Source organism: Tachypleus tridentatus, chromosome 13, assembly GCF_004210375.1.
Source record: "Tachypleus tridentatus isolate NWPU-2018 chromosome 13, ASM421037v1, whole genome shotgun sequence".
Taxonomy (NCBI): domain Eukaryota; kingdom Metazoa; phylum Arthropoda; class Merostomata; order Xiphosura; family Limulidae; genus Tachypleus; species Tachypleus tridentatus.
In genome coordinates, this window is record NC_134837.1 from 256509491 (window position 1) to 256570438 (window position 60948).

At 33.7% G+C, this 60948-nt stretch overlaps 1 protein-coding gene across 1 annotated transcript; it reads left to right on the plus strand.

Moving 5' to 3' along the window:
• Positions 1-15251: 15251 nt before the first annotated feature.
• LOC143239181 (uncharacterized) lies at positions 15252-49892 on the plus strand. The gene is made up of 13 exons (XM_076480045.1): positions 15252-15345; positions 21454-21540; positions 33569-33625; positions 33987-34159; positions 39005-39140; positions 41182-41308; positions 42456-42654; positions 43893-44037; positions 46044-46157; positions 46673-46817; positions 47770-47849; positions 48869-48965; positions 49113-49892. The coding sequence occupies exons 2-13, from the start codon at positions 21493-21495 to the stop codon at positions 49292-49294; spliced, it is 1503 nt and encodes a 500-aa protein (XP_076336160.1). The 5' UTR covers positions 15252-15345; positions 21454-21492; the 3' UTR covers positions 49295-49892.
• The last annotated feature ends 11056 nt before the right edge of the window (positions 49893-60948 follow it).

Genomic DNA, 60948 nt, shown 5'->3' on the forward strand with positions numbered 1-60948 from the left:
GTATGAAAGATCATGTCGATATTGGTGTCTGTAAGGGTAACTTGTATGAAAGATCATGTCGATATTGGTAAGTGTCTGTAAGGGTAACTTGTATGAAAGATCATGTCGATATTGGTAAGTGTCTGTAAGGGTAACTTGTATGAAAGATCATGTCGATATTGGTAAGTGTCTGTAAGGGTAACTTGTATGAAAGATCATGTCGATATTGGTAAGTGTCTGTAAGGGTAACTTGTATGAAAGATCATGTCGATATTGGTAAGTGTCTGTAAGGGTAACTTGTATGAAAGATCATGTCGATATTGGTAAGTGTCTGTAAGGGTAACTTGTATGAAAGATCATGTCGATATTGGTAAGTGTCTGTAAGGGTAACTTGTATGAAAGATCATGTCGATATTGGTAAGTGTCTGTAAGGGTAACTTGTATGAAAGATCATGTCGATATTGGTAAGTGTCTGTAAGGGTAACTTGTATGAAAGATCATGTCGATATTGGTAAGTGTCTGTAAGGGTAACTTGTATGAAAGATCATGTCGATATTGGTAAGTGTCTGTAAGGGTAACTTGTATGAAAGATCATGTCGATATTGGTAAGTGTCTGTAAGGGTAACTTGTATGAAAGATCATGTCGATATTGGTAAGTGTCTGTAAGGGTAACTTGTATGAAAGATCATGTCGATATTGGTAAGTGTCTGTAAGGGTAACTTGTATGAAAGATCATGTCGATATTGGTAAGTGTCTGTAAGGGTAACTTGTATGAAAGATCATGTCGATATTGGTAAGTGTCTGTAAGGGTAACTTGTATGAAAGATCATGTCGATATTGGTAAGTAACTTGTGTAAGGGTAACTTGTATGAAAGATCATGTCGATATTGGTAAGTGTCTGTAAGGGTAACTTGTATGAAAGATCATGTCGATATTGGTAAGTGTCTGTAAGGGTAACTTGTATGAAAGATCATGTCGATATTGGTAAGTGTCTGTAAGGGTAACTTGTATGAAAGATCATGTCGATATTGGTAAGTGTCTGTAAGGGTAACTTGTATGAAAGATCATGTCGATATTGGTAAGTGTCTGTAAGGGTAACTTGTATGAAAGATCATGTCGATATTGGTAAGTGTCTGTAAGGGTAACTTGTATGAAAGATCATGTCGATATTGGTAAGTGTCTGTAAGGGTAACTTGTATGAAAGATCATGTCGATATTGGTAAGTGTCTGTAAGGGTAACTTGTATGAAAGATCATGTCGATATTGGTAAGTGTCTGTAAGGGTGTGTCTGTAAGGGTAACTTGTATGAAAGATCAATTCGATATTGGTAAGTGTCTGTAAGGGTAACTTGTATGAAAGATCATGTCGATATTGGTAAGTGTCTGTAAGGGTAACTTGTATGAAAGATCATGTCGATATTGGTAAGTGTCTGTAAGGGTAACTTGTATGAAAGATCATGTCGATATTGGTAAGTTGTCTGTAAGGGTAACTTGTATGAAAGATCATGTCGATATTGGTAAGTGTCTGTAAGGGTAACTTGTATGAAAGATCATGTCGATATTGGTAAGTGTCTGTAAGGGTAACTTGTATGAAAGATCATGTCGATATTGGTAAGTGTCTGTAAGGGTAACTTGTATGAAAGATCATGTCGATATTGGTAAGTGTCTGTAAGGGTAACTTGTATGAAAGATCATGTCGATATTGGTAAGTGTCTGTAAGGGTAACTTGTATGAAAGATCATGTCGATATTGGTAAGTGTCTGTAAGGGTAACTTGTATGAAAGATCATGTCGATATTGGTGTCTGTAAGGGTAACTTGTATGAAAGATCATGTCGATATTGGTAAGTGTCTGTAAGGGTAACTTGTATGAAAGATCATGTCGATATTGGTAAGTGTCTGTAAGGGTAACTTGTATGAAAGATCATGTCGATATTGGTGTCTGTAAGGGTAACTTGTATGAAAGATCATGTCGATATTGGTGTCTGTAAGGGTAACTTGTATGAAAGATCATGTCGATATTGGTGTCTGTAAGGGTAACTTAAGTATGAAAGATCATGTCGATATTGGTAAGTGTCTGTAAGGGTAACTTGTATGAAAGATCATGTCGATATTGGTAAGTGTCTGTAAGGGTAACTTGTATGAAAGATCATGTCGATATTGGTAAGTGTCTGTAAGGGTAACTTGTATGAAAGATCATGTCGATATTGGTGTCTGTAAGGGTAACTTGTATGAAAGATCATGTCGATATTGGTAAGTGTGTCTGTAAGGGTAACTTGTATGAAAGATCATGTCGATATTGGTAAGTGTCTGTAAGGGTAACTTGTATGAAAGATCATGTCGATATTGGTAAGTGTCTGTAAGGGTAACTTGTATGAAAGATCATGTCGATATTGGTAAGTGTCTGTAAGGGTAACTTGTATGAAAGATCATGTCGATATTGGTAAGTGTCTGTAAGGGTAACTTGTATGAAAGATCATGTCGATATTGGTAAGTCTGTAAGGGTAACTTGTATGAAAGATCATGTCGATATTGGTAAGTCTGTAAGGGTAACTGTAAAAGATCATGTCGGTAACTTGTAACTGTAAAGATCATGTCGATATTGGTAAGTCTGTAAGGGTAACTTCGATATGAAAGATCATGTCGATATTGGTGAAAGATCTGTCGATATTGGGTAACTTGTATGAAAGATCATGTCGATATTGGTAAGTGTCTGTAAGGGTAACTTGTATGAAAGATCATGTCGATATTGGTAAGTGTCTGTAAGGGTAACTTGTATGAAAGATCATGTCGATATTGGTGTCTGTAAGGGTAACTTGTATGAAAGATCATGTCGATATTGGTAAGTGTCTGTAAGGGTAACTTGTATGAAAGATCATGTCGATATTGGTAAGTAACTTGTCTGTAAGGGTAACTTGTATGAAAGATCATGTCGATATTGGTAAGTGTCTGTAAGGGTAACTTGTATGAAAGATCATGTCGATATTGGTAAGTGTCTGTAAGGGTAACTTGTATGAAAGATCATGTCGATATTGGTAAGTGTCTGTAAGGGTAACTTGTATGAAAGATCATGTCGATATTGGTAAGTGTCTGTAAGGGTAACTTGTATGAAAGATCATGTCGATATTGGTAAGTGTCTGTAAGGGTAACTTGTATGAAAGATCATGTCGATATTGGTGTGTCTGTAAGGGTAACTTGTATGAAAGATCATGTCGATATTGGTAAGTGTCTGTAAGGGTAACTTGTATGAAAGATCATGTCGATATTGGTAACTTGTCTGTAAGGGTAACTTGTATGAAAGATCATGTCGATATTGGTAAGTGTCTGTAAGGGTAACTTGTATGAAAGATCATGTCGATATTGGTAAGTGTCTGTAAGGGTAACTTGTATGAAAGATCATGTCGATATTGGTAAGTGTCTGTAAGGGTAACTTGTATGAAAGATCATGTCGATATTGGTAAGGGTAACTTGTAAGGGGTAACTTGTATGAAAGATCATGTCGATATTGGTGTCTGTAAGGGTAACTTGTATGAAAGATCATGTCGATATTGGTAAGTGTCTGTAAGGGTAACTTGTATGAAAGATCATGTCGATATTGGTAAGTGTCTGTAAGGGTAACTTGTATGAAAGATCATGTCGATATTGGTAAGTTCTGTAAGGGTAACTTGTATGAAAGATCATGTCGATATTGGTAAGTGTCTGTAAGGGTAACTTGTATGAAAGATCATGTCGATATTGGTAAGTGTCTGTAAGGGTAACTTGTATGAAAGATCATGTCGATATTGGTAAGGGTAACTTGTATGAAAGATCATGTCGATATTGGTAAGTGTCTGTAAGGGTAACTTGTATGAAAGATCATGTCGATATTGGTAAGGGTAACTTGTCATGTCGATATTGGGTAACTTGTATGAAAGATCATGTCGATATTGGTGTGTCTGTAAGTAACTTGTATGAAAGATCTGTAAGGGTAACTTGTATGAAAGATCATGTCGATATTGGTAAGTGTCTGTAAGGGTAACTTGTATGAAAGATCATGTCGATATTGGTAAGTGTCTGTAAGGGTAACTTGTATGAAAGATCATGTCGATATTGGTAAGTGTCTGTAAGGGTAACTTGTATGAAAGATCATGTCGATATTGGTAAGTGTCTGTAAGGGTAACTTGTATGAAAGATCATGTCGATATTGGTAAGTGTCTGTAAGGGTAACTTGTATGAAAGATCATGTCGATATTGGTAAGTGTCTGTAAGGGTAACTTGTATGAAAGATCATGTCGATATTGGTAAGTGTCATGTAAGGGTAACTTGTATGAAAGATCAAGGGTAACTTGTATGAAAGATCATGTCGATATTGGTAAGTGTCTGTAAGGGTAACTTGTATGAAAGATCATGTCGATATTGGTAAGTGTCTGTAAGGGTAACTTGTATGAAAGATCATGTCGATATTGGTAAGTGTCTGTAAGGGTAACTTGTATGAAAGATCATGTCGATATTGGTAAGTGTCTGTAAGGGTAACTTGTATGAAAGATCATGTCGATATTGGTAAGTGTCTGTAAGGGTAACTTGTATGAAAGATCATGTCGATATTGGTAAGTGTCTGTAAGGGTAACTTGTATGAAAGATCATGTCGATATTGGTGTCTGTAAGGGTAACTTGTATGAAAGATCATGTCGATATTGGTAAGTGTCTGTAAGAGTAACTTGTATGAAAGATCATGTCGATATTGGTGTGTCTGTAACTTGTATGGTAACTATTGTATGTCTGTAAGATCAAAGATCATGTCGATATTGGTAAGTGTCTGTAAGGGTAACTTGTATGAAAGATCATGTCGATATTGGTAAGTGTCTGTAAGAGTAACTTGTATGAAAGATCATGTCGATATTGGTGTCTGTAAGGGTAACTTGTATGAAAGATCATGTCGATATTGGTAAGTGTCTGTAAGGGTAACTTGTATGAAAGATCATGTCGATATTGGTAAGTGTCTGTAAGGGTAACTTGTATGAAAGATCATGTCGATATTGGTGTCTGTAAGGGTAACTTGTATGAAAGATCATGTCGATATTGGTAAGTGTCTGTAAGGGTAACTTGTATGAAAGATCATGTCGATATTGGTGTCTGTAAGGGTAACTTGTATGAAAGATCATGTCGATATTGGTAAGTGTCTGTAAGGGTAACTTGTATGAAAGATCATGTCGATATTGGTAAGTGTCTGTAAGGGTAACTTGTATGAAAGATCATGTCGATATTGGTGTCTGTAAGGGTAACTTGTATGAAAGATCATGTCGATATTGGTAAGTGTCTGTAAGGGTAACTTGTATGAAAGATCATGTCGATATTGGTAAGTGTCTGTAAGGGTAACTTGTATGAAAGATCATGTCGATATTGGTGTCTGTAAGGGTAACTTGTATGAAAGATCATGTCGATATTGGTAAGTGTCTGTAAGGGTAACTTGAAAGATCATGAATTGGTGATCTTGTATGAAAGATCATGTCGATATTGGTAAGTGTCTGTAAGGGTAACTTGTATGAAAGATCATGTCGATATTGGTGTCTGTAAGGGTAACTTGTATGAAAGATCATGTCGATATTGGTGTCTGTAAGGGTAACTTGTATGAAAGATCATGTCGATATTGGTGTCTGTAAGGGTAACTTGTATGAAAGATCATGTCGATATTGGTGTCTGTAAGGGTAACTTGTATGAAAGATCATGTCGATATTGGTAAATGTCTGTAAGGGTAACTTGTATGAAAGATCATGTCGATATTGGTAAGTGTCTGTAAGGGTAACTTGTATGAAAGATCATGTCGATATTGGTGTCTGTAAGGGTAACTTGTATGAAAGATCATGTCGATATTGGTGTCTGTAAGGGTAACTTGTATGAAAGATCATGTCGATATTGGTGTCTGTAAGGGTAACTTGTATGAAAGATCATGTCGATATTGGTAAGTGTCAGTAAGGGTAACTTGTATGAAAGATCATGTCGATATTGGTAAGTGTCTGTAAGGGTAACTTGTATGAAAGATCATGTCGATATTGGTAAGTGTCTGTAAGGGTAACTTGTATGAAAGACCATGTCGATATTGGTAAGTGTCAGTAAGGGTAACTTGTATGAAAGATCATGTCGATATTGGTGTCTGTAAGGGTAACTTGTATGAAAGATCATGTCGATATTGGTAAGTTTCTGTAAGGGTAACTTGTATGAAAGATCATGTCGATATTGGTAAGTGTCTGTAAGGGTAACTTGTATGAAAGATCATGTCGATATTGGTGTCTGTAAGGGTAACTTGTATGAAAGATCATGTCGATATTGGTAAGTGTCTGTAAGGGTAACTTGTATGAAAGATCATGTCGATATTGGTAAGTGTCTGTAAGGGTAACTTGTATGAAAGATCATGTCGATATTGGTAAGTGTCTGTAAGGGTAACTTGTATGAAAGATCATGTCGATATTGGTGTCTGTAAGGGTAACTTGTATGAAAGATCATGAAGAGTAAATTGACAGCAGAAATATTTTTTTTTGCTATTTTGTGTAAAGATAAGAAAATACAAAGGTTTTAATTACACAGTTAATATGGAGCACAGTGACAAAAATACTGATAACTACATTAACTTGCTATGTAAACATTATTAAGATGTTAGTTTCTAGAAATGTTCGAATCATTTCAGTTCATAGTCTCTTGTATGATTCTTTGATTAGTGCTTTATAAAAAGAAATATATAATTAACCACATAGGTGACAAATATATTGAAATTAAAGGGCAGGTTAAATAATCTCCAAGTTTTTTTTATATTTTTATTTTAAGAGGGTGGCATTTCAAGTTAGTATCTTTATCAAATCATACAGCTCACAACCAAGCCTACAATCTAACGAGTGCTACTTCAAAACGCCATCAGTGCTACCTAGCATGTTAACCGTAGATTGGTGCTGCCCACCTTACTAACCCTAAATCCTTCCTAGTGTGCAAGATTCAAGTTTTTTAATGACTTGCACAATGTGCAACAGTTAAAATTAAAAATTCACTGTACATTAAGACAAGTATGTTTTGTGAATGTTGGTTACACAATGTGTTAACTTTTACTTCACCTTTCAAATAATTCTCAAGCAGTTAGTATTTTGTTTTTATATTTTTATCCAAAACAAATGTTTATAAAGTATACAACAGAACAAAAAACAGACTGTACATTTGAGATAATTTTATTTTACATATGATTTGACATATGTGTACATATACACACATATATATATATATATTTGTGTACATATATACATATGTCTGCACTAATGTTGTGAAAAATAATAAACCAATTGTTTTCAAATTTTTACAGAAGTTAGGGTGTTCCCACAGGATAGTTCTCCTCAAATCCAGGTCTAGATTTTGGATTACTTTGAAACAATTTTATAACGGTAATATAGGGCATTTCCCGAGTTATTAATAAACTTTACAAAAAGTGATTGGATTAGGACCAAAGTTCAGTTGCCATTGGTGATTTGGTGATATACTCCAAACCTTTGAAGTTTAAATTCTATTTATTAGCCCTAAATAATAAAAATAAGTTATAATTTAAAACATAAATCATCAGTTATCCAAATGTAGCACCTAAGTTTATGTGTAAAATTCCATGAAGGTAAACTGTCTGGGGAGAACTAGTTATACTAAAGGATTTAATGACTGAGTTTTGCTTTCTGGTAATATTAATATAATTACAGCATGTCTGCACACTGAGACCTGAAGGATAAATATATTGAGCCATTGGTAAGCTTAATGATATGGAAATAAGTAGTAGTATTAGCTACAGCATACCTCAACAATTTTGTGTTTATCTCCGATTAAAAATTCAAATGTGTTTGGATATATTTGACAGTTCAGAAGATGAACAGAAAATCACCTTCTGTTGCAAGAATGGTTAAGAGCCAGGTTTAGAAACAAGTGATATTATTGTCATTTTGGATGAAAATTGAAGATGAGATATTCAGGAGAAGCAGTAAAGATCTCATCATGATAATGGAGTCAACAATTACAGAATCCTTTCGTGGATTCCAGAACATTAGTTGTTATATGTATTCCAGGTATGGAACATAGAACCATAAATATCACTTGTGTAAGCAGTTTGAAGACAGCTTGCCATGAATGTGACTGAACCATAATTCAGTCAAAGAGCATTTGTTAAAATGAGTTGTGTAAACTTTTCATTAAAAATCATTTTGAACTTCAACATAAAACATTATTGATTTCTTTAAAAAAGGTTTGTGAGGTGAATATGTTTTGTATCCTCAGTATCAGTGTGTGTGTGTGTTTTCTTATAGCAAAGCCACATTGGGCTATCTGCTGAGCCCACCGAGGGGAATCAAACCCCTGATTTTAGGGTTGTAAATCCGTAGACATACCGCTGTACTAACGGGGGCTCCTCAGTATCAGAAGAAAGCTGTTGTGAGATTACATCTATTGTGTGAATTGGCAGATTATATAACAATAAGGTTGGTAATATTAGCCAAAAAAATATTTGTAGTTTTAATGCTTTTAACAGAATGTATACATTCTAAAAAGTTAAATTAAATATTTGTATAGGAAAAAATAATTCTTAATTGTAATATAACTATTGTGTGTATCTCGTTTGATTTCTTTCTCAATATATTATTCTTCAAAAAACAAATCGTAAATCATTAGTCAAGAAGGAACATGTGAATCGATGAACCTGTTGTATTGAATATCAAAATAAAATACAAGTTCAGTGACCTCGGTGGTTAACAAAGGATCATTTATCTTTAGGTTTTGTTTGTTTAACTTTTCCTGAAAACCTTTCACTTATTTATTGTATTTTTATCCTGCATAAGATGTCTAACAATATTTTCTGTGCATTTTTTTTTACCCGTGTGCTTCCCCACTGAAGTAACCACACATTAGGGTACTAAAGTAAAGTATTTCTTTTGTGTAATGTTAACCCTAACTACATCAGAAACTTTCATTCTTAATCATGTTTGAATAATCAGTTATTAAAACAGTGTCATAATTACTGTCAGCATAACGTAGATATTTTAATATTTAAGTTGAATGGGACTTCTTATTACATCATCAGAGTCACAGTTTTGATTTTTGGTTTTTTTAAAATATCATTGCATTTTAGACAAGAAATTTAAAATAAATGCATTTGCAATTTTAATACTTCAAACAAAATATAGCAACATCATGAAAATCACAAGGTGGTTAAAAAATAAACTTGTGTTAAAATTGGGTTTTGATATCTGTAGTGGACAGAGTATGGAGAGTCCATTGTGTAGGTTTGTGTTAAATAACAAAGATAATAGTAATATTTTAATTACTTGTATAGTTGTAATAATTAATCATAGTAACAGTTGGATTGTTCTTTAGTTGTTACATTTGTGGATTAAGCTGTGTAAATCATAATGACAATATTTTGAATACTGAATAGTTGGAAACAGTAATGATAAGAAACACTAGCTGACGTTTTTCGACTTAATTGTAACTTTTAATTAATTTACTGTAATACATGATACTAATCAGTGTAATTGATATTTGTAGGTAATTGAGTTGATTGCCAGACATTAATAAAGATGGCAAAATGCATTATGAAAGAGAATGAACTTTTTAATAACTGTAGTTTTTGGCATTGAAATCCATCTGTTTTATTTTCATATGTCTTTACATGAATATTACACTGACGCTGACTGCACCTAAATATCAGTAACGTAAGGCTTAAACTTTTTATTTACATTAAATGATATTAATAAAAAAATTAGATACGAGAAACAACAATTTCAATGCTGTTATTTGGTTTTGTAATTTTTTATTTCTTTTAATGAAAAATTGGAAAACATTAATATGTTTAATAAATATTACTTTTTTTTTTTGAAAACCCTAATGTAGACTCTTCCCCCATTTCTAAATCCAGGAGAAGTCATCAAACATAGGGTAATTAAGTGTGTTGTGAGAGAGGGTGGTAATCAAATTTTTTGTTAAGTTTCTGACTCAAATTAATCCTTCTGTTATTGGACAACTAAAGGAACTTCTACTGCCACAGACAGAGTGTATCATATGAGATGACTGTGCATTCTTGTGGATCAGGTTTTATAGGTTCAAAATTAACATGTATAGTCAACATGTCACTTGCATTATCAGTCTGTAAATATTTAGTTTAAAAACTGTAACAATATACACAAAGTAAAAAAAGTATTGATATTTTAATATTAATGAAGTTTTACATAGGGTAAATATTAATATAATTGTTTATACACTTGTTTATAGGCATTCAGTGAAGGCTATTTTAGCACTGAAATTAATTTTACAAGCCTTTTAAAAGTGAGTCTGGAAGAGCCTGTTGTTAGGGGTGCTTGCCTCCCAAACTGTTGGTCAACCATCACCAAATGTGCTTGCCCTTTCAGCCATGGAGTCCTTATAACATGAGAGTCAGTCCCACTTTTCATTGGTAAAGAGTAGCCAAAAAGTTATCAATAGGTTGTGTTGATTTGCTGCCTTTTTGTCCGATGTATCATCTCCAAGTCATATAATAGTCAAACAGATGAATGATGAAAACATCCTAAACACCTTAACTAGCTTCTGTTTAGTGTGCCAGTATCAAAAGTAATGAAATAATTCTTCAAATAGTTGATTTAAAATCTTTGGACCATACAGAAAATCAACATAAGTCATAATTCATTGAAAAGTTTTGGTATTGAATCTCATCTCCCACTGGAAAGCAAAAATATAGAGAAAACCTATCAGATATCTGTTAATATTTCCACCGGTTCTCCAGTTCTGAAATGGCACATGATCGTAACTTATAAGGAAGTATTGGTTATGACAGTAAGTGAAGGACATTCTCAATGTCTGTAATGATACAAACATTGAAATGTTCAGTGAAAAAATGGCCTAAACGACATGCCAATTCTCTTGTGTATTTGTTGTTATATGGTCTTCCATATATACTTTTTGTACAGAAATTATATTCTAAACCACATTAACCTGTAATCGTTATGTTTGGAAAACGTTAAGAAGTTTATACTGTGTGCCCAGTATTTTGTGTGTCCACAAAGTTTAAAACAACCTGTTTATCTAAGTAGTAATGAATTTTAGACCTAAAATCTAGAATAATTGGTTGGTTTTTTCCTGAAAAATCTGCAAGATAAAATCAAATGTATATATCTGTATTAATCTTTAAGAAAAATTAATAAATGGTTCTTAAAGTCAAATTTTAAATTTGTCTAACCCTAACACTATCTTCCAAATTTTAACCGATTACTTACAAAATATTAACTGAATTTAAACTGTACTGTGAGGTAAATTTGATTTTAAAAATTTAGTATTTTTAAAAAGTTAGTTACCTGCCTGATTTCTTTTATAAAACATTGTATATATTTTAACTTTAAAATTCAATAGCAGCTAGCTTCATCGCACTTTCTTTACGCAATAGAGTATTATTATACCAACTTAAGGTTTAAACATTTTTTGCACACAATTACAGATATACTTGACAGTCATTTTAGTTTAATATCTCACAAACTTCTTCAGCACTCAGAAACGTTTTTTGTCTTCAGCCTCACACGTGAAATTAAGGTTAGATCCGTAGTGGAGACAAATGTGGCACTTACTTGGGGTGGAGGTAGATAGATACATGATTACTTGAGGAAAGTTTAGAAGCACTGACAATTGATACCACATTTGTCAGGGTGTGAACAATGGTTGTTAAGTCACCAGGATGTGGAAGAAACCACACATAAACGTAGAGGTGCATACATAAACAACAATTGTTTTTAAATAGCTGGCGCTTGTGGACCTAGGCCCCGAAACACAATCAAGACGGTATCATTATAGACAAGTTTACGAAGAAGACTGTAACCATAACCACCATAGAGCAGGTGGTGTACAGTGTCAAACCGAATAATTAATGTGGGCACTTCAGTCAATCATATGGATCTTTGTAATGTCTTGCAGAACAAGCATGGCCAAGCGTGTTAAATTGTTCGACTCGTAATCCGAGGGTCACGGGTTCGAATCCCGGTTGCACCAAACATGCTCGTCCTCCCAGCCTAGGGGGCGTTACAATGTTATGGTCAATCCCATTATTCGTTGGTAAAAGAGTAGCCCAAGAGTTAGCGGTAGGTGGTGATGACTAGCTACCTTTCCTCTAATCTTACACTGCTAAATTAAGGACGGCTAGCGCAGATAGCCCTCGAATAGCTTTGCGCGAAATTCAAAAACAAAACAAACTTGCAGAACAGTTTGTTTGTTCATCAACTGTCGTAGTAAACAAAGTGTTCTGAAGATAAATGTAGGATTTGGAGATCCTCTATACACAGTAAAGAAAACATTCTTTGTGCTGTTAATAAATATATCTAATACTTGTAGGTGTTACAGTGTGATAAGTCCACCACTCTATTCTCATTTATTTAGTCTGAGCGAGTGTCAGTTGCTTTAGTTTTTGCTGTTTTAATAGTTAAATATTAAAAATGTAATAAAGTCGTGATAATGAATCATAAGAATAAATGAAACTTGTGTGTTTTCTAAGAGTAACGTGGTTTTATTTTTTCAATCATATTTTTTTTCCATTCAATTCAAGTCAAATAATTAAAGAAATGGAATTTTCCAACTAATAATAATTTTCTCAGTAAATAATAATGTTGTACTTCATTTTTCAAGAGATTTGCACATCGTAGAACACTTATTATACATTGAAGAGTTCTGGTTGGTTGTGAAAGTGGAACATACGACAATATAAAACTGTCTCTCGGCGCGTCAGTTTATAAATGTTAAACATTTGCCCAATACGCTAGTGCTTTCGTAAAACATATATTTTTTTAATTCGCACTCGAGTATCTCCTACAAATTTAGGGAATATATGAACTTTGGCAATATACATTAAACTCTAAGTTACACGCATTTATAAATGTATATTTAACTAAAACAATCACTCGGTTGTCTTACCACCTTTCAGTCAGTTCTATCAAAACATTTGCCCCTCCGCTTGTACAGCGGTATGTCTACGGATTTACTACGCTAAAATAAGGAGTTCGAATCCCCTCAGTGGGCTCAGCAGATAGCTCTATGTGGCTTTGCTATAAAACACACAAATCAAAACATTTGTTTTTGTATACTGCTGCTATCTAGTAACAAAAATTGTAATTACTTTTATAAATGATTTTCATTGTACTCACTAGATGGTACCAGTATAGCATGGCAAATTGGTTTGCTCGTGTTCGTTAATTTTATTTTCGACAGGGTATTTTGAGATTGATCTCAAAGAATTTGGTCAAACTGGTACAATAAGTATTACACACAAAGTGTTTAACCTGATTAACTTTTGAAAGTCATTGGTAAAAGTCATTTACGTGATAACGAAGCATAATAATTTGATAATAAAGAATAAATACTGTGTTAGAAAGTGTTTCAGATTAATAAACTATCTAAAAAACGTTTTGTGGTCATGTAAGTATTGCAGGAAATGTTTGTTTATTCACCAACTTAGTGTTTACAAGAAATGTTTTAATTGTTTATATTGATGTCTCTAGCAAGTTACCTTTTCAGCCATGGGGACATTATAATGTGACGGTCAATTTCACTATTCGTTGGTAAAAGAGTAGTCCAAGAGTTGGCGGTAGATGGTTATGACTAACTGCCTTCCCTCTAATCTTACACTGCTAAATTAGGGATGGCTTGCGCAGATAGCTCTCGACTAGCTTTGCGCGAAATTCAAAACAAACCAAACCAATTCCAAACAAACAAATATTTACAAACACCCTAGTCCTCCAAGAAAATTTCACTGTTGAAACGCAAAAATATGGGAACCTTCTGGTAGGTAGCATGCTAAAACTTAAAATACGTAATAATCCAGACACAATGGTAAAAATAACAGAAATCATCTTGTTGTTTCGTATTCTCAGTTTGCTGTTGAGTGAGACTCAGAAGAAGAAATGGTCATTTGATCATACAGATATTTTTAGATCAGTTCTCCACGTTTTATGATTTGATTTGATTTATGTTTATTGGTTATAAAACTAAACAGTTTAAGATGTGGTTCCTTTTGGGTGATCAAACGACCTGGTTTGAGTAGCTTTGTGGCCTTAACCCTCAAATTTTCCCCTTGTTTATACACTGTCCACTACCAATAAAGGACACATAAGGCATCTTGAATCAATTTGGAAAACTAACCATAAATAACAGAGGCGTAACTAGGGTTTTCAGCGCCCGGGGACAAAGTCAGTTTTCGCGCCCCCTTGTGACAAAATGTAAGCTATAATTCCTAATTATGTAACATTAATTTGGTGCCCCCACCCCAATGCTGCGCCAAGGGACATATGTACCTCTTGCCCCCCTAGCTACGTCACTGATAAACAAATTGAATGAAATCAATACTTTTGATTTGTAAATTTTTGATTTTGTAAAATATAGTTTGTTTGTTTTTGAATTTCGCACAAAGCTACTCGAGGGCTATCTGTGCTAGCCGTCCCTAATTTAGCAGTGTAAGACTGGAGGGAAAGCAGCTAGTCATCACCACCCACCGCCAACTCTTGGGCTACTCTTTTACCAACGAAAAGTGGGATTGACCGTCAAATTATAACGACCCCACGGCTGAAAGGGCGAGTATGTTTGGCGCGACGGGGATGCGAACCTGCGGCCCTCAATTACGAGTCGCACGCCTTAACGCGCTTGGCCATGCCGAGCCTGTAAAATATAGAGGATACCCTAGCGGTAATTAGTGAAAGTAATTACAGTAATATTTGATTCGTCCCTCAATATGGCCCTTACCACTAACAAAAAATTAGTGTGGGGGCTAAATTTTAGACTCTTTACACAGGTGTATTTAAGATCGTATATGACAGTTCGTAAAAATTACTAGCTGAGTTACTTGAAACAAAAACAATCATTGTGCTCCTCTCCACTGGCGTAGCGATACATCTAAAGGATTGTTGCTCTAAAAGCCGGTTTTGATACATGTGGTGAACACAGATAGCCCATTATGTAGCTTTTAGCTTAAAAACAAACATATAATTAATATATTTCTTTTAAGTGTTGTCTTAAAATCAGTTAATGACAGATTTATAATTACATATTTGTATTGTTATTTTATGTTTAAATATTGTTATTATGCAAGCGTGACTTAAAACACATGCTGGAAAAGTTTTTAATAATTATACCTTGAGTATAGAGTCACGAACAACACGATTCTTAACGTTTATACAATTTATGTTAACACACATCTTATCGATCAGTTTGGTGTTCAAAATGTCGTCATAGCAACATTGTTCATCACGATGAAACAACAAACCACCAACAGCCTCACATAGGTTACGATCATATGTTCATTTATTCACTACTCATACAGGGTTGTAAGACTTATCAAGCTTTGAGGAAGTCACGAACGTAAGTTACGTTTCGTTATAGTTGTTCTTAGACAAAATAAAAATTAGAAAAGTTAATACAGTAAAACCTGTCTAAGGCGCAATCGCACGGGACCGAGTAAAATTTCCTGCTTAAGCAGGTTTCCCAGCTTAGATACTGAACATGCATTTCCTTAATTATATGTAATTTTTGGGTGGAACGTCATACTTGCTTGGCTCAAAAGAAGTAAGACGTTTGTTAATAAAGTTATTATACTGTTTATGCTATATTTATTAAAATAAGAACAAAATAGACATTCAAAATATACATAAGTACGCAAAATCTTAATCAAATTTATTTAAGAAAGTGTCCAATTTCAACTGTTTCGTTTTTTTAATGGGCTTTCTCATGCGGTTAAAAGAGAACGGCAATTCTACGGCCTTTTCGTGAAGTTCATTTTCCCCATTCATTTTTTCATACAATTTAAATTGATAGTTTTAATGTAACTTAACACTGGCGATGAAGTAGGAATTTCTATTTCCTCACTATCTTTTCCATTTTGTTCATCTTCTGAATCTCTCACACTGTTACCATCTTGAGATTCTATTATAGATTTTAAATCAATTTCATCAGTTTCTGTTAAAACATTTTTGTCAACGTTCACATAACTTTCCACGTTCACAGAATCATCTACATCAATCTTCTTAATCAGAGTTTGGATTTCACTAGAATCTTCACTTCTCAGTGAAAACAACTTCTCCACAACCTCAGTCATTATCAAGAATAAATCAACAGTTTCGAAAGCTCTTTATTAAGCATTCATCTTTAACGCATCTGACTGAATGACTTAAAAATACAATTGCATCTAACACATCAATTTTTATGGTCATTTCAGATGCTCTCTTACAGTCGGCCATGTTTGTAATAATATGCTGAAGCATCAGTTTTCTGTATTTCAATTTATACACTGTATAATTCCATTATATAGTGGCTGTAGAACGGATGTTGTACATGGAGGTAGAAAGACTAAACGAACATTTGAAAGTTGAATTTTGGGTGACAAGTTGTATTATCTATGAAAAGTAGAATATCACTATTTTATTGTTCCATTCTTTTGTTTAATTTGTTCAAAAAATTGTTCAAAAATTGTCATCCACGCTTTATTATTCGTTTTCCATTCCACAGGAAATTGATTTTTCCTTAAATTTTTGAAACAGCGCGGATTTTCATTTTTACCTATTACCCATGGTAAATTTTCCCTAAATTTTAAAATTATGGATGATAGGAATTTAATTTTTTCGTGAGAATTATTTAAAGAGTAGAATTTTGTACTTAAAATACAAATACATTTCTATAAATCATGACTCTAATTTAACTGCAAAAATAATGACGGCAGAAAGAAGAACAGAATATAATTAACAATACTTACTGTAACAAAATGTCCGATAATTTATTAATATTTAAACAAATTATTAATTAAACAAGAATTTATTAATATTTAAAGAAATTATTAATTAAATAAATTAATATTTAATCAAAAACATTTTTTCCGCCTTACTAAGGTTCTAATCCTAATTGTTGATAGAGTTGATAAGTGAAGATCGTCTTCCGTCCGTGTTACGCAGGTTTCACCATATAGAGGGCCTTTCATAAGAGAAATATTAAGATAATGCTGCAAAATTTTGATATTTCCGGCTAAGGTTTTACTGTATTATTCTGGTGGTTAATTATTTTAATATCTCTCAATTCACCTTATCTATATTTTATTGTATTTGAACAAATAAATCAATAAAATAATAATAATAATTTGTTTTAAAAAACGTGTTGGAATTTTTGGCTAACGTTTAATATTTTAGCCTCTAAAATTCGAAAAACTAATTATTTATTTAGGCCTAAAAAATTAATTGTTCGATTTCTTTCTTTTTTGTTACCCTGTAAAACAGTGCTAGGTTTACGGATTTACAACGCTAAAATGTGGGATTCGATTCCCCACGATGGGTACAACAGATAGTCCAATGTGGCTCTTTTCTAAGACAAGTTTGTTTGTTGATTTAAATATATTTTTATATAAATAAATATATTTTAAAACAAGCTTAATTACTGTATATATCGGGAAGACACCAAGACTATACACCTGCCGCCGTCTCTAATTTGAACGACTGACCAGAGGGAGAACAACCAGTCAACATTACCTTATTATTCACGCTAAGGATTTAACTGTCACTATTTTACGCACCCACAATTTAAACAGCGAATAAAAAATGGACAGCTCACAACTAATAAACTTCCAAAACTTACACTCCTGCAAGGTAAATTTATATTTACTTGATGTCTAAAGTCCTTCTACAATATTTCATAAAATGGCTAGAAATTTTGTGTGGAACTTTCAATGGCTGCTGAATATAAGTGAGGAAAAAATTTTCAAAGTTGCTGTGAGGGATTTTTTAAAAACGCCCCATAGCTGCACAATGAGATATCTGTGCTCTGACCACCGCAGGAATCCAACTCCGGATTTTATCATTATAATAAATGCATTAAATTCAGAATATAGACATTTTCAGATTTCAGCCTTCAAACATCGGTCAAAAAGGTTTGAAGGTTTCAAAGACTGGGTTCATAGCTTTACAATCAAGTTGTTATGTATATATAAGAAACTTCAAAGTCAAAACTACGCCATAATGTTCGAAAATTTTATAGCGAGTCCACCAAATGGGAACCCAAGGGCTTTAAAAGTCTTTCAGAGTAGCTGTGGTTATTTACCTGAATTAACAAGGGATCATATAAGTATCTATAATCATATTTCGAATATTCATATTGGGTTTCCAATGGCTGATTAAAAATATCTAGATACCCTAAAAGATGACGTATGGACTGAGAAGTAAATGATGAAATACTGAAAACGAATACGATGAATCTCAAACAAAATGTCATTACAAATCCATATACTTACAATATTAAAACCACACACAAATTATTTAAAATTTAAAAACTAAAATGTGTTAGTGTTCATTTTAATCAAAAAATCTAATTTTGCAGTTATTTATAAAAAACAAGTTTACATACTGCTAAGAAATAGCGTGAATGTATTCTATTAAGACAATTTTAATAGTGGCAATCACAGATAATGTAAAATCGCGATGGAAAGGAATTTGTGAGAACTATATTTTTATACTGTTTGCCACCAAAAATTGATAAATTTTATGAAAGAAACAGCACTTTCTGAGTTAAAGTATTCATACATTCAGACGGCAGAGATGCTTTTCAGTCGAGATTAAACTTTCCGAGATGGTAATATTTCTTGTATTTGATGGCATTGGCTAGCAAATTAATATGAATCAACTTGGGATACCAGGATTACCCAGAAAATGACCTGCAACAAGTTGCACCTCAGCTGCGGTAGTCAAAGTGGAACGTCTTGTAATTGGTGAGAATCCACGAAATAAGGGTCATTGACAAAAGACGTTAATGTGCTCCAGGTAACATGTAACACAACAAAGAAGGATCCCTGTTTGAGAAAGTGACAAAAGTCGTGTGTACACATGTTACTTCCATGACATATCCGACTACTGCATATTTCAAGTAGCTGAAGAAGGAAATGAGTATTCAGGTTATTCAATGTAAAGGCAAAACAGTTAATTTGCCAAGTTTCAGCGCTTATGGATTGCTATAAAATTGACGTGTTTAAACAGATGCTAAGGAGCTGTCACTGTCGTACGCTAGATAAATTATGGAAAGCTTGTGGGGAGGAGTTGTATGCATTGGACGTGTCAGTCTTACGACAGAACCTTTTGCAACGAAAACATACACTGTAGGACTGCTGTCGAGGTGTATGGTCATCAGACAGTGATCAACTTGATGTGATGACACAAACTGTAAACACGTGATAATGATCTGACATTGTTTTAAAACAACGTACTCAACCTCTGTATTTTTATTGAACTAGAAACAGCGGTAAAAATAATTTAAAAGGCACACTTTTAGTACTGCTAAACGACTTATTACTATACTACACAATTTGCAGTTTGAGAGAGTTTAACACAACTAAGCAATTTTTTCACTACTCCAATGACTATTGACAATGTCTTTTGTTGTAAGTAAACAGATCACAATACACTCAGCTTTGCGCGAAATTCAAAAACAAACAAACACAATACACTCTGTAACGACTGTTGCTTTCACAGATAATGCGTTTATTTGTTGTTGTTTTTATGTTTGTTTTTTTTGGGGGTGACTAAAGAAACATTATCCTTAAATTTGTTCATGGCTTTATCAAGTATATGTAGGCAGTAAGCTTCTTGGTATATTTCTAAATATTATGTGTGGTATTTATTGCAAATTTATTAAGTTTCGATGTATTCCTCCGATTATCTTATGTAGAACTTAAAGCCGCATTGTAGATTTCGTGACGATTTTTATGAACGTTTTGTAAGGGACTTGTTTCAGTAGGTTTTATGATGGATGTTTCAAATCCAAAGAAAGTTGCTACTATGATACTTGGTTTCTACCAAGTTCCAGACCGTGAACAGCCAAATCCATTAATGTTTATGTTTACCAACCAAATAGCTACGACACAAAACATACATCAATAACACTTGAAACAGTTGCTTTATCTATGTGCTCTATATGACTTGCCTTTAAAAAAAATCAAAACCACGATAAGAGGTCCAAACGACCAAGAGGAACTGAAATGTTTCTAATTAGACTGCCAGGTAAATCTATCTATCGATTAAAGCATCTATTTTACAGTTGTTCTTAGACAAGCGTAAGCCTTTTAGGCTTAGAGAATTAAATATTTCTTTGTGGTTTAACGGGGCCATTCTTCATGCATTATCAAATCAAAGTTTTTAACTTTATACTGCTTTGCGCGAAATTAAAAACAAACAAACTTTCTACCTTTTTTTTTCCAAATACGTATCTGTCTTTAAAGAAAGATGAAGTTTTCATAAAACTGTTCTCACTATTTGTACAAAAATGTATTTGAGCTGCCATACTTCTTAAGATAGGTGGCGTTTGTTTTTTATAAAAGTTTCAAACACCGATATCTGGACGTTACGAGTCTAATAAAATTATTTGCAAAGTAACTGAACCATTATGCATAAATAGAAACTTGATAAGATGAGGTAAGAAGAATAAAAATATCCGATATGCATATAAACAAAAAGATTAATTTACTCTAGGATTTATTAGATTTATTTGTTTGTTTAACGTTTTTGTTAAAGATGCACAACGGGCTATTTATATATAGTCGCCCCAATTCTGAATTGATAAATTAGATATATTGTTTGTTTGTTGTTGTTATTTTATATTTCGCGTAAAGCTACACGAGAGCTATCTGCGCTAGCCGTCCCTAATTTAGCAGTGTAAGACTAGAGGGAAGGCAGCTTGTCATCATCACCCACCGCCAACTCTTGGGCTACTCTTTTACCAACGAATAGTGGGATTGACCATCAAATAATAACGCTCCCACGGCTGAAATGGCAAGCATCTTGATCGGACGGGGATTCGAACCCACAACCCTCAGATTACGAGTCGAGCACTTTAACCACCTGGCCATGTCGGGCCTAAATTAGAGAAAAGGTAGCTGATTAACAGCACCCACCACCGACTCTTGGACTACTTTAATCTTGCCTTGAAATTGAATTTAGTATGGGGAACAAGTACGTTTTTGCAGCAACAGGCCGTAAACCATGGATGCCTGAATATTCATGTCATTCTAATTAATGGGCAACGCCCAACCCGACTTAAATAGGAAATATTCGTTTATTTAAATAATCATATACGTCAACATCATTTTATTTAAATAATCATATACTTTAACATCATTTTATTTAAATAATCATATACTTCAACATCATTTTATTTAAATAATCATATACTTTAACATCATTTTATTTAAATAATCATATACTTCAACATCATTTTATTTAAATAATCATATACTTCAACATCATTTTATTTAAATAATCATATACTTTAACATCATTTTATTTAAATAATCATATACTTCAACATCATTTTATTTAAATAATCATATACTTCAACATCATTTTATTTAAATAATCATATACTTTAACATCATTTCCTGTATCTTTCACTGTTTCAAATCTTACATAATATAATATAGATCTGGTTTTCTCTTTTCTTTTGCAGAATTACATCCAGCCACAGAAATACTCTTTAATTGATGAAATGGGTTGTGGTGGGAGCAGTAACGTGTCGGGACCTGATAACCCAGACGTGAGTTGTAATGAATAATAACATAAAAACTTCCATGCTGTATGTATTTTTACACATTAAACGATCAGTTACGCTTGTATTATAGCACTATCTTAATTAACTATGTAAATCTACTTTTGTATACGTGTCTGTTTTCAATATCTTTAGATTCACTTTACTTCCTTCTACTATGTATCACTAATGTTTATCAGTTTTACTTCCTTATTCTCTGTGTTGTTACTGTAATGAGAAGACCAGGTGGTTATGGTCGTGGGTTTTGAATCCCCGTCTCATCAAACGTGCTCGCCCTTTCATATGTGGAAGGATTATAACTTTATGGGCAATCTCACTATTCGTTGGTAAGATAGTAGCCCAAGAGTTGGCGGCAGGTGGTGTTGACTAATAGTCTTTCTTCTAGCCCATCACATGCTCAATTAGGGACGGCTAGCGCAAATAGCCCTCGTGTAGCTTTGTGCGAAATTCAAGAACAAACAATCATTTTGTTTTGTTTTTTTTATGTTATATTCCAGAAATAAGATGATATATAAGTCATATCGGGATGTCAATCTAATTGTTAACCACAGAGAAAAGCCTCACTTAATAATAGCTTTAAACATTCATAAACTTACTGATCTAAATGTGAACTTATGTGTTCATTCAATTTGGCCTGGTATGGCCAAGCGCGTAAGGCGTGCGACTCGTAATCCGAGGGTCGCGAGTTCGCGCCCGCGTCGCGCTGAACATGCTCGCCCTCCCAGCCGTGGGGGTGTTATAATGTGACGGTCAATCCCACTATTCGTTGGTAAAAGAGTAGCCCAAGAGTTGGCGGTGGGTGGTGATGACTAGCTGCCTTCCCTCTAGTCTTACACTGCTAAATTAGGGACGGCTAGCACAGATAGCCCTCGAGTAGCTTTGTGCGAAATTCCAAAACAAACAAATCATTCAATTTATCTACGGATGAGCACGGAACTACGACTTTCAATATACGCTAGTCCTAAGTAGTATGACTTAAAAACTTTAACCGATACGACACCTAGTGGTGACAGCTGTTCTGTGACTACTTTGCTGACGTAATAATAAAATACATCTACTTTCACAAACAAATATTTTTTCAATATCGTAATAAAAAAACTTTGTTCTGTGTAACATAGGCTTGGGAATGCTTAACCTCACCAAATATAATGTCCTTAACAGAGAAGTGTTCTCACCAACTCTTAACGCATCGTGCAACAAGTGTACACCCAAATAAATGAAGCATGCGTCGCTTATGTTGTAACAGCAAATAAACTAGTGAAGAAAGTCATACAAACAATTTGAAACTGAAGAAAAATGCGTCCAAATAAATTTCAAGTCTTCAAATCGCTTCTCCCATTTACCGTCGTTTGTTTGTTACCATTGTAACATTCACTAACCTTTTCGTTAAATATATATTTCATTATTTTCTTTGTAAATGCACAATGTATCATACCTTAAAAGTCAGTAACTTACTTCAAGACAAGGTAGATAATTTGTCATGAAAATAATATGAAATAAGTAAGTCTACAAATAATGGCTTTAATTACATATTATTTTCACGTAATCAAAGTAAGTTTTAAACCCCTGGGGCAGAGGTGTGTGATGCTCCCAGAAACATATATTTTATACCCACCATTGTAGGACTCGATATGTCATACCGCACAGCAGAAAGGAAAAAAAACAACAATCTCCTAGATTGGCGAGATCGTGTTCTTTTCAAATTAACATGAAATATTCTACTGTACATGATATTAAATATATAAATATTGCAAATCTGAATCATTTTCATTTCTGCGTTCACACCAGGGTTGTCAGATGTCTTTTGCCGCACAAGACCAAATTGAGTTGCTTCAGTACCAAAATTATCAAATAATTTAAAATCCATCATTAGACTAAACTTGCAGGAAAAATAGATTAAAATACATATTTTTTAATCTATTGTTCATGTATACTTATATCGTGTCATATCATTCGTGTGTAAGCGATTGTTATATTTTGTAATGTTGTATCATATCATTCGTGTGTAAGCGATTGTTATATTTTGTAATGTCGAATCGTATCATTCGTGTGTAAGGGATTGTTATATTTTGTAATGTCGAATCATATCATTCGTGTGTAAGGATTGTTATATTTTGTAATGCCGTATCGTATCATTCGTGTGTAAGCGATTGTTATATTTTGTAATGTCGTATCATATCATTCGTGTGTAAGGGATTGTTATATTTTATATAATTTCCTTTTGTTTCCAGCTATATGATTTATAAATAACCTGTATGATATCTGTATATTACTGTATGGAAATAAAGCAAAGAAACAAACACACAAAATAATATGAGCTTTACCGACAGTTTTCGAAATGTTGTCTCTGTTGGCATGGTGACTGGTGAGGTCTGCCATAGAGTTAAAAACTGAAAACTCTCATGGGCCTGGTTTACGTCTTTGATACTGCATTGTTGTCTACAGAGACACTAAAGCACTAGACACGATACCAACACTGCAAGCAACCTCTCAGTAAAATCGAATACCAGAACACTTGACAATTTCTTTCTTACTTTTTAATATTTAACAAACTCTGGAGGAATAATCTTCACATACTCAAACTGTAAGGAAAGAAACGGAATACAATTGATAAGAGCTCTGAAACCGTTGGAATACACTTGATAAGGACTTTTCAACAGTTGGAATATACTTGATAAGGACTTTTTAACAGTTGGAATACACTTGATAAGGGCTTTTAAACCGTTGGAATACACTTGATAAGGACTCTTCAACGTTTGGAATACACTTGATAAGGACTTTTTCAACGGTTGGAATACACTTGATAAGGACTTTTTAACAGTTTGTTGCTTTGATGATTCGTTTTTCATCCTTTTTTCAATTTTCTTGTGATCGTCTCTTGCTGAACATCTTGTCTCCATACTGGTTAGTCAAAGAGTGCATCAAGACAGTCATCTGCATCATTTCTACTGTCGTACATTTTCGTGTTAATTAGTGCCAACATGCTATCCGTTGCTTTAAAACCTTTGCAACAGTTACTACTCATCATGAGATGTGTTCTGATTCTCAAAATAGCTTCTAACATGCGCAGTCCCTCATGATTACGGGCCTTATTTTTCACAGAGGTGACACGGGAAAATATGCTTTCGACAACTACATTACTCACTGGGTGGTCAAACAGGATAATACATAGGTTGCTAGATCCTCATGAGCACGTGCGTTGCAAGCATCCTGATACCTCATATTTCGTCCCCAAAACTCAACAGGATCTTTTGGAATTACGTAACCACACTAGTTTCTTCATTCCAAGGGTGACAAAATTTTGCGGTATTGGCTGTGACACGCATCTGTTGCTTTTTGAAGAAGATTCTGAAATGGAAGTTTCCTGAAAGATAGTCGGTGTGTTTTGAGAAATAACAATGCTAATTGCCAATACTTTTAGTCCAGCGAATAACTGCCGGTTTGTGGGCAGTCTTTCTTTAACTTGAACCATTAGTTTGATAATCATATCACGGCATCTCTCCTTGACAAATCGAATCTGGTCTTTGGAAATCTTTTCACATCTTTTGTACTCAGAGTCAAATTTTGCATCAAACTGAACTTTTGATATAAGTAGCTGTATTCTGTTCACATCACACACCATGCTTTGAAGAGATCTGTATAGAAGGTCAAAGTCATTTATTAGCTTTTTAAGATTGGCCTTTGTTGCCCGAGAAAATGCGTTTACTTGTTCAAACTCAGAAACAGTGGTACAGCAAAAACGAAATAGAGACAGTTGACTTCATCTGCAAGCATGTCGGCAATCAAGCGCGTTTTGTAACGCACGTCCTGTGTTCAATACTGGTTTGTGGATGTAAAGTACACCTTCAGTTCATCCTAGTTTAACAAAATGTTTGACATAGCCTTGCCTCGCACGAGCCATCTTGTGTTTGACATTTTATAAAAGGTAATGGTACACCAACCCTTTCATCGCCTGCATTCATAATTTCGAATAAATCTTTAAAATTTGAATGCCTAAGGGCACTTTTCCTGAACCATGCAGAAATTTCACTGAAAAAAAAAACCCTAAGTTTGAAGACAGTTTTTTAATACCTTTCTGAATGCAAAGCGCAAGACTGTGTCAGGTGCGTGGTATCTTAACGCAATCTGGTGGCGCATCTTGAAGTCAATTATTTTATTTTTATAAATTATTTTCTCCTATCATGTTACAAGCTCCATCACTAGTAAAACCAATCAGTTAGACAGACGCAACTCTCTTTTTCTCAAGCTGAGATAACAGTGGTTCGTAGAGAACTTCTCCAGATGTTAACGACGACAGAAACAATTCCCAAAAATGATGTTTTCACCGTCCCATCGTCTTCGTCATAATATCTTGCACAAACGCACATGTTTTTATCACTAGAAATGTCAGTAGACTCATCAGCAAGCAGACAGTATTTCTTGTTTCTCATTTTGTTCATTCCTTCGTTTTCTAAACAAGGATCAATCACGTTTTGGATAAACATTAAACACTTAGTTTGGTGCAATCGAAGGATTTCGAGGTAACTTCCCTTACTATGCTTCTTGAAGACATCACCAATGTGAGTAACAACACTAACAGAGGAGCGACAACACACTGCAACCGCGAGTTCTATTTCGCATTTTTTTAGGTTCTTTAGAAGCTATTGATGTTGTCTTTGGAAAATGTATAGTACTGCACGAGGAAAGAATGGTACTTCTAACCTTATGTTCTTTTGTCTCACTGAGTGTCTTTAAGATGGCCTTTCTGGGATGCACATTTTTCTTACATACTTTACAATTGTCATCAGTACTCTTACTCAGCCAAGGGTTCTCTCTCTTACCCACTCGAAATGGTTCTTTCTTCCAGCCTCGTGGTCTTTCCACTTCGATATTTTCAAATTTTTTGTTAGAATATTTAACGTAATAATGCTGTCGAGTTGCGCAGTTGATGGGTTTGGTCACACACAAGCAACGTTGCTTTGGCAACGGTATACTGTACGCATGCGCGACCGTGATACAGAGCGCAAAAAAGAGATGACAGAGTATGTGACTCAGATGGCTGGTATGGGTATTAACACTTTTTTGATAAGGAGAGAACAACGTTTCGACCTACGCCCGGCATGGCCAAGCGTGTTAAGGCGTTCCACTCTTAATCTGAAGGTCGTGGGTTCAAATCCTAGTCGCACCAAACATGCTCGCCCTTTCAGCCGTGGGGGTGTTATAACGTGACGGTCAATCCCACTATTCGTTGACAAAAGACAAGCCTAAGAGTCTTACGCTATTAAATTAGGGATGACTAGCGTAGATAGTCTTTGTGTAGCTATGAGTGAAGTTAAAAGACAAATAAATGTGTATAAATATAACAGTGGAATAAAAAAACTCAGCTTTCTGGAGATCCAGAAATCCCGTTTCAAGACGCCCAAAAGGTCCGCCTCAGTATTGAAAATGATCTTCACTACAAGAATCCCGATAAAGATAATCCCATAAATTCCCAAGGAAAGAAAAGGAAACACAATATTTACAATTCAATCATGTTTAATGATCGAAGAAAAATATTAACAACATCAAACAGAGCCCTCTGTGACTCAGCATTTTGCCAATTCTGTTGCTAGGCGTGGCCAGGTAGTTAAGGCGCTCGATTCGTAATATGAGGGTGGTGGGTTCGAATCTCTGTCACCCCAAACATGATCGCCCTTTCAGCCGCAGGGGCGTTATAATGTGACGGTCAACCCGTTGGTAAAAGAGTAGCCCAAGAGTTGGCGGTGGGTGGTGATGACTAGCTGCCTTCCCTCTAGTCTTACACTACTAAAGTAGGGACAGCTAGCGCAGATAGCCCTCGTGTAGCTTTGAGCGAAATTCAAAAAGAAAAAAATGTTTCGATGTCACAAGGTCATCTTCAGGTTAAGAAAGAGAGAGTTTGATCGTCAACGGTCACATTCAAACTCTCTGTTTGTTAACCTGAAGATGACCTAGAAAGGTCAAAACGTTGTTCTCTGCTTACCAATAAAAGTGTTAATACCCATATCAGCCGTTCTGAAATACATTTTTATTTCAAGTAGGTTTCTCATCATGAAGAATATGTTACTGCTGATATTGAAAGTATAGGTTAGTCGTACACATAAAAAAACTAATAAGGCCCAGTATAACGTATTTTCATGTATTTAGTCTCAGAAATTCGAGGTTAAGATCAAACTAATACCAAAATTTTGCTTCAGTACCAAATCTTTATTTTCTAAACCAAATACCTTTGTTCAGTACCAAATTTGCTCAATTGTGGCCTTCAATAGTACCAAATGGCGACCCTGGTCGCACTCCCACTTCGCTCAACGTTTATGTTTCGTAAGAGTTTCGTTCACTTAAACGCCTCTAACGGTTAGAATTGTAAGTTTTTTTGGTATGTTTTTATTATTATTATTATTATCTGTTACACGCGTTGTTTAACTGAATTCGATTAAAGATTTAACACTCGTTCTTTTAGAGGATATATGAAGTAAATTGTTACGGTGTCTGTTATAAACAAATTACTGTTTTCGGATTTGATAGCATTCTCATTTTGTGTAGTTTAAAATATGTGTTACGTTAGTATGAACGATATATTTTTGTACACGCATGTCTGTTTTGCTGTAAAATTATATATGTAAAAAACGGCTGGTATGGATGGAGAAAGCACTCTGTAGAGGAGCAAACAACGTTTCGACTTTCTTCCATACCAGCCGTATTTTACAAATATAATTTTCTCTACAAGTGGGTTTTCTCGTCATCACGGATTTTGCAATAAGATATTTAATATTATAGCTGATCACTAGGCTATTTGTGTTGTTGCCTTTGCGAGCATCGAACCCGAAATTAAACGTTATAAGACCTCAGCCTCATCGTTCAGCTACCCGGGAAAGAGCCAGGTGTTAGAGGAAATTGGCGTGTAAATTGTTTGTGGAAATTGCAATAAATACAACGGATTTTTTTTTTGTTTTTTAAAACCGTTAAACAGTTGATTTTATTTTTATTTTTCTCCAGTTGCAGGAGGGTATCCTTCCCACACTTTTCTTTTTTTCTTTATAAAACCAAGCTTGAAACAAATTTTGAAAAGTTTATTCTTCAAAACAGTCGTCTTTCAAAATAATTGTTCGCAAAAAAAAATATATATATTTGTGTGTATATATTTATAAGTTTGGGAAAAAGGCTGTGTGTATAGATTAAAATAACTTTACGTGAATATCAAAGGATAACTAGTTTTTTTTAACCCACGTTTTTGTATCACGTAAAACGACCACGAAAATATTACTTTTTATAAAACTGAATGACATCCGAGAGACTTGACAACCACTTGTACTGTCTTAGAAACCGATATTCCAATGCTGTTGTCACAGAAATATTGATTTCCGACCACCAATAAGTGACGAGCACAATAAAAAAATAATAAATCAGTTAACCGTTCAGCGAAATCTGTGTAATAAAGTCTGGAACGTTTTTGTTGTTTTTCACATTACTTTATTGAGTGTTGAACTAGTCAAAAGTTTCTGAAATTGTGTATTTTAGTATTTAATTAATACTAATATGATAATTTTAAAATATTCTCGAAATGATTAAAACCTGGGGTACTCACTTTCACTAGTACGTATATATATTAAAGGTTTATTTTCTTTTTCACCACAAGTGAAATTGAAAAGAGAATCTGCGATGTAGTGGATGAATCTGCGATGCATTCTTTGATTGGTCGTACCCTCAACTGTGGATTGCAGTTTCGCATATTATTTAAAGGTTCATCACCACAACTCGGGTGAGCAAAGCAAAAAACAAGAAAAACATTAGGCCTAGTGTAATGGTGAAGTGAATATATTAGGCCTAGTGTAATGGTGAAGTGAATACATTAGGCCTAGTGTAATGGTGAAGTGAGTACATTAGACCCCTACCTTACAGATTCGCTTCTCAGTTTTACTTCTTGTAAAATAAAAAAAAAAAGATACATTTTAAACGCATATTTACAATCATTGAACTGCTGGTCCGTTATATGATATCAAATATGAACTCGACGAGATGTTATACAATTATTCAAATACATATATTATTTAGATTATTGTATGGTGATATAAAACGGACCCAAGATTCGATAGAAATAGATATGTGTTATATTTTAATTAAATATTGTTATATTTATTGTATTACAGGTGGAACAAAAACTGGCTAAACATTCTATCCGTGCTAAACAGTGAAGTATTATATCTAACAATGTGAAGTTTCAAAAACACAATAAAGCATTCATTCCACAAACTTTATTGATGTCGTAAATTCATTTTATTTTAAACCACCACCAGATGAGCCACTGAAGCTTCGAATACGAAACATTTCTTCACGGTTGTGGATTTTTTATTTTAATGTACCAAGCTTATTAAACTTAAAGGCAGTGTTATATATTTAAAGTAATTAACACAGTAAATTGATCAATCTAGGCAGTAGATTTCTGGACAAATCTATTGCCCGTGTCGGGCGTCTCAATGACTACAAGGTTAAAACCTAAGTGGATTAACCTATTCCACAACACATGATACCCTCCAAATACTTCTACCACAAAACATATTGAGCCCAATAGTCTGATCAAAAATGACAAACCGATCGACCTGTCTAATATGAGACGCCAGATTTAGCGACACTTTCTAAACCTGGGTATCGGGAGACAAGTGTTAAAATTCAGTGGTATTATTTCAAGGTCCCTACTCAACAAAGTGACGGAAAGGGAACTCCAAATAATACACACGTAAAACATTAATACATAAGCACTGCTGTTTGAGATGCGTCTCTAAAAAATGATAGATCCAAATTCTTCAAATACCTTTCCAGTTGTAATTCAGAATACTATCTACATCGACCCCTCCCTTACTCATATGATGACGTCGTTCGTAACTTCCCTACTCCTGATTTCATTATTGCAAAGTTTAATGAAGTTAAACTTAAAAAGCTTCCCACAAACATGCAGCCCACCAGTGGCACTGCGGTATGTCTGTGGACTCGAGCTGCTAGAAACCGGGTTTCTATACACGAGTAGGCAGAGCACAGATAGACCTTTGTGTAGCTTTGTGCTTAATTCCAAAACAAGGGAATAAGCCTGTTTTAGTTAGTGATAATTAAAACAGTAATGTATGTATGTCAGTGTTCAATATCCATGTTGATTTGTCGGAAAAGTTTGTTTTATTCTATAATTTTTATTTCATTTTTACGACATCAGTGATATAACAGCAAAATAGTTTAATTCGGGAGTTTTATATCACTGAGTTGTAACCAAAAGCAAAATAAAATTTACCAAATAGTGTTTCAGCTAAACCTTGCGTTACGTTTGTGTATTAGGCCTAATGTTTAAATTCGCCTGCAAATAGGCTTAGTATTAGTGGTAAATAAATGTTACTAAATTTTCTGTTAGTATTTTAACACATATATTATCTACTTGATCTTAAACCATAGAGAAAAATAAACATTTACTAGTATCAAATATATTTTATCATTTGTACTGACGAAAGAATTGAAAACATGTCGGCATGTTCGCACCACGTTTTCTACTTTCTGACCAGAATACATTGATAAGTGCAGAGAGTGCTATTTAAATCGTTTTCAGAATATACGCTATAACATTTCATTTTTATGCACAGATTTTACTAAAACTGTGGTGATTAAACAATAACTTTAAGATTGATGAAATAAAAGAAGAGTATGTCCATTTTTAAGTTACAGACAAGTTCGTTTTATTTAAATTCTATAATTTTCGTTAATCATTCAACAATGGCTTTCCATCAGTTTAGGCTGGCTTTAGTATACATATATAATACTCTTCATCGTGTGTTGCACATTTTGAGTTTTCCGTTGAGGTACAGCTCTTCCCAGATACACTTATTAAAAACTAACGAGAGGAAACACTTGGAAAAACAGCATGAAAACATAGATATTTTTATAATTAACTGATATGTTTACTTTCTTTAGTGAACTTGTTATATTAAATCTAAATCCCTTTAATTATTTTTATTTTAATTAAGCAACGAAATAAAATATAGCTAAAAGTCAATCAAAAGTGTTTCAAATTACATTGTTCAGTAAAAAAAATGTTTCATTTTGCACACGTGAAATATCATAGGCGGCGCTATTAGCATTCGGGGTTACGATATTTTTCGGTACAACTAGCGGTAAATTTACCAAATGCTAGTTTACTAGTCGGTTTTGGTTTGGTTTAAATTTTGCGCAAAGCTACACGAAGGCTATCTGCGTTAGCCGTCCCTAATGTAGCAGTGTAAAACTAGAGGGAAGGCAGCTAGTCATCACCACCCACCTCCAACTCTTGGGCTACTCTTTTACCAGCCTCCAGTGGCACAGCGGTATGTCTGCGGACTTACAATGCTAAAATCCGGGTTTCGATACTCGTGGTGGACAGAGCACAAATAGCCCATTGTGTAGCTTTGTGCTTAGTTCAAAACAAAATAATAATAACTCTTTTACCAACGAATAGTGGGATTGATTGTAACATTGTAACGCACCCACGGCTGAAAGGATGAGCATGTTTGGTGTGACAGAGATTCGTGACCGATGGGACAGCGAAATTTTGACGAACTTACAATGCTAAAATTCGGGATCCAATTCCCCGCGGTGGATACAACAAATAGCTTACTATGGCTTTGTTCTGAGCACAAACGAATGTTAAGACAATAAATGCGGTTTTTGGAAAGTGATAAGTAATAAATTTTAACATTAAGTTTTGAATGGTAATAATACCATGAAGAAAATATTTAAATATATTAGTAATAATACCATGAAGAAAATATATAAATATATTAGTAATAATACCATGAAGAAAATATATAAATATATTAGTAATAATACCATGAAGAAAATATATAAATATATTAGTAATAATACCATGAAGAAAATATATATCAGTAATAATACCATGAAGAAAATATATAAATATATTGTTTTATTTTATGTTTCAGTTTGCTTAGGCTTAACTAAAATATATAATGAATGAAATTTAGCAGTCTGAGGTAAATATAAACAAAAAACAAAGTGCTAAATCATATAAAAAGTTGGAAGTGCATTTGATGATTTGACTAGCGACAGCTTGAGGAACCATGTGTAGTTTATTATATTTACCTTTTCATGTATCGTTATTTTATGGAAGGAGAGGTAAGAAAGTAGTTTTGGAATTGTTTGTTCGTTTAAGAGCCAAGCCACGTAGGGTTATCTGCTATGTCTAACTCGGAGAATCGAATGTTGTAAGTCCGTAAACGTACCAGAATGGATTGAAAATGTTTAGGACTGTGTATGTGTGTATGTCTTCTTATAGACAAGCGACACTGGGCTATATGCTGAGTCCCCTGCGGGGAATCGAATCCCTGATTTTAGCGTTGTAAACCCGAAGACTTATCGTTGTACCAGCGGAGGAGTGTCTGTCTTAGAACACTGAATTTGGTTTTGTTTGGTCCAGATTCTACTAATGTGTCAACTTCTTAAAATGATCTGATTGCAGTGTTACAGTTTGAAATACGAAACACATTGATTACTATGGATAACGAAGTCCCACATCATGATTCGTTGAGTATTGCAGTTTTTATCAGTTCTTGATAAATTCATAACAGTAACATTAACTAAATTAGCTTTATCTGTCTTCAGTTGTAAACCGCTTGGTATATGTTTTGTTTACGTGGGAAACCGTGATAGATCTCACAAAATATACAAGGAATGTTTTTTGGATAACGTTGGTATTTTGTTTTTGATATTATACTGGTAATTAATACTTTTTATACAGCTGTGGTTACACATCATATTGAAAACCGTTTCGTAAAAAGTTTCTGTAGGCAAAGTTTTATGTAGAACATACTGCCTTAGAGAAAATATGCTATTTAACTTTAACATATTTGACTTACAAATTCTAATAACATACATCTTGATCAATACATATGTTTATTACACATGTTTCCTTTTCCACATCGCTCAGTTTTTCCATGCCTCAAAACGTCAATGAATTATATTTCATAGCTAACACTAATTTCTTATTCAACAGGATGCACCGATGGACGATAAAAATGTGGATTCATCAAATTCAGAATCCAATAAACCGGCGAGTTTCGTTTTGGTTCTATTTTTTTTTCTTAATTATCCATTGCTACAATTATTCTTCATTACAACTTGTTATTAATTAGACTTATATTTGTTTATTTATAATGAAGTTGACTTGAAATTATGTATTAACTATTACGCATTGCTCTGAATTCAGTGTTATTTTAATTTAGAAAAATATATATATATATATTAGTTTCAGCGACACCTTGTTTAAATTTATTTTTATTTCTTGATAAATTAAATTTCCAAAACGTTAAAGAATTAAATATTAAATAAAGATACAGATAGATTTAACATGTGTTTTGTTGTTGTTGTTGATTATATTTTAATTTGTTTCGTTCGTTTTTGCCTCGTAAAAGGTGGAAATAACAGTGGAAAGTTTGGAAAAATATCTCAGTATGGAAAAACAAATACAAATGTATGAAAAGCAACATGTTCTTGAAAACTACCAAGTAAAAACAGAACAGCTCGAGCAGTTGGAGAAGAAATTAGAGGAACTAAAAGACACTCAAAAACAACTAAATGAGCAGACGTGAGTATATTCAACGTGTCTCCAGCCACAGAGAAAAAATGAATTATCTGTATTTCGGCATATTACGCACTATTTTAGTACCTTTTTCCACACCATTTTACTTTTAATTGCAAAGTTTCCCGTATTAAAAGTGTTCGCAGAAATTTCAGTGAAACGTGTCGTACTCGTGTTGTTTCTATTCGGTATTTCTTCGCAGTATTTGCAAAAGCAATTCCTAAATGTCTATAGGTTTTAATCAAGCTTTGGGAGATCGTGACCAGTTAACCTCCGCTAAAGTCCATTTTAGAAGTAAAGGAATGAGAAAAACCTAACATCTTCCAACAAGCTTGCCCAGAAGTTACTACGCATACCACCATGGTGGTACGTAATGACGGTTTATATTTCTTGCATTTCACGATAATGAAAGACGAAACAGTCAATAACATATATAGATAATTACTGTATACTTTTTAATTAATTTCTTTTCCTCAAAAAAGTGTGAATTTCAGTGAAGATAAAACAATGTATAAGCCTAACCTATTCTCTAATTATTTACTCTCGCCAGAGCAGAAAAATAAATAATAGACCTCTACTTATTTTCTTCACTGAAATTTATATTTTGATGAGAAGAAACTTATTAGCAAATAAATAATTATTTAGTTCGCTGAATTATAATAGACATTTAATTACAGTGATATGCCAAATTGTATCGAAACATGTTATACATTTTAGGTTATTAGTGCTGAGTCAAAATGTTTCTTCTTCTTTTAAAAGGCGTGATATTAATTTTCATCTCTCGACGTTGTCAGTTCTTAAATTTTCGTGTAATAATATGTATGGATTTATCCATCAGATCATCAGATAATTCTAGTAGAAAACTGTACACTTTAGCAATATGTTCTAAATGGTGATGGTTAAACCTGCCAAATGTTTTGCTGTAACATCACATGCGCTGTCATCTATTGTTGATAATATTAACTAACATGAAATACGAGTAATTTGTCTCACCTAGAGGTATCGAAAATACAGATAGTAAAAGACTTATATCCTCTTATTTAATTTAATTGAAACAATGAGTTAATTACATTCAGTACTTCAGTATGTAACTCATCACATATGTTTATTATTAATAGTTTGTCTTACATCTTTTTTCTATAATTTTGTTCATCTATCTCTCCCTATCTATATACAGGCTTTCTCTATATGAGTTTTTAACATTGACAATACTATATAGTATATTACTTACACTAACCTTTAGGTATCTTGTTCGTATTTGTTTTATCTGGCACACGTGTTCTGTATTTGGCTGTAAACCTATTTAATTTGTTCTACCAGAAATACAACAAATCCCATTTTATACTTAAATATTTCCTTTATAAATAACCAATGATTTATAACATTTCTTTTCCCTATCATATATACTAGGAAAAACACCCTCCGTCCGCACAGGTATAAATACCTGTTTCTGCGGAAGGCTATTGTGTCTGCAACCTTCCAGGGAATGGTCTTACAGTTCTACAGCAGTGTACTCATAATTGGCTTTCAATAACGTTTACCATTCTTGAGAAAAAGAATTTATTGAAATTTTAGTTTTAAAATGAGCTATCGTCACAGCATTACATCACAGAACATATTTTATTGAGGTATTTCTTTGTAAACATAGTTATCAATGAAATTGTCGTCTTGTTCTTATGTTACAAAACTTGTGAGATTTTTTACCACAGAAAAATAAATAATATTTTAAGTTTGTTTTTTATTGTTTTCTATTTGAAACTTATTCCTGTTTTGTAATTTTTATTGGTTAAATCTGAAACATATCATTTTTGTGTAAATTTTATATTTTATTTATCGCTCAGCTATAAAAATGTTGCCTAATTATAAAAATATTACCCAGTTATGACAGGTGATTTTCAGTCGCGGAGTTTCCGAGAGCCCTCCAGTGGCACAGTGGTATGTCTTATACCACTAAAAACCGGTTTTCGGTACCCGTAGCGGACAGAGCACAAATAGCACCTTATGCTTAACAAAAAACAACCAAAATTTTCCGAGATGTGAGTTTCGGATGTATACATTACCACTTCCTATATAACAAGATATCTAAAACCCGTATACAACGTTTATTCCATAATTTCATAAAATTAAAAGCGTGAAACGAACTATGCTTCATAGTTTCTAATTCTGATTTAGGGATAGTAGATACAAGCCATAAGGTTGAACATGTCATTCATCACATCCTATATTTATTGGACGTTTGTTTATGGTAAAAAACAATACATGGCGAGCTTCTAACCAAGCTAATGGTTTGAACTTATATCTTGTTACTTCAAACGGTTATCGAATGAAATTTTGCATGGCTTTCGTTAGGCCTAAAAAACAAACGACGTTTCACATTTTAACACGATTACTACACCTATCATCGCTTCTTACGAGGGCTGTTCAAAAAATACGCGGACTGTTTAAATTGCGCGGCTCCAGTTGGTTCCAGGGCAATCCGCTTGGTGTCGCTAGGTTCGCACAGATCAGCTGATTACGACGCCATTTCCCGATTGTAGATATCTTTATTTGTGTATTAGCTACGCGGTTTTAAGTGAAGTGCGATTTTTTCATTTGGCGGATTTCAGAATGAATGACCTGAAGGAGCAACGATTTGCTGTGAAATTTTGTGTTAAACTTGGAAAATCTGCGACTAAAACTTTTGCTATGCTTAACACGGCTTACGTATGCTATGAAGCGTACGGCATGTTTCAAGTGGCATGAACGTTTTAAGGATGGTCGACAGTCCATTGAAGATGATGAGCGTCCTGTACGTCCTTCCACGTCAACTGACGACCCACACGTCGACAAAATCAACATCCTGGTGCGGGCAAATCGACGTCTGACTGTCAGGGAGCTTGCTGAAGAGTGTGGGATATCAGTTGGATCTTGTTACGAGATTTTGACCGAAAAATTGAAGATGCACCGCGTTGCTGCGAAATTCAGCCCTCAGAACTCGTGAGTTTTTGGCCAAACACTCGATCACTGTTCTTCCCCACCCCCCCTACTCACCTGACCTTGCTCCTTGCGATTTTTTCTTGTTCCCCAAACTCAAAAGACCCTTGAAAGGAAGAAGATTTGAGACGATTCCCGAGATTAAGGCAAATGCGACGAAGTAGCTGGAGGACATTACAAAAGAAGCGTACCAGGACTGTTTCAACAAGTGAAAACACCGTTGGGATAAGTGTGTGCGTTGGGGAGGAGAGTACTTTGAAGGAGTCCCAGACCTGTAACTTCTAAATAAAGTACATTTTGTTTTATGACGTCAGTCCGCGTATTTTTTAACAGCCCTCGTATATCAAACTCGTAATTTATTTGTCTACTTCCTCAAACAGCACATCTTGAACCATAACATATCTTGAAATATCGTACCGCTACTGGTGTTTTAATATTTATGTGACAACGGTCATTTTAATTTTGCCACAAAAGAAAGTATATTACTATATCATTGTAAATCTCATAGTCTTATGTTTAGCCTGAACGGAGTTAAAGTAAGTCAAGCTTCACACCCTAAAATTGCTCTGCAGTAGAGTCAATAAAATAATATTTTGTATAATAAAGGCAAAAATATGACTTATAATAATATCTAAATTATCTAATATTCATAATTTATCTTCTGGCCTTTCTTCATAAATTTTTAAGGCCTAATTTAGAGGTTCAGTTTTCGATTACCATGTTTTGCCAAAAATTGTCAATAGCTTTCAAATATTTTTATGTACCTTCCTTTAGAAACTTTTTAATATATAATTACGACTATTTAAACATTTTTATTTTATTTAAGTGTAATAGAGGCACTTCCGTAGGGTGCATGAAAGTCCTCCGTTTCAAGAGTAAATAAAACCAAAATTAAGAATAATGATACTTTTCCTTATTTCTTTTGAAATTCTTAAGCCTTGCTGTCTTGTAGTCTGAATATGCATACTTTTCTCGTGATTCATGGCATGCGCACGTTTTACAGTACAATTTGGAATGTTAGGTGTCCCTTATGTGACGTAATTTTAATGTCAATTAAAAACACTACAGTATAGTGGTGCGAGGGGTTAGAGCAAATGACCACAGACGGTCTTCAGGTGGTGCTCTATTAAAAATGAATCGTAATATGTTTAATGAAATATTTTAATATAAATATCAGGAGTAAAAAAAATGCACAACATTGTCGTTATATAAATGAAGCTTTTCACATGTAGGTTGATCTCAGAGTGTTTTATGGTCCAGTCCAGGATTAATAACAAAATAATCGGTCTGAGTTATAGAGGCAAGCAGAAAAAAGGAAAGATTAACGTTATAACATATATTTATGATCATGTATTTATAACATATATTTAAGTATATATCTGTATATGTATTTTAATATTTCGTTGCTTTTCTGAGACTTGAAACTGGTCAACTCTGAAAATTATCTTCATAATAATATATAATTAGAAAATCACATGTGGTTAATACCACGTTTTTCAAGGCTAAAAGAAAGGTTATATAATATGTCTCATATAATGTGTTTATGGTAGTGCTCCAGAACAAGGGTTCCCAAATTATTGACGAAAGCACTTTAGGGGGGGGGAATATGCAAAAACAAAATTATCTAACAGAAGAAAATAGCAAATGAAGTATTTAAAAAATCAGAGCTAAAAACTTCAATTAACGAATCTTAAAATATATTTCTTTAAATACGCTGTTTGCAATTAAAGTAATGTACTCACTGGATGGTGGAGGGTAAGGCAGTAAGGATGCAGAATGTTGGGAACCCTTGCTCTAGAAGGAGACATGAAAATGAAAGAGTTAGAGCCCTCCTTAGATAAATTAGGCTTATGAACATTTTAATCATTTAAATTTCAGAACGGAACTCCAAACCGTAGAGAACGCTGATGGTACTAATGACCAAAATGTGAAACAGTTTTTCATGGAAAAAACGGAAAATGGCCAGGAACTGAGTAAAGAACACGAGGACATTGTGGATGCTTTGAACCGTAAGGTAAAGAATTTAATATTTCCACAATGCAAATTTTGATGTAAAATTTAAATTTACCTTTATATTTAAAACACGTTGGAAAAACTATCTATGCGTCAGTTTTCTTGTATGTATCACGAATAAGTCATACACACAAACTAAAATGTTATATATGACAGTTAATATCAATAAACACTTCCTAGATCTTGTGTGTGTGTGTTGCATAGAAAATTATTTTACCAAATATGTTTGGTTGTTTCTTTATGTGGAGTGTTGTAATAGGCACAAAACATCAAATTATTCAATATGGTGTAATATGTAGATTCACAAATAGAAACAAGTGTGTAATTTGCGAGCTAACCCTGTCGCGGCAGTTTATACTCTAGAAAAAATGTCGCCCTTGTTGGAGTATAAGGAACTTAGGTTTGGAGCAAACAACACTAAAAATGAACAGTTGGAAACAATATAACGAATATACTTTTTTATTTCCCCAGAAGTGTAACCCAAATCACAATTAACAATGGTGTTTGTTTGTGTGATTTTCATAGCAAAACCATATGAGGCCATTTGCTGTGGTCATCGAGAAGAATCGAACCTCTAATATTAACGTTTATTAAGTCCGCGAGCAAAGACTTCTACAAAAACCCTTATCGTTTTAGATTTATTTAGATTCTTAAATGACCTCCATCTTGACACATCTTCAAAGATTATTAACTTTAACTTAAGTGTTGTTGTCTTCCTTCATTATTATCAAGCGCTTTCATAATTCTCATGTTAAGGTTCAAAGAATAAACATAAGCGTTTGAAACAAAGTTCGATTTTTACTTTTCAAAAACACGTTAAAATCCTATTGTTTCACCTGAATAGAGTGTAAAAGAGTTTATGAATTCGATGAACGTAAATATTTGAAAGCTCGATTCATAAAATTAACACATTTTGGATTCTTTGAAATCGATTTTAGTGCCTAAATATGTAAAAAACTGTGGTGTTTCACTTCAGTGCGGTTAAACAGTACTTTAAAAATATTTATATAGTAGTTGCTAAGGTTAACACACATTGAGTTAACCACGCCAGTTGATGTTCTCTATGATGTTTCTAGTTATTCATCTATGCATATCAACTGTTTCAAACTAATTCTGCCGGCATGGCCATGTGGTTAGGGGCGCTCGACTCGTAATACGAGAGTCGCGGGTTCGAATCACCGTCACATCAAACATACTCGCTCTTTAAGCCGTGGACTCTTTATAATGTGATGATCAATCTTACTATTCGTTGGTAAAAGAGTAGCTCAAGAGTTGGCGGTGGGTGGTGATGACTAACTGCCTTCCCTCTAGATTTACACTGCTAAATTAGGGACAGCTAGATAACCCCCGTGTAGCTTTGAGCGAAACTCAAAACAAACAAACGAACTTAGTTTCACAAATTTAAGCTCTAAAGATACTTTGTTAGTGTTGTAAAATTTGCATTCGCATACGAAAGTTTTTCATACAAGAAAAATAAGTCACTGGCTACTGGATATTTTCATACACGTCTCATTCCACGTATACATTTAAACACACAGGTAGTTTACCACTTTTCAGAGTATCTACAATAACGCATGTTAAAATATTTAGGTAGACAAAGTTTAGCTACAAACTAGGCTTATTATGTAGTGATAGCACTTTGAGACGCCCCCACCAGCGGCACAGTGGTATGTCTGCGGACTTTACCGCCATAAATTGGGTCTCGATACCCGTGGTGGGCAGAGAACAGACAGACCTTGGTATAGCTTTGTGTTTACTATCAAACAACAACTTTGAGAACCATATTAGGTCTCTTAAACTGACTGCTATCGCATATTATTCGCATTGTTCATACATTTGTCAAAACCAAACAATTTAAAAAGAGTCACCCAAGTACGAGAGTATGAGTCAGGGTTAGCTTGATGTTGACACACGTTTAGAGTCGTGTGTGCGTCACAAGAAGCTTAGATCAAATCCTACCATTCGATTAGAGCAGACGAAGTGTTGGATAAAACAAATCATTAAATGTTGACATTTTTAACATATTCATTTTTCCCCGCTAGGAAATAATTAGTCAGGAATTGGAAAGTACGACTCGTCAACGTGACGACCTAAAACAGGAAATAGCCACATTATCAGAAGAAAGAGAAACAATACAAAGGTTGTATGAAGAAATAGACGAGATGCTAGGTATTCAAAATATTGGGTTGTTGTTTTTTGTTCTTCTGATCGTGTCTTCAGAACGATGGAAGTTTATTATTGTAGATATGTTAATAGTTATGTATTACATTCCTAATTCAGTCACAATGAGGGTTAAACCCTACTGTATACGGTGTTTAACTTTCTGAGAAATAGAGCATCTAGTCCAGTTTATTCTTTATGTTGTACTGTTACAGGTGGCTAAAACTGAAAATCATAACCCTCTATTTTGGTGGTTCACTTGTTATGTTTCATTGTTACAGATGGTTAACAACTGAAAACTCTAGCCTAATCTTTTGGTGGTTTACTTGTTATGTTGTACTCTTACAGATGACTCAGGATTGAAAATCAAAGCCTAATCTGTTGATGTTGTACTTGTTAAGTTTTACTGTTACAGATGGCTAACAATTGAAATTCATAGCCTAATACTTTAATGGTGTATATTTTATGTTGTACTGTCGCAGGTGGTTAACAACTGAAAATCATGGCCTAATATTTTGATGGTTTACTTGTTACGTTGTACTGTTTCAGATGGTTAGTAACTGAAAACCATATCTTATATCTTTTGATGGTTTATTTGTTATATTGTACTGTTGCAGGCAGTTAGCAACTGAAAACCATAGATTTTAGATTAATTAATTTGGATTAATGGATTCTGTTCTACACAATAAAAATAACACTAAATGTTATATTTCATTTTGCATATGACATATTCTTGTATTAAAAGTCTTTTTAAGTACGATAAATTAAACAGTTTGAGGTAATTTATTTTCATTAAGGGTTTTTACAAACAAGGCTGACAATATCTATTGATGTAAAGTCATTTCAAATAGAATTTCACACTGTAGTTTATTTATGATATTACATCATTTACCGTCTGTTAGACCGTCTCTAGACAACTAATGTCTAGAGTTATAGCTTGTTCTGTCCCAATTCTTTTCAAATTTCACATTATATTCTGTTTATATATTACATCATTTTACCGTCTCTAGACAGCTAATGTCTAGAGTTATAGCTTGTTCTGTCCCAATTCTTTTCAAATTTCACATTATATTCTGTTTATATATTACATCATTTTACCGTCTGTTAGACAGCTAAAGTCCAGAGTTATAGCTTGTTCTGTCCCAACTCTTTTCAGACAACTTATTTGGAGGCAGTTACGGAAGTGACTTAGAAAATCAGCTTGAGAAGGAAGCGGACTTTCTCCAAGAACAGAAACATTACATGGCTCAGACTCACTTTAAGTGGCGACAAGCGTATATGATGGTCAAACAGGCCACCACCCAACTAGGGTTAGGAGTTCAAAAATGGAAGGAAATACCGAATATCTCACAAGAGTGAGGAACTACCGTTATCCTACTTTAAGAGAATTTTCTTTGTTTCTTCAGATAAGATTTCATTATACTCTTTCGGCAAATGCCACATTATATGCGTACAAAAACATCAAATTTATCTGTTTTCTGTGAGAGAAAGCTATATATACTATATGTTATGGTTGTTTTTTGTGTTTTTTTTTAATGAAGCACAAAGCTATTCAATGAGCTATCTGTGCTTTGCCCACCACGGGTATCGAAACCAGTTTATAGCGTTATAAGTCCGCAGACATACCACTGAGCCGCAAATGTTATGGATTTTAATATAAACGTACTTGTTCGGGTTAGATAACACACGCCGTACTAATGAGAAACTGATAACTAAAGGTTATTAAAAATACAAAATCAAATTCGTCTTCAATTTATACAGTATTTATTATTCTCTAGTATCCGGAATGTACGTTAGCTGTCTTCTTTTTCAAATGCTTCTTAAAGAAAAAGGTAGATGTCGTTAAACTCAACGACGTTGTTCTCATAGTATTAGCAACTTGAGATTTCATTTATCACGTACGTTTTCAGTTTAAAGAACCCTAAATATTCCATTGAATTCAATAACTTTTTCTTCACGCCTTCTGTTTTCACCTAAATGGGATAAAAAAATCTCAAGTTGCTAGAAATAAAGAAAGAGTCCATTTTCATTGAAGTTCGAAAATGAAGAAAATTATTGAGGGAGCACTGAAATGTGTTACGTATAAATCTCAGCCAATCAGTTGATTGCATTATACTCTAACAGTTTTTAAAAAGAAACGTTAATTCCATAATAGAAGTTGATTAAAACAAAATATCAGTAGGTTATATAGCCTACAGCAGTGGTTCCCAACCAGGGGTGATCGGGGTGCGAGATAACATTTCGTTTTATGTAATTTTTAGTTTGTTGTAATATTTTTTCTTTTCCAAATGTTTCATTTTTTGTTTATATATCATTAAAAACTAATTATAAAATATTGTTTTAGCCACCTTTATTCTTAAATAAATAATTACTGTGAGGGGTGCAAAAAATATTAAAATTTTTTAAGGGTGCGAGGCATAAAAAAGGTTGGGAACCACTGGCCTACAGTATGTGGAAACTTTAAGTGGAATATTTTTATAGAGGAAGACTACAGAGGTGTTAATTGTAATGTCATTCATTCAGTTGTTATCCTAAAACTGGGTATGTTATTGTTCACTGAAGAAAACAGATTATCTTATTTTATTTTTACTAGTGATCTTGAACAAAAATATACTTGTGCTGTTGAATCCCGAAACAATATCGTAGCTGCCACTCAGAACCTCCAGGGAGCGCATCGATATCTATGTGATGTTGTTTTCCCCTATTGTACTCAGGAAGAAGTGGAAACACTGAATAAGGTGATAATATAATCGTTCTCAACTGTTTACTAGGGTTAGATTATTGGGTAATAGACTAGAATACAGGAGTTTCTGCAGTAAGGCGACTTAAAATAGTTAGGGCTAGCTTATTGGGTAATAGACTAGAATACAGGAGTTTCTGCAGTAAGGCGACTTAAAATAGTTAGGGCTAGCTTATTGGGTAATAGACTAGAATGCAGGAGTTTCGGCAGTAAGGCGACTTAAAATAGTTAGGGTTAGCTTCTTGGGTAATAGATTAAAATGCAGGAGTTTCTGCAGTAAGGCGACTTAAAATAGTTAGTGTTAGCTTATTGGGTAATAAACTAGAATGCAGGAGTTTCGGCGGTAAGGCGACTTAAAATAGTTAGGACTAGCTTATTGGGTAATAGACTAGAATACAGGAGTTTCTGCAGTAAGGCGACTTAAAATAGTTAGGGTTAGCTTATTGGGTAATAAACTAGAATATTGGAGTTTCTGCAGTAAAGGTAACCTGAAACAGTTAGGGTTAGATTATTGGGTAATAGAATGTAATACAGTGACAGCAATTTTTATCTCTACTATGGAATATTTTTGTTTTCATTAGATTAATTCATATATTTAACCATAACTTGTGGGAAACTAAAGTACTACTCATACTGAGTTTGTTTGCTTTGACGAATGTGCTGGTTGTTCACACTTTGTTTGTTAACAACGTGACGAGTTAGTTTCCATATTTTTCAACATTCACCGAGACTTTACAATTTTCACATGAAAGTTTTCCAAGCGAAATAAACTCGTTTCTTTAGCAGGGCCCGGCATGGCCAGGTGGGTTAAGGCGTTCGACTCGTAATCTGAGGATCGCGGGTTCGAATCCCGGTCGCACCAAACATGCTCGCCATTTCAGTCGTGGGGGCGTTATGACGTGACGGTCAATCCCACTATTCGTTGGTAAAATAGTAGCCCAAGAGTTGGCGGTGGGTGATGATGACTAGCTGCCTTACACTGCTAAATTAAGGACGGCTAGCGCAGGTAGTCCTTTAGTAGCTTTGCGCGAAATTTAAAAAATATATATTTACCAGACGAATCGAGACCACTTTCTGTGATGGACAGAGTGCTATCCGGTTTGGTTCGTTTGCCAGTTAAACGTTGTGGTTTTTCGAACAGAGAGCCGTACTGAGTACAAAATGAAAGCCCCAATGTGGAAAATCTTTAAACCCTTAAAACTACATATCTATATGGTTATGATTAAAATGTTGCAGAACTGAGAAGGCCAAGACTTTTAAAGATTACTGTAATCAGCTTATGCTTGTTCGTTTATCCTAATAATTAGTAAAATTGACTTTCAAATCAGGACTATAAACACGATTAGTGTTAACATTCACCATTCTGTCCTCATGCCTGATATAATTCTCCACGTAAATGTTTCGTGTTTTTATCGTAAAATTTTCAGAAGGAATAATACGATAGTAAAAGTTATTAAAGTAACCGGATAACTGACACAAACTCACACAAACAAAGCAATAAACATTCAGCTAATCTCAAGTTTGTGTTTGTTTTCTTTTTTAATTTTCTATTCTGGATAAGTTTTTTCCGTTACATTGTATGCATCACGGGTTTCTTTGTTTTTTACCACAAATCTACACAATGGGCTACCTGTACTATGCCTACCTACCACGGGGATTTAACTCCGAGTTATAATTTTATAAATTCTCGATTTTTTTATAAAATTTATATTATAATAATAATTTTATTGATCAAAAGGTGCAAAAACAGAATTAACATTAAATTTAAATATATCGTTTATAGCATACTAATATATTTAAAGATTCGTGCGTGTTGCGATGACACAAGTTCGAATCTCTTTGCAGTTAATTTCACCTATTTTGGAATATGATTTACTACCTCAGGTGAAGATGAAATGTTTGCTAATCGCACGTGAAAGTAAACTTCTAGTAATCAGTTATTTCTAAGGATCGTTTCTAATTTTTGAAAGCATAGCACATTAATTTTTTTTATTGTGATTTAAGGCTATCACGTATATATTCACGGATATGCAAACGACAGACCGACACGAGCATGCTTTGTCATGTTACCACACCACCTACCGACGATCAGGTGCATTACGTCAATGGTTCGAACAGGTAGGAATTATTTCAATAATATCCCATGTCAATAGTGGCATTACTTTCCATTTTAACCTGTGGTAAATTAAAGTTACTGTTAAACAGTTGATATTACCAAATAGTTAATATTATCTTTTAATATATTTTTTAATTATTTATAAATGATCAAACTGTAAAAGTGTCAGCAAAAAATAATTTCTAATACGCATTCGTACATATCGCTGTGAAATTATTAAAATAGGTTGTTACCGTTTTTACATGTTCTTGTTACTTTTCTATGTGGATTATTTGTACATTTATGTACTTCTAAAAAGTTGGTAAATAAATTTGCTAGTTTGAAGTTGACTGTCTATTTGAAACATCGCTATCTATTAAGCCTATCTGTGGGTGTGATTGTGACTTGTTAGAAATTAGAGCTGTTTATTCATCACGGTTTTACTAAGATTTCTTGTTTGCTGAAAATTGACTAAAAAGTTGTCTATCTGTACTAGAAGACGCTCTGAACACATGAATGTTTGGTTCTCCATTTTAAGGTGTTGAACACTGTCATCGCCAGAGACGTAGCTCAGTTAGCAGAAGAGTGGAAGACAAAGAAGTTTGAACTTCGCCAAGAACGTGTGCGACTCATTCAAGAAAGAGTCAAAGAATTGACGGGAAAAGATGTCGAATTTGACGTCGGTAAAATCGATAGTTTTTCTGTAAATAATTTTTATTATGCCATCAGAGCTCTTGAACTTTATCAGTAAGTAATATTAAAGATATTCGTTAGACGAGCAGCTGGTTTACTTACATGTGTGATAGAAATGTGAGTGGAACTAAAAATTAGACAGGGCTCAAATTAGGATCTATTCAGAATTTTAAGGTGAGTTGTCTTGTTTTCAGTCTGGATTTGAGAACGTTCGTTTCATCGAAAGACTGACCTCATAATATTATTTTCGTACAGTTATTATAACTGTTTCTGTGAGTGCTCAAATCCAATCCTACTTTAGCCGCCTTTATCGTTTGGCATCGACTCAACATGAGCCTTAAAAAAACTAATATTTAAAAACAGATTTAAAAATATACTTTCCAATTGATAACTTCGAGTTCAATATTTTATTTATGAATAATACAATAAAACTATTTATAGCATAACAGGAAGTTTGATACTTTTAAACAAATGTATTAAGACTAATGTTACTTATTTCTACTTTAACTTGTACAAGATCTAGCTAGGATTTTTAAGGGAAGAGTCCTTTAAAGGGATACCCAATAGAACACGGAAATGGTCCTCCCTGGAATATTTAGAGAGGAAGATGGATTAAATATTGAACGTGAATCAAATATAGGATGTTTATTTTATTGTTAAGTACAAAGCTGCACAATGGGCTATCTCTGTTCCGCCCAGCAAGAGTATCGAAGTCTGTTTTTGTTGTTGTGTTTTGCCGAGTTACTTGGATGTGAAGTGGGAAGGGCCTGAACACAGTTAATGTCTTGCACGAAACAAAATATTTTTATCTGGAATATTTGTCATGAAACTAGTTAAGTTAGAAAACAGCCAAGAATGGACCTTGAAGACTCAAGTGGGGTCCAGCTATGTGCGGGCTGTTAGAAGAGAGTTGGTAAATGACGTAACGTTGACGTTTTTCAGATGTGGATATTGACGCTGAAGATGCTGCCGCCGACGAACAAGTAGCGCAATTGTTTGAAGCGGAAAAGGTTAAAGGTCAGGTAAGTATCTTTGGTTGTGGTGTCTAAACATTGACTCTGTTCAATAACAAGATATCGTGTGATGATAGTTTGACAATTTCCGAAAGTGTTCAGTTTATAATTCTGAAAATATCCAACTTGTCAATGTTTGATAATTCTAAAGTTAACTAATTTTATGTTCCTATATACTTCCGAATCAGATAATCATATCACCTATCGACGATCAGGTACACTACACCGGTAATTATTTTTAACGCTTCAACTCAACTCTTAAACTCGCAATAACGTGCAGGTAAGAGAAACAGAAAGTTAATAAACTGTTACACCAGTTTGTAATCTACGACAATACTGTATAATATTCCATTTCTCTCCCAAATGTTATTGTTAACTGTATAGATTATGCCAAATAGTTATAACGGTATCATAATTTAAAATCAAATCAAAGGATTTTATTTCTGCACTGATAAATGTTTAAGTTATTTTTATCTACATGTTCTTAAGTTAGGATGTAGTGTAAACTTGTAAGAACTGTTATTTAATCCAAACCAAATATTTATATAAAGCAGCCAGTATTGTTTTACTAACAGAGTCTGTAACACTATTCCATGACGTTTTTGAAAAATATTGTGTTACGTTTCTAGTAATATTTCTTCAAATTATCTTGTATACTATAACAGCTACCTCACGAAACATGCTATTAATAAAAAAAGAAATCGAATGTACTTTTCACATTTTGCCTTATTCAGATTTCCTTCCTAGATTATTATACTCCCAAATAGTACGTCAAATCATGAGAAAACTTCCTCCAAAGATTTAATTACTCGTTTGTAGTTAATGGGCTATTTGTGCTCTGCCAACCAGGGATATCGAAACCCGGTTTTTAGTGTAAGTCTTCAGACTTATTACTGAACCATAGGGGGCCCAAGAAAAGTATAAAAGTAGGGGGGAATCAGAAACTGTTTGCTCACAAAACGTTGTTTTTATCTGAATTAGTATCGAAAACATGTATTTATTTTGTTATATATTTATAAACCCACCAGTATAATTCTCTTGCACCTGAGCCACTGATTCCACCAGCTCCAACACCAGTCCCGTTAAAAGACTTAGCACCTCCACCATCTAATGAAGAAATATTTGGTAAGCATTTGTTTGTTTTACAATTGTAATAGAGCGTTTAGTTTAAGTTTTAAATGTATTACTTCACATTACAATATTGTGTTAACTATCAAGTTTAACTCACTGCTCTTTGTTTGTATAGCTTAGCAAATTTTCTCTTTATTTCAGGAAAGATTAACGAACTACGAAAGCGCCACGAAGCGAAAGTTGAAGACTTTAAAAACAGTCAGGCTTTGAAACATGCTCGGATGGAAATAGGATTGAAGGAGAAACTAGATGCCCGACGGAGCCGCAGGAACAGGTTGCAAGCGCACGCGGAAGAAATGCAGGCGTTAGGGGCGGCAGTATAAGATCTTAACGAGAATCTTTCTATACGGCCGGTGTCATCACACATTTTAACAGGGAAACCGTTCGCCAATCACAGCTTGTCCACGTTATTACCACGTGCTACAATACATAAATCTTCACTAGTTGCCCCTACAAAAATTGTTTTCACGATTTTTGTCACTGAACGCAATTTGCTTTAAGAACATTAGGCTTTGTCCCTAAATCTAAGTTCCCCCCCCCATAAAAAAAATATCTACGTAGAATGCACTAGTAAAAATGTTTCATTTTTTAATTTGTTTTTATATACTTTAACATCAAGCCGTTCAACAGTCTGTGTTATGACTGTTACTTTTATGAAAAGATATTTTATATCGTTCCAGCCATACTGATAAGGGTGACTGCATCGTGCTATTGAACGATATGGAATTAGTAGTAAGTATATCACCCGTTTCTTGTGTGTGTACCACCATTCACCACTTCATTAACATACAAAAATCATTCAAATAAAATATGATTAATCATATTTGTTAAGAAGAAAGTCCAATGTAATATATAAGACGTCCTTGGGATTACAATGTAAGGTACTGCTTTATACAGAAATATAGGTTATCATGTTTAATATGTTGTTGGAACATAAATACTTCTTGTTACTTGCCTAAGACATACACAAAAATGGAGTAATACCAAAAACTGGATTAACTGTTCTAAATGTCTTGATTTCGAGGCAACATCTTGTGAAATTCGATATCTTGTACTTAACACCATTTTGATATCATGCTTTATAAAGCAGGTTACAACAATATAGTACGGCTAAGCCTTTTACATCCATTCAGTATCTTTTATAAGTCGTTTTATTGTTTAGGTGATTAAAATAGCTTGGCTTAATTAAAGAGATAAGAACTGTTTTAATTTCTTCAACTGTATGTGAAACATTGAAAATACAGTGGAAGGAATAGTAGACATTGTCACACACAGAGGGACACCAAACAAACGATAGCTGTTTCATCACTGACGTAAAAAACAACCTCCATGTTATTTTGGTATAAGGCATTTTTGTCAAAATTAATGTAATTATTATCCGTTTAACTCCAATTTATTATTTGTTTCATCATAGCTGAAATTGAAACAATTTAAACTGTTTAAAATAAGTTGGTGTTTTCGTTTGAATATGGAGTTCGCAGCACCTTATTGGTTTAATTAATAACTTAATGTTTTGTTTTTCGAGAAGGTCTTTTTACGCATACTTAAATAATAATAACCTAACTGTACAGAAATTCGTCTTTTTTGAGTGAAGTTAAATTTGTTAGTTTAGCTGGGATATTCTAGTAATTAATGGATTACAATATATTGAAGAATATGACGATATACGAGTTCGAAGATGTAAAGTTTTGAGAGCGAGATAGGTATGCAATCTTGTGCGCCTCTAGTGGCGAAAACGTGAAGTTATCTAGGTGAGTTCACGAGGTTACTTCTCGGAAATTTTGAATAAAAAACGGTGCAGTTTGGTTCGTTTTGAGACACAAGTGGGTATAAGTTATCGTGGTGACTGTTCACGAACCAACGGTCATTTCTAGCTCCGACATACTTTGCATGATATCTTGGAATATCTGCAAGTGACGTAATTTCGCGTGCGAAACGTTCACAGATGAAGTCATCTAATGTGTAGTTAAATTTAATTTTAAAGTTGAAATAAAACATTTAGTTGTTATTTTGCGTGTAAATCATGAAAAGAGTTGACACTAAACATTTCTGTATAATATAGAGTTGGAACCTTTGCTTCGTTTTCAAAAGAATAATTTCAACTTTTGAGATAAATCTCGCCAGTAATACCGCATATCCCAAACAAGGTCTTTACAATGTTTCTGATCAGAGCATTGTAGCAATTTATGTGTAACATTTTATATAAAAGTGCCTTACGTAATTTTGTTGCAAAATATCTAAGGTTTGTACACGAAATAAAAACTGTGTTCAGTAAATACTTCAGTGTTACTGCTTTGTTGTTACAATTAAGTTGATCACGTGTTCTTTTTACTCTAAATGAGTTCATGAAGTTACAAAAGGAAGAAACAATGTAAGCATGTAACAATCACTTTAATTATGAGTAAATCTACTAACGAACATTAAGTATCTACAACTTATTGCTGTTTTCACTAAATTTATAGTGACCAAAGTTTAATTGTTAAAGTAGAAAATGACTTTTTGTTGTTGTTTTAGTGCAAATTTACACAATTGGAATCATCCTCTAGATCTCAGCGTGATAAGTCCGTAAACTTACCGAAACCACTTCGCATTAATTAATCAAGAGTTGATCGTATAAGTTGTTTTTTATTATTATTAAACGACTAACGGTTTAAGAAAGTTAAATCTTTTGATTTGACGAAAAAGAATGTTTCATTTTATTGCAATTTGTTTTGTTCCTGTTAACTGAGAAACGCATCTATAGTTAGACACTACATGGTCAGGTGGATAAGGCACTCGACTCCTAATCTGAGGGTCGCCGGTTCGAATCCCGGTCGCACCAAACATGCTCGCCCTTTCAGCCGTGGGGGCGTTATAATGTACGGTTAATCCAACTATTCGTTGGTTAAAAATAGTAGCCCAAGAGTTGGCGGTGAGTGGTGATGACTAGTTGCCTTTCCTCTAATCTTACACTGCTAATTTATTGACGGCTAGCGTAGATAGCCCTCGAGTAGCTTTGCGTGAAATTCAAAAACAAACAAAAACTACGGCCAGCTACATTATGTAGGTAATTGCTTGTAAAACAACTAAGTAATTCATTTTAAATGTTTTCTTGGAATGATAATTTATGGTAATCATGCACTTTCTTTGGTAAAGTCATATGCATAGCTATCATTGTATCGTTCTAATAAAATGTCTGCCTAAAGTGCTATAACATTATGAAACTTTGAGTCTATATACAAATTTTAGTGTAAAAATTTAAAAACAATAAACAACATGCTGAACACATAATTTATAAAGTAATATATTTTTATTTATTTAGCCTTCAATGGGTAACTTTACCAAACCTATATTGATTATTACTGTATTTGCCCTAGGCGATGTATTTAAGGCGATGTTTTTTATTAATAATTAGGCTGTAAAATTCGCAGTCCCCTTAATAGCTGAACACAGGCCCATTCCCCCTATTATAGCCTGTCACATTCATGGACGCCCAGATAGCATGTGCGCCAGATATTCGGTCAAGGTCATCGCTAATTCTTGCAACTAATCCACCTTCAAGCTGTTCAGTCATGGTATTAATATGCAGACCTGAAAGGGAAGTTATGACACTCATTTTTTCTTTCCTATGGTTTCTGAAAATGGAAGTCGCTTTATATTCGAGATCGTCCTATAATTGGGCCAACGAGAATTTGGAATATGTAATGTCCTGAAAAGCTTCGAATTTATTAAAATTAAGCTAGAATTATAATTGCCGATTAGGGTTTCATTCCGTGAAGACGAAATTTCAGTATATATTTTTTTTTCACTGGGAAGTTATTCAACAGTGTTATTCTTCGTTTGAACAACATTTTGCGTTTTCTGACCGAAAGTCGATTTGTTGTTTAGCTGGGCTATTTCCTTTTTTAAAATAAAATTTTATATCGTGTAAAAAATTGTATGAGGACACAATTGAAACATCAGATGGAGATATTATGTCTCCTGTTTCTTACAGTTACAAAATATAAATATGTTTCTAATGTACTCGTCGTGTATGTGATCACGGTAGGATATCTGTTGAAAGTTATCTGTGAAAATAAGAAAGGTTCGAAATCGAAATCGAAACTGTTGTTGTCAGGTATTATGAATTTGGATATTAATGTTACTCATTCATTAGATTACTTAAACATTTTGTGGAAATCATCTTATGTATTCTATATTTTACTTAAATACCTGTGGTTATTGTTTACCATACAATATCTAAATCTCAAGCCAAGTTTTCGCCGAAAATAGCAGACAGCGCAAATTGAAATAGGTCAACTTTTACAACCGCTTTGGAAGCTGTATTGTTTCTTTGTTTTTAAGTTTCGTGCAAACCTACACGAGGACTATCTGCGCTAGCCATCCCTAATTTAGCGGAGTAAGACTAGAGGAAAGGCAACAGGTCATCACCACTCACCGCCAACTTTTGGACTACTCTTTTATCAATAAATAATGGGATTGACCGAAACATTATAACGCCCCCACGGCTGAAAGAGCGAGTATGTTTGGTGCGACGAGGATTCGAACCCGCCACACTTGGATAAGAAGTCGAGCGCCTTAACTACCTGGCTGTGCCAGGCCATTTGTATTAAAACGATTAAACAATCAAAAGTGAAAAATGATTACTATCATATCAGTTGACGAGAAAGTTTATCACCATGTTTTATGGACTTTAGACTGATCGAGTTTCTGGTTAAAGAAACGTTTTGTTCCTGTTTGTTTGTTTACTTGAACAATACATTATTTGCATACTGGTCAAAACAGCCAGATGGAAAACCTACGGTTCAGTTCTAGCTGTTCCTAATTTTAAACTAGAAACCAGAGGAAGGACATCGTATGGGCAACAGCCGCCACCTGAAGAAGCTACTTTTAACATAATTGCGAGATTATCTGTTATTGTTTTCACACACCCACAGTTAAATTAAAAGGGAAGTTTAGAAAATTTCATCTTTGTATGTTGTTTTTTCTGAAATGGTCAAATTTAATAAAATATTTATCAGGACAACATATCTGTTCGCACTCAAATACCTCTAGACAGTTCAGAGTATATTCAACGATTCATCTTACCTGCATACAAGTTAATAACGTATTCAAATGTGCTGAACAGCCCGTATCTCAGTACACTGTGAATGGGCAAGTATCGTACTGGCTACGCAAACATAGGGTTACCAAAGGTCCCTGTTTTTTAGCTTTATTTTTTCTGTCTCGGTTAGAAACAGAAAAATGTTCTCTGTACCACAGTGTGAAATTGGTTCAAGTTTTGTCATTATACACGATTCCTTTCAATTTTACCAGGAGAATATTTTGACAAAGCGCAATAAAACCCCTTACCCTCACCTTGAAAACAACTTAGGTACATTTTTTTATTCATCCATATTTTTTTCGACTACATAAACTTCTAACATATTTTGTTTTGTCCATAGTTTTGAAAAGTGATGCAATAGCCACCAGATTATTTAGTAGATGTAACTGTTACAGCGTCACTCTGTATGGGAAGAAAATATCACACTTTTCACTCTGTAAATGTGGTAAACACCATACTGTAAAAGTGTATTATGGCCAGGGTGAATCCCTTGTATTTTTGTTTATTGTGGCATAGCTAACCATATTTCAGATTGCAATCTGTTCTCACTAAAATGTTCCTAACTAGTTCGGAGCCCGGCATGGCCAGTTGGTTAAGACGTTCGACTCATAATCCGAGGGTCGCGGGTTCCAATCACCGTCACACCAAACATGCTCTCCCTTTAAGCGTTATAATGTGACGGTCAATCACACTATTCGTTGGTAAAAAGTAGCCCAATAGTTGTCGGTGTGGTGATGACTAGCTGCCTTCCCTCTAGTCTTACACTGCTAAATTACGGATGGCTAGTGCAGATAGTCCTCGTGTAGCTTTGCGCGAAATTCGAAAACAAACTAGTTCGGTGTTTGTTTATTCACACCTAGATGCCCATAGCCAGTTCAGTGTATATTCTTTCACACCTAACCAGTTCAATATAGTATGGTAAGACATTTAAACTGAAAGATTACAGCAATGGTTTCCTAATCTTTATGAGTAAAAACGTAAGAAAAACTAAGTCTGTTTGATTTGCTACACTGATGGCCAGGTTAATGTTGTGTTTCGCTCTCACTTCATAGCTTACCATGACTGCAACTTGTTACTAAATAGAGATTTACTTACGTATAACTAAAGTGTACACAAAAACCAGCGGTTAAGTTTTAAAAAACTAGAATAAATATCTACTTCAACATAACTTATTTATAACCAAGTTCTCATCGTAACGTATATCCAAGGTTTTTTACCTCCGTCACCTATGTGGACGGAGGTTATGTTTTCACCCTTGTGTGTGCGTTTGTTTGTTTGTCAGCAGATTTTTCGAAAACGGTTGAATGAATTTGGATTAAAGCTGGTATACATTTGGATCATGACCCAGCTTAGAAGTGATTAGTTTTTGTGGGTCAAATTCACGAAAATAAAATAAAAAACTATGTCAACATGGGTAACCATTTTCACTCTATTTTTGTTCTATAACTAAGTAAAAATGTCCAGATTGTGATAACATTTGATACGCACATGTAGAATATTACTCCCCACCAAACTACTAAAAATGGTTCGTTGTTGTTAACGACGGACATACGGATAGGTTTTCGAATCTATTGAGGGCCAAATATGGTCAACTCTGCGTGGCTGAAGTACACCCTTTTCTCGGTGTGCCGGTTCAGCCAATGATCAACAATTGTTTGTAGTTAAACACAAAGCTACACAATGGGTCACCACGGGTATCAAAATTCGGTTTATAGCGTTTTAAGTCCGCAGACATACCGCTGTGGCACTTGGAGGAACCATCGACGATTCTCAAATTAGTTTCATACACTTCTTTCGTAACATACTTAAGAAATAATACTAATAAAAATCACATGTGAACATAAATCCATATAGACCAGAAAAAGAATGAAACAGGTTTTATTGTTCCCACGTGAGATTTTATTCATTTGATTACTACATAAATCACGTGCCGATACGTCTCAACCAATCTCTTTCAAATGGCATTTTTGGAAAATTCAAAAATGAAGAAGAGAAAACATTGTAACGTTTTTCAACGTCCAAACTTCCTGTTGTTTCTACCAGTTCTCTTTGTGTTGTCGTATCTGTGGTTTCTTCTATTTTCAAGTTCCGTACAGAACATCATGTTCTGTTAGTTTAGAATCCATTTTCTTATTTTTGGCTATCTTCCTCTTTCGATGGGAAAGACAAAGAAACCTACCACCTCTTGAATTTCTCGATTTATATTTCTTTTCTTTTTTGGTACGAATATGATGAACTAATCACTTAACACATAAAAACACGAGTAGCCAGATGAAAATTAAGCTAATGTATTTTCTGAAAATTTTCATTTATCATAAAAAGCGGATTTCGTGCGCGACATCTACCGGGATTTTTTCAATATGCCTTTACTGCTTTTATTTGATTTTCTCTGTACGTCCCGGAATTTTTATTGGGTTTATTTTAAAATAGCTAATACGACTGTTTACTGCCGTATTAATGATAAAGTCGAGTATCAAAATGACTGGGTGTGAATTGCTAAGCAAAATAGGAAAACGTTTAAATAAATGACCTTTGTTGTTTGATGAAAAAATTTTAAGATGAATTATTATAATGCAACGTGAACTATACGACTACATGAAGAGAAGTCACATAATAAAACAGAGATTCGATACAAATTACACTGGATGTCACTTCTACAACGAAAATAGGAACATAAAATTAGCTCATCTCAGTCCTCTGACGTTAACATTTCACGAGTTCAAATGACCTGTTGATTAGCTCAGAATTCGAAATATTTAAGTTGTTGCTGGCCAGGGAGTACGGAACTCGTAATCTTTCTGTGATAGAAAAAACACAACATAATATTAATAATACATCATAGATTGTCATTATATTACATTTCATGTTTAGTAAATGATATAAATAAAAAGATAATGTTAATAAACATTAGATCACATTATATTACATTTCATGCTTAGTAAATGATACAAATAAAAATATAATATTAATAAACATTAAATCACATTATATTACATTTCATGTTTACTAAATGATACAAATAAAAAGATAATATTAATAAACATTAGACCACATTATATTACATTTCATGTTTACTGAATGATATAAATAAAAAGATAATATTAATAAACATTAGATCACATTATATTACATTTCATGTTTAGTAAATGATATAAATAAAAATATAATATTAATAAACATTAGACCACATTATATTACATTTCATGTTTACTAAATGATACAAATAAAAAGATAATGTTAATAAACATTAGATCACATTATATTACATTTCATGTTTAGTAAATGATATAAATAAAAAGATAATATTAATAAACATTAGATCACATTATATTACATTTCATGTTTAGTAAATGATACAAATAAAAATATAATATTAATAAACATTAGACCACATTATATTACATTTCATGTTTACTGAATGATATAAATAAAAAGATAATATTAATAAGCATTAGATCACATTATATTACATTTCATGTTTAGTAAATGATACAAATAAAAATATAATATTAATAAACATTAGACCACATTATATTACATTTCATGTTTACTAAATGATACAAATAAAAAGATAATGTTAATAAACATTAGATCACATTATATTACATTTCATGCTTAGTAAATGATACAAATAAAAATATAATATTAATAAACATTAAATCACATTATATTACATTTCATGTTTACTAAATGATACAAATAAAAAGATAATATTAATAAACATTAGACCACATTATATTACATTTCATGTTTACTGAATGATATAAATAAAAAGATAATATTAATAAACATTAGATCACATTATATTACATTTCATGTTTAGTAAATGATACAAATAAAAATATAATATTAATAAACATTAGACCACATTATATTACATTTCATGTTTACTAAATGATACAAATAAAAAGATAATGTTAATAAACATTAGATCACATTATATTACATTTCATGCTTAGTAAATGATACAAATAAAAATATAATATTAATAAACATTAAATCACATTATATTACATTTCATGTTTACTAAATGATACAAATAAAAAGATAATATTAATAAACATTAGATCACATTATATTACATTTCATGTTTACTAAATGATATAAATAAAAAAAATAAACAACACAATAAAATAGTAAACCATGAACTATGTCATTTAAGCACTTCGCTTCTATTTACTGAAAAACGTTGTTAAACGCAGAGCAACTCAGAGGGCTACCTGTGCTCTGCCCACGAGATAATGAAACCCAATTTCTTAAGAGTTGAAAACTCATAGACTTACTGCTGACCTACCTGGGGTTAGATGCACAAATAAAACAAAGATTGATTTCATGTAACATGATAAGACAAAAATTAATTTAGCGTAACATGATAAGACAAAAATTAATTTAGCGTAACATGATAAGACAAAGATTAAGTTAGTGTTACATGATAAGATAATGATTAATTCAGTGTAACATGATAAGACAAAGATTATGTTAGTGTAACATGATAAGACAAAGATTAGATTAGTATAACATGATAAGATAAAGATTAATTTAGTGTAACATGATAAGACAAAGATTGGATTAGTATAACATGATAAGACAAAAATTAATTTAGCGTAACATGATAAGACAAAGATTAAGTTAGTGTTACATGATAAGATAATGATTAATTCAGTGTAACATGATAAGACAAAGATTATGTTAGTGTAACATGATAAGACAAAGATTAGATTAGTGTAACATGATAAGACAAAGATTAATTTAGTATAACATGATAAGATAAAGATTAATTTAGTATAACATGATAAGACAGAGATTAAGTTAGTGTAACATGATAAGATAAAGATTAATTTAGTGTAACATGATAACACAAAGATTAATTTAGTGTAACATGATAAGACAAAGATTAATTTAGTGTAACACGATAAGACAAAGATTAATTTAGTGTAACACGATAAGATAAAGATTAAGTTAGTGTAACACGATAAGATAAAGATTAAGTTAGTGTTACATGAAAAGATAAAATTAAATGAATTGAAACAGTGAATTAATTGTAATCAGTAGTTCAACATTTGGGCTTGGTATGGCCAGGTGGTTAGGGTGCTCGACCCGCGATCTCTGGTCGCGGGTTTCAATCCTCCTCACACTAAATATACTCGCCCTTACAGCCCTGATGGCGTTATAATGTTACGATCAATTCCACTATTGGGTAGCAAAAGATTAGCCCAAGAGTTGGCGGTGGGTGGTGATGATTAGTTGCTTTCCCTCTAGTTTTACACTGCTAAAATAGGGACAAATGGCGCAGATAACCCTCGTACAGCTTTCAGCGAAGTTCAAAAAGCAAACAAACCTTCATCATTCATCTCATCACATGTGTTTATTATTATTAATAGTTTGTTTTACGTCTTTTTTCTATAATTTTGTTCATCTATCTCTCCCTATCTATATACAGGCTTTCTCCATATGAATTTTTAACATTGACAATACTATATAGTATATTACTTACACTAACCTTTAGGTATCTTGTTCGTATTTGTTTTCTCTGGCACACGTGTTCTAACATTTAGCTGTAAACTTATTTAATTTGTTCTACCAGAAATACAACAAATCCCATTTTATACTTAAATATTTCCTTTATAAATAACCAATGATTTATAACATTTCTTTTCCCTATTATATATACTAGGAAAAACACCCTCCGTCCGCACAGGTATAAATACTTGTTCCTGCGGAAGGCTATTGTGTCTGCAACCTTCTAGGGAATGGTCTTACAGTTCTACAGCAGTGTACTCATAATTGGCTTTCAATAACGTTTACCATTCTTGAGAAAAAGAATTTATTGAAATTTTAGTTTTAAAATGAGCTATCATCACAGTATTACATCACAGAACATATTTTATAGAAGTATTTCTTTGTAGACACAGTTGAATAAAATGTGTTGTCTTGCTTTTCTAAGATTTTTCAATAAATAAATCAAACAATTTTTAGATTCTTTTATATATGAAACTCACTTATTTTTGGTTATTTTTATTAAATCTGAAACTTACTGTATTTTTGTCTGTAAATTTTTATTGGTTGAACCTGAAACATTTAATTTTTGTGTAAGTTTCAATTTCATTCAGTTATTTCTTAGCTATTAAAAATACAACCTAGTTATAAGTAATAACTAATAATAATAATAATAAGTGCCCAGGTGTGAATGGTGATCATTTGTTCGATAGTTTCCAATATCAAAGTCTACGACGTACGAGGTCTGTTCAAAAAATACGCGGACTGTTTGAATTGCGCGGCTCCAGTTGGTTCCAGGGGAATCCGCTTGGTGTCGCTAGGTTTGCACAGATCAACTGATTACGACGCCATTTTCCGATTGCAGATATCTTCATTTGTGTATTAACTACGCGGTTTTAAGTGAAGTGCGATTTTTTCGTTTGGCGGATTTCAGAATGAATAACCTGAAGGAGTAACGACTTGCTGTGAAATTTTGTGTTAAACTTGGAAAATATGCGACTGAAACTTTTGTTATGCTTAACACGGCTTACGGTGATGTTGCTATGAAGCGTACGGCATGTTTCAAGTGGCATGAACGTTTTAAGGATGGTCGACAGTCCATTTAAGATGATGAGCATCCTGGACGTCCTTTCACGTCAACTGACGACCCACACGTCGACAAAATCAACACCCTGGTGCGGGCAAATCGACGTCTGACTGTCAGGGAGCTTGCTGAAGAGTGTGGGATATCAGTTGGATCTTGTTACGAGATTTTGACCGAAAAATTGAAGATGCACCGCGTTGCTGCGAAATTAAGCCCGAAGAACTCGTGAGTTTTTGGCCAAACACTCGATCACTGTTCTTCCCCCCCCCTACTCACCTGACCTTGCTCCTTGCGATTTTTCTTGTTCCCCAAGC

Bases quoted from the DNA above. Each gene is read 5' to 3' on its own strand.
- LOC143239181 (XM_076480045.1), top strand. From the start codon at position 21,493: ATGGGTTGTGGTGGGAGCAGTAACGTGTCGGGACCTGATAACCCAGAC. The intron at 39,141-41,181 runs GTAAAGAATTTA...TTTCCCCGCTAG, and splicing joins TGGATGCTTTGAACCGTAAG to GAAATAATTAGTCAGGAATT. The intron at 46,158-46,672 runs GTAGGAATTATT...CTCCATTTTAAG, and splicing joins TACGTCAATGGTTCGAACAG to GTGTTGAACACTGTCATCGC.